This window comes from Aquarana catesbeiana, linkage group LG12 (genome assembly GCF_042186555.1).
Source record: "Aquarana catesbeiana isolate 2022-GZ linkage group LG12, ASM4218655v1, whole genome shotgun sequence".
In the NCBI taxonomy this organism is placed as follows: Eukaryota; Metazoa; Chordata; class Amphibia; order Anura; family Ranidae; genus Aquarana; species Aquarana catesbeiana.
Window position 1 is genome coordinate 235,164,378 of NC_133335.1, and position 71,659 is coordinate 235,236,036.

The window sequence follows — 71,659 nt, forward strand, 5'->3', positions numbered from 1 at the left end:
GGATGACATTACTCGAACGCCGGCGCCCCCCGCAAATGAGGACCAGGCTGTAAAGAGGACGCGCTCTCCTGCTCGGAGCGGCAACTGCAAAGTTCTTTCAGGTCACTTAAGGCTCACTCACACCACAATGCATGCGTTGACGCATGCACGTTGCAGTGCGTTTTTTTTTGTAGCGCATTGTAATGCGATGACTTGTGTTTTTTGCATTTTTTTCCTAGTTTGCCTTGTAGTGCGTTACATTTATGTGCCTTTGTTTGTGTGCATTTAAATGCGTTGTGTTGCGCTTGAAAGAAGTAGTGCATGCCGTACTTTTTCCAGCGCTGGGCAAACGCAACACAATACAACGGGCTGGTGTGACTTGCATTCATAGGGAATAGGGTTGCACCGATACTGGTATCGGTATCGGTGCCAATACCGAATATTTGCACAGGTATCGGTACTCGTGCAAATGCCCAGATACCTGAAACTGATACTCTCAGGCTGTCAGTGGGGTCTCCCCTTTAAAGAAGTCCGGTAATTGGAGCTGTCAAAAGAAAAAAAAAGCAGCCGCCAATGTTTATTAACAACATTCTGAAACACTAAAATAAAAAGAAACATTGTTTCTTTTTGTATCTTTCTGTTTCTTCAAAGGGATGAAGAAATGTTCCTCTGTTTAACTCCTTAATAACCCTTCATTTACTCTAATCAGCCTTAATTAACTCCCCTATTCTCCTCCATGTAATTATTATTTTCCTGCTTTTTTTCTTTTGTTCACATCTATTTTATAAACGATAAACAATTAAAACTTTTTTTTTTTGTTTGCTTTGTTAGTGAATATTTTTACACATCTATATTAACATTTATTTACACATTTCACATTGAAAAAGCGCAAAATTAAAAACAAAAATCTATTTATTTAATTTGTAAACAACTTTTCAATGCTTTGTACCATTGCTGACAGCTGAATCAAAACAGTCGCGGTAGGTATCAGTAATTGGTATCGGTAATCGGTATCGGTAATTGGTATCGGTAATTGGTATCGGCGAGTACTAAAAAAAAAAGTATCGGTACTTGTACTCGTTGTAAAAAAAAATAGTATCGGTTCATCCCTAATAGGAACCATTGTTTTTTTTGGTCGCCATGCGTTGGGAATGCATTCACAAACACACCCCAGCACATCTGGTGTGAATGAACCCTTACAGTTACAGGAACGGCTTTCTTTTATTTTGGAAAAAAAAAAAAGTTTAACCCATGTGAGTAAAATCAGACTGCAGTGATCACTCCTATCAGTGGAAGGTTTCATTCACACAGCTGCAAGAGAGCGCACAGCGTACACAGAGCGCACAGAGCGCAAAGAGGCGGCGTAAGGGAGCCAGGAGTGCATAGTACAGCTCACAGCTGCAATGAATGGCTGGAGCTCAATGAGGGTTTTCACCAACCATGGACACAGACTGCACACTGAGCGCCCCCTGGTGGCTGTCTGTGATATGGTTTATCCAACCCTTGTAACTGTCACTTTTTCTGCCCCGTTTGTCCTGCATGGAGATGTATGGAATTCATATACAGAATATTGTACTATAGGCGTTATAATGAGTGTGGGGGCTAATATGTCCAATATCTCTGCAATATGACGCAAAAACATGTCTGTGCACGTTCCACTTCCAGTTCCTATGCATTTAACTTCCAGTTCAGTGCGCGTTCTGCTTCTAGTCAATATGCCTTCCCCCTCCAGTCCATGTAAATTCCCCTTCCAGCCCATACACGTTCGACTTTCAGTTGTGCGTTTTCCACTTCCAGTCCTTAAGCTTTCTATTTCCAAGTCGGGCACATTCCACTTCTATTCCATATGCGTTTCACCTCCAGTCCCTACGTATTCCAATTCCAGTCCTTAAGCTTTCTACTTATAAGCCGTGCACATTCCATTTCCAGACCGTATGTGTTCCACTTCCAGTCTTTGTGCATTCCACTTCCAGTCCGTACGCATTCCACTTCCAGTCCATGCATGTTCTACTGCCAGTCCAAACATGTTCCGCTTCCAGTCCATACACGTTCCGATTCCAGTCCTTATGCATTCCACTTCCATACATGTTCCACGTCCAGTCCATACATGATCTGCTTCCAGTCCATACATGTTCCGCTTCCAGTCCATACATGTTCTGCTTCCAGTCCATACAGGTTCCGCTTCCAGTCCTTATGCATTCCACTTCCAGTCTGTACGCGTTCCACTTCCAGTTAATACATGTTCCACTTCCAGTCCATACACATTCCACTTCCAGTCCGTGCGTGTTCTACTGCCAGTCCATACACGTTCTGCATCCAGTCCATACATGTTCCACTTCTAGTCCATACATGTTCCGCGTCCAGTCCATACATGTTCCACTTCCAGTCCATACATGTTCCGCTTCCAGTCCATACACGTTCTGCTTCCAGTCCATACATGTTCCGTTTCCAGTCCTTATGTATTCTGCTTCCAGTCTGTGCGTGTTCTACTGCTAGTCCATACATGTTCTGCTTCCAGTCCATACAGGTTCCGCTTCCAGTCCTTATGTATTCCACTTCCAGTCTGTACATGTTCCACTTCCAGTCCATTCATGTTCCACTTCCAGTCCATACACATTCTGCTTCCAGTCCTTATACATTCCACTTCCAGTCTGTGCGTGTTCTACTGCCAGTCAATACATGTTCCACTTTCAGTCCTTATGCATTCCACTTCCAGTCTATCCATGTTCCACTTCCTATTCATGTGCGTTCCATTTCCAGTCCGTGCATGTTCTACTTCTTATCCATGTGTATTCCACTTCCAGTCCATACGTGTCCACTTCCAGTCCTTATGCTTTCTACTTATAAGCCGTGTACATTCCATTTCCAGTCTGTATGTGTTCCACTTCCAGGCTTTGCGCATTCCACTTCCAGTCCGTATGCATTCGACTTCCAGTCCGTACGCGTTCCACTTCCAGTCCATGTAAGTTCCACTTCCAGTCTGTGCGTGTTCTACTGCCAGTCTATACATGTTTCTCTTCCAGTCCATACACGTTCCGCTTCCAGTCCTTATGCATTCCACTTCCAGTCCATGTGTGTTCTACTGCCAGTCCATACATGTTCCGCTTCCAGTCCATACACATTCCGCTTCCAGTCCATACACATTCCACTTCCAGTCCATACATGTTCCGCTTCCAGTCCATACACGTTCCGCATCCAGTCCATACACGTTCCGCTTCCAGTCTATTCCAGTCTACCTTATGCATTCCACTTCCAGTCTATGCATGTTCCACTTCCTATTCATGTGCGTTCCATTTCCAGTCCGTGCATGTTCTACTTCCTATCCATGTGTGTTACAGTTCCAGTCCATACGTGTTCCACTTACTACTTATAGTCCATATGGGTTCTACTTCCTATCCATGTGTGTTCCACTTCCGATCCAGTCCGAGCACGCTCCATTTACAATCCGTACATGTTCCACTTCCAGTCTGTTTGTTCCTTTTCCAGCCCTTATGAGTTCCACTTCAGCTGTGCACATTCTACTTACAGTCTGTTCTCCACTCACAGCTGGAATCCCCATTGACAGGAGTCCCTGGATTTACACAGCCCTGCAAACCAAGCACAGTCCTGTTCTGCAGGGCAGGGGACCTGGTTTTCTGTGCTGCAGTTCAGTAACACTTACAGGTCTTGTCCCTCCCCCAGCTTGTGATTGGACAGTGAAAGGAGAAGCAGCACAATGATGAGCGCTGACAGTCACTCTGCTCTCTCCTCCTATCAGCGTGCTTCTTGTCAGCATATGAACTGATTGGCTCCTTGTTCTGCAGTCTGAGCTCTGCTATACAAGGACAGCAAAATCAATTCAAAATAAGACACTTACACTTTCTGCATTAAAAAAATAAATAATCAGATATTAATAAATATATTGTAGATCTGCATTGATTTGTGCTTTGAGGATGATGTCAGCCCCCCCTAGGACACAGCTGTGGGGCGTCGGGGATCAGCTTATCACAGCAGGGGGGGGACATTAATGGACATTTTCCATTCTCTCTTTCACCTTCCTATCTGTTCAAAGGGCTACAGAGTAACATTTTTGGGCGGAGGCCCCCATTAAGATCTATAGATAGTGTTTGTGTCATGTGACCATTCCGAGGAGGGTGGAGGACTTCCCCGACCTGTTTGGGGATCCCCTTCGTGGTTGGCAATCCCGGCTAACAGAGGCGGGTGTGTTGGTACAACGCGGTGAGCCAACGAGGGGATCCCCAGAGATATTTTCTGCTGATTTGTGTAGATATCAATGCGGAACTCCGCACAAACGATCCACCATACAATAAGTAAAAGCAAAACAGGGTCACTTATCCAGCGCTGAAGATAAGAAGGAAATGAAACTAAGCAGCTGCTGTAATCAAATATAACATTAAGGAGAAAGCAGAAAAGTTCCAAAGAAATAGGTTCTTTCCAGCTTAAGCAGCACTCAAAACAAACAAAAAAAAACATATTAACAAAAATAAAACATAAAAAAAAAAATGCCTATGAGCAACCAGCACTATAAAAATATAAAACTTGTGACAGTCCAGGTGTTGAGTAATTTCTCATGAGACGGTTCATATCATCGCAGAAATGTCACCACACCTTGTGATTCCACTCCCTATAGGAATTGCACCCACCGAACTCCTAATTATCAATCGCCTTAGTGAATCAATCCAGCTTTATCTCAGCAACTAAAGGACATCAGCGTGCGATTTCAGTAACGATCGAATTGACGGAGATATGGCGCCCTGATCCCGGACATTCCAGACCGAACACACCCGCAACCCTCCCATTCCACTCAAGCATATAGAAGGAAAAGGAATCCTCGGAGTGCGAGGCTATCTTCCCACTATTGCGTCCCCAAAGTTGCGCGGTTTACCCTGCGACTTTACTGTGCGATTTGTGTTGCGATGTCACGCGACCGGTGAAAGCCGCGTGAGAACAAGTCGCACCGAAGCAGGAACAAAGTAGTGCAAGGACCTTTTTTTGGAGTTGCTGCGACTTGAGTCGCACCAATTAGAACGGGGGGGGGTCATTTAAATACATGGGTTTTGACTTGTCATGCAACTTGACATGTGTCAAGTCGCACAACAACTTGCAGTAGTGGAAACAGAGCCTGAAACTGCAAAAACACCCGACCCTGAAGCTATTACATTTACACAAAATGATATATTTAAAAAAGCATTCAGGTATAATATACACGCTGGTGAGAGCAGTTCCCATAATCTCACCACCTCAGAAAGAAACAGATCGATCGTGGTGGTTCCCGGGAGAGACTCGGAAAAGAGCCTAGGCCGACTTTCTTGATCTAGTGGGCCTGAAGTGCGGCCACACATGAAATTCAAAGAATATTCAGTGTTTTTAGCCAGCAATCGGCTTTTCAGTAAAAGTGATCCAAGCAGCTTTACAGCCTCCTGATCGCCCTCCTGCGGTGCGCATCGGATGCGCTCTATGACTGCTGTTTCCTTTACACACAGCTGATCACAGATCGGGGTAAAGGGCCAATCACAGCTGATCACAGATCGGGGTAAAGGGCCAATCACAGCTGATCACAGATCGGGGTAAAGGGCCAATCAAAACTGATCGCATGTAAACAGACTTGCCGGTTATCGGTATTTCCTTTCCTCAGCACTGTGTCTATGGGAGGAAAGGAGAGCTGTTAACCATCAAACCTGTAAAAACATTGTTTTCACTGATAATCAGTGCCACCTTTCAGTGCCTCCTTATCAATACCCATCAGTGCTGCCTAACCAGTACCCATCAGTGCCACCTGTCAGCGCGTCCTTATCAGTGCCTCCTCATCAGTGCCACCTTTTAGTCCCCTTCAATGCCACATAACAGTGCCTTCTCATCAGTACCCATCAGTGCCACCTATTAGTCCCCATCAGTGCCACCTACTAGTGCCTCCTCATCAGTACCACCTATCAGTGCCTCCTCATCAGTACCCATTAGTGCCACCTATCAGTGCCTCCCCATTAGTACCCATCAGTGCCACCCATAAGTGCCTCCTCATCAGTACCCATCAGTGATACCTATCAGTGCCTCCTCATCAATACCCATCAGTGCTTCCTCATCGGTACCTATCAGTGCCACCTATCAGTGCCACCTATCAGTGCCTCCTCATCAGTAACCATCAGTGCCACCTATAAGTGCCTCCTCATTAGTACCCATCAGTGCTGCCTATCAGTTCCACCTATCAGTGCCTCCTCATCGGTACCCATCAGTGCTACCTATCAGTGCCTCCTCATCAGTACCCATCAGTGCAGCTTATCAGTGACCCCCTCATCAGTGTCGCCTATTAGTCCTCATGAGTACCACCTATCAGTGCCTCCTCATCAGTACCCATTAGTGCCACCTATCAGTGCCTCCCAATTAGTACCCATCAGTGCCACCCATAAGTGCCTCCTCATCAGTACCCATCAGTGCTACCTATCAGTGCCTCCTCATCAGTACCCATCAGTGCTTCCTCATCGGCACCCATCAGTGCCACCTATCAGTGCTGCCTATCAGTGCCTCCTCATCAGTACCCATCAGTGCCACCTATTAGTGCCTCCTTATTAGTACCCATCAGTGCTGCCTATCCGTTCCACCTATCAGTGCCTCTTCATCATTACCCATCAGTGCCACCTATCAGTGCCCCCTCATCAGTACCCATCAGTGCCGCCTATCAATGACCCCCTCATCAGTGCCACCTATTAGTCCCCATCAGCACCACCTTTCAATGCCTCCTCATCAGTACCTATCAGTGCCGCCTATAATTGACCCCCCTTATTAGTGTCGCCTATTAGTCCCCATCAGTGCCGCCTATCAGTGCTTCCTCATCAGTACCCATCAGTGCTGTCTATCCATGCCTCTTCATCAGTATCCATCAGTGCCGCCTATCAGTGACCCCCTCATCAGTGCTGCTTATTAGTCCCCATCAGTGCCGCCTATCAGCGCCACCGATCAGTGCCGCCTATCAGCGCCACCGATCAGTGCCGCCTATCAGCGCCACCGATCAGTGCCTCCTCATCAGTACCCATCAGTGCCACCTATCAGTTCTCATCAGTGCTGCCTATCAGTGCCACCTATCAGTTCTCATCAGTGCTGCCTATCAGTGGCTCCTCCTCAGTGCCCATCAGTGCAGCCTCATCAGCACACATCAGTGAAGAAGAAAAATTACTAATTTGCAACATTTTATAACAGAAACTAAAAAATCGTTTTGTTTTTTTCTCTCCAAAATTTCAGAAATCCCACCTAAAGAAAGCTCTATTTGTGTGAAAAAAAATTATAAAAATGTCATATGAGTACGGTGTAACCTGACCTGAATTGTCATTCAAAGTGCGACAGCGCTGAAAGCTGAAAATCGTCCTGGGCAGGAAGGGGGGTAAAAGTGCCCAATAAGCAAGTAAATAATTTTAGGTACCGTAGTTAGCCGCCATTTCACAGGGGAGCGCAGTTTTAAATCCTGACATGTTTGGTATCTAGTTACTCAACACAACATCATCTTTTATATTTTACCTAGAAATCGGGTATTATATTGTGTTTGAGTGCACTACAATTCATTTAAGTGTATTTTTGCCTGTTGTTTCCATCGGCTGGTCAGTTGCTGCCGCCGCCATTGCATGTAAGGGAACGCGGCAGTGTAGCCTTTCGGCTTCTTGACGGGGTCCCAAGTGCGCATGTGCGAAGCTCGCTGCGCTCTCTCACTGGTCCGGCTGAAGGGGAGGGAGGAGGAGGGGGGCCGAGCTGCTGGCGTAATTCGCCACTCCCCCCTCCCCCTGGAAGGTGCCAAATGTGGCACTGGAGGGGGGGGGGGGGGATCAGATAAGCGGAAGTTCCCCTTTTTGGGTGGAACTCCGCTTTAAGTCATTTTTTAGCAAAAAAAAAATGCTGATTTAACGTGTATATTAAAAATGTCAAAATCAGTAGGTAAGCGGTTAAAGGGAAATCTTTTTTTCTCGTTTTGAATGGAGTTGAAGTGGGAAGAAACAGAAGCTGTCGTGTTTCTATCTTCTATTAGGGGAGATTTCCCTTTACTTCCTGTCCCAGAGACACAACAGGAAGTGAGAGGAAATCTTTCCACTCTGGTTGTCACCAGAACAGATGTCAGTGACGGAGGATTTCCCGTCTTTTACGTCTGCGATGACAACTGTAAAATGTCGGGTTTCCCATTCTTGGCCGTTGTCACCGGGACAAATATGGCGCATCGCCACAAATAAACGCCTGACAGGGGCTCCGACCCTTCCACACTCCCAGACTTATAGATCAAGTCTTGGCTTTAGATAAACTAAGAAGAGAAACAAAGTACTGTATCACTTTATTGTCTGCCAGTAAAAGTAACAGCTCATCCCGTAAAAGTAGATGAGTCCCGGCAACATCTGCACTCGTTTTATTGGGACGGTTATATTTAGACTGAGGATTCGATTTAGCTGCAGCTCTGCTTCACCCTCCTCTCCCCTCCCCCTATCCCTGCTTCACCCCCTTCCCCTCCCCCTATCCCTGCTTCACCCCCCTTCCCTCCTCCAGCCCTGCTGCACCCCCCTTCCCCTCCTTCTCCTCCTGGATCTCCAGCCAGTTCAGGTCACCCCTTTGCATGCTGGGAAATGGTTAAAAGTCCTCAGCGGCCCACAATGCACTGCGGCTCGGCGTGTTCAAATTCCAGGTTTTCCTGTTTTGTTATAAATGTCAGCAGGATTGCGGAGAGTCGCATCCGAGGGGCGACATTGTGTAGGTGACACCGGGTATTTTATATGAGATTCTGTTTTAATATTTTTTTCTATTCTGTTTTATTATTTTATATATTTTTTTTCTATTCTATTATTTTATGTTATTATTATTCAGGATTTATATAGCGCCAACAGTTTATGCAGCGCTGTACAATATAAAAGGGAGGCCATACAGTTATAATACAATAAAGTACAAGAGGGTAAAGGCCTACATGATGCACATGATACGAAAATCGGAAGTAAAATTTTGTACGACGAACATTCTGCCGATTTTCGGATCATTAGTACGTCGCTTTCGACAGCCGATTCCCGAGGGGGGCGCAGTTTGGCTTGTTCACCCTGGGCTCTAGATGACCTTGTCCCAGCACTGAGCGCATCGTATCAGTGTGTTGAATCAGTACATTGTATCACATTTCCTGTTGAATCAATCTGCCCTATCACATGTTAATACATTCCAATTTAATAGTGATACATTTATACAAACAAAATAAAACACAAACAAACTTTCATTAAACTTTTCATTGTGTTGCTAGCTATAACACTATTAGTTATTTCACCTCATCCTGTCATATAAATATTTCCTCTTTTTTCTTTTCCATATAAATATTTTTTTTTCCATATAAACATTTGCTCTTTTTTTCCATATAAATATTTCTTCTTTTTTTTCCATATAAATATTTCCTCTTTTTTTTTCCATATAAATATTTCCTCTTTTTTTTTTTCCATATAAATATTTCTTCTTTTTTTTCCATATAAATATTTCCTCTTTTTTTTTTTCCATATAAATATTTCTTCTTTTTTTCCATATAAATATTTCCTCCTTTCCCGAGATCCACCCTGCGATTATAAAGGACACAAAAGCAATACATTTACTGCGGCAGGGCGGCCCTTTAGCACAAAATCACGTACGTGATTTTTTTTTTTTCTTCAGGGTCTGGGGTGCGCACATGCGTGGTGCCAGCGACCTGCTTCCGCTGTCATTGGACACAATGGGAGCCAATCAGCAGGTCCGGCAGGCCCAATGTCCCGAGGCATATAGAATGGCGGGCTGCCTATCTAATCAAGGCATATCGCCGTTGTGTGAGAGGAGACAGAGATCTTGTGTTTCTGCTAAGCAGGAACACAGATCTCTGTCTTCTTACAGTACAAGCACCCCCCTCCCCCCAACACAGTTAGAAAGCACTCAGTAGGCACACATTTAACCTTTTGATTGCCCTGATTGCAGTGGACGTGGTTTAAACTAGCTAGTGGGCATGGCTTAAAGGGGGCATGGCTCAAAGGGGGTGGTCTAAGATGAACGAGGGATGGAGGGAGAAAGAAAGAAATGGGGAGGGAAGGAGAGAGAAGGAAGGAAAGAAGGAGGGATGGAGGGACAGCAGGCCCAGATCCTACACCACAATAGCAATATCTGTATTCTAGAAAGTTTAACAATCAGCAGACAAACATCTGGTGTTGGCACTTCAATCATCCCGGCACCATGGTTGTTATGGTGTCAGAATGATTGGAGCACATTATTTCTATTATTACATTGTAATCTAAAATAATTCAACTCACCATAATGTACAATCAGTGGGAGCCCTGAGCATGTCACTTGCCACCAGATGCCATCAGGTGTCCTCAAGCGGAGTCCCTCCTTACATCACAGGTGCCCCAAGCGGAGTCCCTCCTTACATCACAGGTGCCCCCAGTGGAGTCCCTCCTTACATTAGGTGTCCCCAGCGGAGTGCCTCCTTACATCAGGTGTCCACAGCGGAGTCCCTCCTTACATCACAGGTGCCCCCAGCGGAGTCCCTCCTTACATCACAGGTGCCCCCAGCGGAGTGCCTCCTTACATTAGGTGTCCCCAACGGAGTGGCTCCTTACATCAGGTGTCCCCAGCGGAGTCCATGCTTTCATCAGGTGTCCCCAGCGGAGTCCCTCCTTACATCACAGGTGCCCCCAGTGAAGTCCCTCCTTACATCAGATGTCCCCAGCTGAGTCCATCCTTACATCACAGGTGCCCCCAGCAAAGTGCCTCCTTACATCACAGATGCCCCCAGCTGAGTCCCTCCTTACATCACAGGTGCCCCCAGCGGAGTCCCTCCTTACATAACAGGTGCCCCAGCGGAGTCCCTTTTTACATCATCGGTGCCCCCAGTGGAGTGCCTTCTTACATCACAGGTGCCTCCAGCGGAGTCCCTCCTTACATCACAGGAGCCCCCAGTGGAGTCCTTCCTTACATCACAGGTGCCCCCAGCGGAGTACCTCCTTACATTAGGTGCCCCCAGCGCAGTCCCTCCTTACATCAGGTGTCCCCAGCGGAGTGTCTCCTTACATCAGGTGTCCCCAGCACAGTGCCTCCTTACATCAGGTGCCCCCAGCAGAGTGTCTCCTTACATTAGGTGTCCCCAGCGGAGTGCCTCCTTACATTAGGTGTCCCCAGCGGAGTCCCTCCTTACATCAGGTGTCCCTAGCGGAGTACCTTCTTACATCAGGTGCCCCCAGCGGAGTGCCTCCTTACATCAGGTGTCCCCAGCGGAGTGCCTCCTTACATCAGGTGTCCCCAGTGGAGTCCCTCCTTACATCACTGGTGCCCCCAGCAGAGTCCCTCCTTACATCAGGTGTCCCCAGCGGAGTACCTCTTTAAATCAGGTGTTGCCAGTGGAATGCCTCCTTACATCAGGTGTCCCCAGCGGAGTGACCCTTACATCACAGGTGCCCCCCCCAGTGGAGTGCCTCCTTACATCACAGGTGCCCCCCAGCGGAGTGCTTCCTTACATCAGGTGTCCCCAGCGGAGTCCCTCCTTACATCTTAGGTGTCCCCAGCGGAGTCCCTCCTTACATCACAGGTGCCCCCCAGCGGAGTGCCTTCTTACATCTCAGGTGCCCCCCAGTGGAGTGCTTCCTTACATTAGGTGTCCCCAGCAGAGTCCCTCCTTACATCACACGTACCCCCTAGCGGAGTGCCTCCTTACATCTCAGGTGCCCCCAGTGCAGTAGAGTGCCTTGGCTCTGCCTCTCACAGACTGGCAGCAGGCGACGGGGTGGAGGGTTGGCGGCAGCTCCATGTGTCTTTGCAGGTCTCTTTTCCCTGTGTTCAGTGGAGAGGGGAGGGGCCTCCGATCCGTGCAGCTAACCGGCTTCAGAGAATTGTCTACTTGTACACTGAAGATGCGCAGATTGGAGGCCCCTCCCTTTTCCACTGAACTTTTATTTGATATCTTTAAGTGCTAGTTCACACCAGACGCAGTTCGGTTCAGATTCCATGCGTTTTTTTTCTGCACAAAATGCATGCACAGTGTTTTCCATGTATTCCAATGGCTCTAGTTCACGCCATGCAGTCAGTTTCAGGTTGGTTTCTGCACCGGATGTGAACTAGAGCCATTGGAATACATGGAAAACACTGTGCATGCATAGTGCAGAAAAAAGGGCACGGAACTGCATCTGGTGTGAACTGGCCCTAATATCAGAAAGTAAAAAAAAAATTTTTTTCAAAATTTTTGGTCTTTTTTTGTTTATAGCACAAAAAATAAAAACCACAGAGATGATCAAATATCACCAAAAGAAAGCTCTATTTGTGGGAAAACAAAGGATGACAATTTTATTGAAGGGGGGGTAAATCTCCCGGAGCTGAGGTGGTTAAAAAAAGGAGCCAAACCCTGAGATAAGGGATTCATATTATCGCAATCGAAAATAAAAGACAGTTTTTTTGGCATGATCAGTTCATTTTCAATACAGTGGAACCTCGGATTGTGATTAACGGAGTTTACGAGCGTTTCGCAATACGAGCTGTTTTTTTTTTAAATTCTGACTCGCTTTGCTAGCGTTGTCTAGCAAAACGAACAGGATTCAAGCCTCTGGAGTGTGCAGTACTGCATTTGGCCAGAGGTGGCACTCGGAGATGCTCGGAGATGCTCGGAAACGCTCGGAAACGCTCAGGAACACTCAGTTCCCAAGTGTCTCTGAGCGTCTCCGATTGTTTCTGAGTGTCTCCGGCGCCCCCCGCACCTCTGGCCACATGCGGTACTGCATAGACAAGCAGTGGCTGTGGAACAGATTATATGATTTTCAATTATTTCTTATGGGGAAACTCTCTTTGATATACGAGTGCTTTGGATTACAAGCATTCTTCTGGAACGAATTATGCTCGTAATTCAAGGTATTGCTGTATATGGAATATTTTAATATTGTGGCCGGAGTTCAGCTTTAAGGCTTCATAATGTTCCTTTAGGGGCCCTATTTTTATCATCGGCCCTATTAAATCGCTCTGATGGTGGCGGGATGCCGCGGGCCTGCCCCGAAGCTCTGACGTGAAGAAGGAATGACTTTTTTTCCTGTTTCCATGGCGCCGGGCGCTGTATTCAACCGCACAAGCGTATACAGGATCCCAATTAAACAATCCAAACATCCAGCTTGTTAAAAAACTGACAGGAGAGGCGGAAATTTTCTGCCCGGTCTGACTTGTGTCTTGTTTCAGTGATGAGTCATTGTCGGAGGAGAGGGGCCGAGGTCCTGCTGGGGGACGAATCGTACATGAACATCTATGAACAGGGGAGCATGGCGCAGGTGAGAGCGTGCTGCCACCATGTGGTGGTCTGTGGGATGACACACGGGTCACATTAGAAATGCAGCACTGTAAACGCAGTGCGATATTTTGTGCAAGTTCATTTAAAGCGGAACTCCGCTTTTTTCTATAAAGTGAAATGGCAAATCGTAGAAAAAAAAAAAATGTACGTTCCACCGTCCAATCGCGCTTTTATGGAAATGCCGCAAACGCTCCCTGGTTTGTCTATCGGGAGCGATGGGTTGCACGGAATCATGTGACGGGAGGCTGCACACTCCCTCTGAAGTGCCTAAACCCTGCTAAAATATGGCTGCGAAGGGTTGTTTCACGCTGCCTCTTGACGGCCCTTTAGGTGGGATAACGCTGGGAGGGGGAGTTGGCATCCCGGTCATATGACTGAAAGTTCTGGAGCTTTTTTGTAGCTGAAATGTGGAAGGTCTGCGCATTTGTGACCCGTTTTTATCCCCATACAATTGAATGGATTTCATACAAGTGGATTGTGAATTCCATTAATTTGTATGGGGATAAAAACGGGCCAAAAATGCGCAAATCTTCCAAATTTGAGCAACAAAAAAAAAGCTCCAGAACTTTTTTGGGCTTCAGGCGACTTGGAGTGGAGATGTGAACCCTCTCCATAGAGAATAATTGATTACTTTTTTTTCTCCTCCTTCGCCTCATTTTGTTAGTTTATCTAGATCGGCTAGTCCATCCTAACACGCCCCTATCCCCCAACAATGCTTCTGTCCAAAGGTGCCCCCTGTGCTTCTTCATGCAGAATGGGGTTGCACTCTAATACAGGAGGTGTGTTACTGGCCAGATCACTAGGTGACAACAGAGGGGGGAAACCCCTAAAAAAAAGAAAACGAATGCAGCCACCACATCTAATGATTGATAAGCTCCAATCAGGGCTGGGACAAGGGGTTGGCAGGAGGGGCGGCTGCCCTGGGCACTGTGGTATAATGTGAGGTGGGGGAGGGTGCCATGAGGAGACTATGGAGGAAAGGGATTTGTGTTGGTAGGGGGGATTTGGGGGGTGGTAGGGGGCAAAAATTGTTCTGGGAGGGGAAATTTGGGGGGGGGGGGGGTCAGAAACCATGAATCAGACCGAGACAGAAGTACAGTTAATCACACTTTATTAATAATAATAAAAAGGTAAACAGAGTAAGCGTAGTCAATACATAGCCAGAGTTCAGTAACCAGATCGGGTAGTCAGCCAAGCCAATGTCAGAGAGCTAGAGATCAACGTAGTAGTACAGCAAGCAGGATCAGGAGCCAGAAGGGATGTCAACCGAGCAAGTCTTCAACAGGAACGCAGGAGAAAGTCTCTGAGATGTGACCAAAGACGAAGGCAGAGATGAAGTGAGCTGGATGGCTAGGACAGTAGCCAGGACTGACGAGCAGGATATCATCAACAGCTGAGTCACTGTGGAGAGATAGGAGCTGGCAATTAGCCGACAGCTGAGCGGCCAGCTCAGAGAAGGAAGGGCTGAGCCCAGCCCTGATAGGGGGTTGCTAGCAGTGGTGATTTAGGGGGATTTGTGTTGGGAGAGGGATGGGGGAAGAGGATTTGTGCTAGGAGCGGGGATAGGGGGCGATGGGGATGCGCTAGAAGAGGTGATATGGCAGAAGGGAGAGTAATTGTGCTAGGAGAGTAGGAGAGGGGATTTTTTTTGGGGGGGGTTGTGATAGTAGGAATATACAAAGCGTCAGGACGAACTGGATCCTTCCTAAAATTCCAGGAAGAGATCATCACAGCCCTTCTGTTTCCAGACGGTGCTGTCCCCCAACTTCCCAATGCAAATGCAGTGAGCCAGCTGCATTAGAGGCACTTTCCAGAAGTCCTCCGTGGTACCCCTGCCCAAAGAGCACCCCAAAGAAACCTGGTCTCTGCATCTGTGAATGTTTCCGTCGCTACCACACACTAGTGGAGAATTAGCGTAGTGTACAGCACTGCACAGTCCTAGGGCACACTATCACAGGATCTCGAAAGTTGAGATGGCCATCACATTTTGAGAGACCCTAATCTGGAGCGTTTACATTTAAAATAAAAGTGCAAAAAATGTAAAAAAACACAAAAAAAATTTAAAAAGACAAAAATAGTTTGTTCTCTCTCTATTGTTACTGTATTTTATGCTTAACTGTAATGTTTTAATGTTACTATGGTTTACTGTATTTGCTTTGCAGGTATGGTATGTCCTACTGTTATACTGTAATTTATTTTTATCTAAGGTACTTATATAGCGCCATCAATTTGCGCAGCGCTTTACATATACATTGTACATTCACATCAGTCCCTACCCTCAAGGAGCTTACAATCTAAGGGTCCCTAACTCACATTCATACATACTAGGGATAATTTAGACAGGATTAGACACAGGGAGAACATGCAAACTCCAGGCAGGTAGTGTCATGGTTGAGATTCGAACCAGCGACCCGTCTTACTGCTAGGTGAAAGTGCTACCCACTACACCACTGTGCCACCCTCATAATGTTACTTTGTTTTATTGTTAACCATTATTTGCTTTGGAGGTACGCCATTCAGCTGGAGCACGAGTTTATTTAATCTGACAGCAACAGGGTTTGTTCTCACAATACGTAAAGCCGTGACTCCAGCGCTTTAGGAAGTGATTTCACCACCACAGTTAAAAAAAAGAGCATATATGCCGAAGCATGGGGGCAGGGGTGGAGGGGCGATTTACCCCTAACATTAGGGGTGGATTGCCCCCATGCTTCGGCATATATTTTTTACTTTTTTGGTACAGATTGCAATAAAAAAAGTTGTTTTATTGTGTTAATGTTTTATTGTTACCATTGCTTGCTTTTCAGGTACGCCATTCAGCTGCAGCGCAGATTTATTTATTTTGACAGCAATGTGGTTTGCTCTCACGATATGTAAAGCGCTGTAGGAGGTGATTTCACCACCACAGTTAAAAAAAGAGAGGTGCATGTATGCCCATCATTAGAAGTGGGTGGATGCAGGGCGGTATTCTAATGGTGGGCATACCACCATTAGAATATGATCAATATGAATGGAGGAATCTGTTAGGTTCTCTTTTTTCATCCACAGGCAGCATAAAAAAAATAACATTATAATATATGCCCAACAAGGACCAGCGGCGTACTGGTATGTTGCTGGACTTTGAGTGGTTATACCAGAAAGTGCCACCTAAAAGTGCCGCCTATCAGTGCCCCCTCATCAGGGCCTCCTCATCAGTACCTCATCAGTACCACTCAGTGCCACCTATCAGTGCCCATCAGTGCCGCCTGTCAGTCCCTATCAGTGCCGCCTATCAGTGCCTCCTCATTAGTAACCATCAGTGCCCACTATCAGTCCCTATCAGTGTCTTCTCATCAGTACCCATCAGTGAAGAAGAAAAATGACTTATTTGCAAAATTGTATAACAGAAACGAAGAAAACTTTTTTTCTTTTTTTAATTTTCAGTCTATATTTGTTTGTTTAGCAAAAATAAAACCCCAGTGGTGATTAAATACCACCAAAAGAAAGCTCTATCTGTCCCAAAACAATGATAAAAATGTCATATGGGTACAGCGCCCCATGACCGCGCAATTGTCAGTCAAAGTGTGACAGCGCTGAAAGCTGGCCTGGGCAGGAATATGAACCATTTTTGAGTATATCCTCAAATATTAAAGCCGAAAAAAGGGGGTGAAAGTGCCCGGTATTGAAGTAGTTCATTTAAGTGTATTTGCTCTTAAAAAATCTGCATTTAATAAACAGCAATGCAAACATTGTGCAACATAAAAATTTGCAACGGCCACCATTTTATTCTCCGGGGTCTCTGCTTTCAGAATATATATCATGTTTGGGGGCTTCAAGTCATTTTCTAGCAAAAAAAAAGAAATAAAAAAATCCTGATTAAACATGTGTATGAAAAAATGTCAAAATCACTAGGAAAACTTTTTTTTTTTTTTTCTTTTTTTTTACACGATTTGAGTGGAGTGTGAAGACACAGAAGCTGTCGTGTTCCTATCGTCTATTAGGGGAGATTTCACTTTACTTCCTGTCCCGGAGACACAACAGGAAGTGAGAGGAAATCTTTCCGCAGATGTCAGTGATGGAGGATTTTCCGTCTTTTCTGTCTGCGGTGACAACTGTAAAATGTTGGTTGGGTTTCCCATTCTTGGCCGCGGTCACCGGGAACAAAATATGGCGCATCGCCACAAATAAATGTCTGACAGGGGGGTCCGACCCTTCCACACTCCCAGACTAAAGATGCAAGCCTTGGGTTTAGATACACTAAGAAGAGAAACAAAGTATCATTTTATTGTCTGCCAGTAAAAGTAACAGCTCATCCCGTAAAAGTAGATGAGTCCCGGCAACATCTGCACCCGTTTTTATTGGGACGGTTATATTTAGACTGGGAATTCGATTTAACTGCAGACTCTGCTTCACCCCCCCCTTCCCCTCCCCCTATCCCTGCTTCACCCCCCCCCCCTCCCCTCCCCCTATCCCTGCTTCACCCCCCCCCCCCCTTCCCCTCCTTCTCCTCCTGGATCTCCAGCCAGTTAAGGTCACCCCTTTGCATGCTGGGAAATGGTTAAAAGTCCTCAGTGGCCCACAATGCACTGCGGCTCAGAGCGTTCAAATTCCAGGTTTTCTGGTTTTGTTATAAATGTCAGCAGCACTGCGGAGAGTCGCATCCGAGGGGCGACATTGTGTAGGTGGCGCCGGGTATTGTAGAGGAGGATTTGATTCTATTATTTTATATTCTGTTCGATTACTTTTAATCATTTTCATTCTATTCTAGCGATGTGTACGTCTTTCTGGGAGTTATTCGATCGTTGGCTTTCTCTATCTTTCAGGTTATCGCTCTTTTTGAGGTTCTGTCTGATCGCCCCGTGGCGTCTTTTTTTCTGACCCTTTATTTTCTCTTGAAGGCGTTTTCGGGAGAGGAGAAGGGGGAGGGGGGCAATCTTTTATTTCTAGGGGCACATTCACACCGGGGGGGCATGGAGCTGCGATCAGTTCAACGCCAGCGCAATGCAAAGACATAGAAAACAATCGCTGAGGGGAGACGTGGGCCGCTTATATTTAAAGACACCCGACCGTGTGTCGCATCTCATCATTGAGATTAGAGTTAGAGGAGCATTAAAGTTTAAAGAAAAAAAGCATAAAAGCAATGCTTTGTATCAGTGCGTCATAGAATGCGTTGTATCAGTGCATGGTATCAGTGCATTATATCAGTGCGTTGTATCAGTGTGTTGTGTCAGTGCGTTTAATCAGTGCATATTATCAGTGCATGGTGTCAGTGCGTTGTGTCAGTGTGTTGTATCAGTGCGTTGTATCAGTGAGTATTATCAGTGCATGGTATCAGTGCGTTGTGTCAGTGCGTTGTGTCAGTGCGTTGTGTCAGTGCGTTGTATCAGTGCGTTGTGTCAGTGCGTTGTGTCAGTGCATTGTATCAGTGCATTGTATCAGTGCGTATTATCAGTGCATGGTATCAGTGCTTTGTGTCAGTGTGTTGTGTCAGTGCGTTATATCAGTGCATGGTGTCAGTGCGTTGTGTTAGTGCGTTGTATCAGTGAGTATTATCAGTGCGTTGTGTCAGTGCGTTGTGTCAGTGCGTTGTATCAGTGCATTGTATCAGTGCGTTGTGTCAATGCGTTGTATCAGTGCATTGTATCAGTGCATGGTATCAGTGCTTTGTGTCAGTGTGTTGTGTCAGTGCGTAGTATCAGTGCGTTGTGTCAGTGCGTTATATCAGTGCATGGTATCAGTGTGTTGTGTCAGTGCGTTATATCAGTGCATGGTATCAGTGCATGATATCAGTGCGTTGTATCAGTGCGTTGTATCAGTGCTTGATATCAGTGCGTTGTATCAGTGCATGATATCAGTGCGTTGTGTCAGTGTGTTGTGTCAGTGTGCTGTATGAGTGTGTTATATCAGTGCATGGTATCAGTGCATTATATCAGTGTGTTTTATCAGTGCGTTGTGTTAGTGTGCTGTATCAGTGTGTTGTATGAGTGTGTTATATCAGTGCGTTGTGTCAGTGCGTAGTATCAGTGCATTATATCAGTGCATGGTATCAGTGTGTTGTATCAGTGCATCATATCAGTGCGTTGCGTCAGTGCGTTGTATCAGTGCATTAAAAACTTCGATGATTTTTCTTCTCCTAGCTTGACCATATTTCGGGGTTCCTTCTTCCGCAGTGGAGAAGATTAGCGGTAACCTCTACCACCGCTCTGCCCTACCCAGTGGCAGCCACATCCCTCCGCACCATGTACACCCCCAGGACGGAGAAGGGAGGCGGCGAGGCTGCAGTGGTGGACCTCCGAAGTGACACCGTGACCAAGCCGTGCGCCGAGATGAGAAGAGCGATGGCCGAGGCGGAAGTCGGGGACGATGTCTATGGAGAAGATCCCACTGTAAATGGTGAGCGAATACATTTTAATTACCGCCCGCCCCCAAGGAGTCAATATTCTAAAATGTCATCAATTCAAATGTACAGAACTTTATTATTTCATAAGAGCGGCATGGCAGCCAATCCATAAAAGCGGAGAGAAAGCCAAGCCTATGATTGGATGGTGTGTCCACATGTGTGAGTGAGCATGTGCAGTCACAATCCAAAAACCAATCTAGCTGATTGTACAGCGCTCTCCTGCTGATGTGTTCCCACATGGCAGGGCCCAGGACCTCCAAACTTTTCAGTATAAGGGCCACATTATGTCTTTTATAAATACTCGCAGGCTGAAAAAAATTATTATGCAAGTCTACCCTTGCATTCAGAAAGGTCCATTAGAGTCTCCTCTTAGATCCAGGAGGGCCCATCAGAGCCCCCCTTAAATGTAAGAAAGCCCATCAGAGTCCCCCCCCCCCCCCATGCTGTGATCCAGGAGGGCCCATCAGAGTCCCCACTTAGATCTAAGAGAGCCCATCAGGTTCCCACCTTAGATTCAATAGAGCCCATCTATAGATCCAGGAAGGTCCATCAGAGTTCCCCCTTTAGATTCAGGAGGGCCCATCAGAATCTCACCTTAAATCCAGGAGGATCAGAGAATCAGAGTCCCCCTTAAAAGAGCCTATCAGAATACCTTCTTAGATTCAGGAGGGCCCATCAGAATCCCCCTTTGGATCAAGGAGGGCTCACCAGAGTTACCCTTTTAGATTCAGGAGGGCCCAGTAGAGTTCCCCATTAGATCCAGGGGAGCCCATCAGAGTGCCCTCTTAGATCCAAGAGGGCCATCAGGGTCCCACCTTAGATGCAGGAGGGCCCACCAGAGTTCCCTTTAAGATACAGGAGGGCCCACCTGAGTTCCCTTTAAGATGCAGGAGGGCCCACCAGAGTTCCCTTTTAGATCCGGGATGGCCCATTAGGGGGAGCTGAGGGAAGGTCATGGCTGGCTGGCAGTAGATGCGCCAGTCCTTATTTTACAATACACAGACCACTGCCAGCCAGCTGAGGTATTTTTCAAGGACAGTTGCTGAGGGCCAGATTTGGCCCACAGGCCAAAGTTTTGGAGACCCCCGCTATCTGGTATGAAAGGTGTGACACCATAGAGGACATCCAGGTCTGTTATATAAATAATATACATTTTCTTTCAGAGATTCAGCGCCAAGCCGCCCAACTGTTCGGACAACAGGATGCTCTCTTCGCGTCTACCGGCACAATGGGAAATCTGATTGCAGGTAAGTGTCCCTGTCATTGGGCATCTTGTACAGATTCAGACAATATGCTCAAATATCGAGTAACTGTGTTAGAAGTCTGCGTGTTTCCTGGCAGACAACTATTAGAATGCAGCGGCTGGAAGATGTAGAGAGGCGAAAACAAATCATGGCTGGCTTCAAACAAATTACAGAATTGAGATTGATTGATCTGAGAGTTTAGTGTTTTTATATAATAGTTCTGTATTTATTTATTTATTGTCTTTATTATGCTTAGTCGGGTAAATATTGCAGATTTATAATTTTGCGTTCTTAGTTATAGCCAGGCGGGAAGAATTTCAAAACTTCCAAACCTTTGATTTTTTTATTGGCCTATTATCGTGCATCTTCAACTCCAGCCTGTGAGTGTTGAATATGAATTTAAAGAATCCAAATAATCTATTTATTAGATTTTTTAAAATAAAATGTAGGTAGTAAAACGTCCCAGAGGGGTCCATCAATCCTCACATGGAGGGCCCAAAGGATAAAAACACAGAGCAATAAAGTAACAAAAAATACCAGAGTAACAGATGAGTAGTAACTTCATGGTGCACCAGTCTCGGCAACCTGGTGACCTCGGCAAGTTAGTAGCCATGTGAAAAGTCCATCGTGGAGGTCTCTCTAGGAGTAGTAGGAGTGTGGGAAGTGCATAGTGGAGGTCTTTCCAGAAGTATTAGAAATGTGGAAAGTCCATGGTGGAGGTCTCTGCAGAAGTAGTAGAAGTGTGGATAATCAATGGTCTCTCTAGGAGTAGTCGAAGTGTGGAAAGTGGTGGAGGTTTCTCCAGAAGTAGTAGTAATGTGTTTAAGCCATGGTACAGGTCTCTCCAGAAGTAGTAGCAGTGTGGATAGTTAATGGTGGAGGTCTCTCTAGAAGTAGTAGAAGTGTGGATAATTGTAAGATTGATTGTAAGTAGATGGGGGTACCTAGATCCCACTGGTTTCCTCCAGACTCCTCCGGACCTTAGATGGGGGTACCTGGGTCCCACTGGGTTTTCTCCAGACTTCGGACAGTAGATGGGGGTATCTGGGTTCCACTGGTTTCCTCCAGACTTCATCGGACACTAGATGGGGGTACCTGGGTCCCACTGGGTTTTCTCCAGACTTCGGACAGTAGATGGGTGTACCTTGGTCCCACTGGTTTCTACCAGTTCTGTGCTGATGGCACTGCTGCACATATTCCGATGTGGAAGGGAAGTAAGCATGATGTGTCTTTCATCTGCTGCATTAAGTTTCCTTGGCTGACCACTGTGTCTACGCTCCTCTCTGTTATTCGACCACTGCTTCTGCGCTCCTCAACGTTACCTGACCACTGTGTCTGCTCTCCTCAATGTTACCTGACCACTGCGTCAACGCTCCTCAACGTTGCCCCTTTCTTTGTGCTTCTTCAAAAGATCATGAACCGCACGTCTTGAAACCCCTGTCTGCTTTGAAATCTTTGCCTGGGAAGAGACCTTGCTGATGCATTATGACTACCTTGTGTATTGTTGCTGTGCTCTGTCTTGCCAGGGTTTATGAACTGTGACATGAAACCGTCTTCCATAGCCTCAGCTTAGTAGCAGAGTTTGGCTGTTCCTCACTCAGTTTTTTGCCTCTTACACATCTGTGTCTGTTTCAGTTAATGACTGTGTTTTCAACCTACATATGAAACTGATGATCATTAGCACCCATTTGGTATAATTGATTTATCATACACCTGACCTAATCCTACAAAATGCCTGGCTGTGTGAAAGTGTACAATGTGTGCGAGTTTACAATGTGTGCGAGTTTACAATGTGTGCGAGTGCACAGTGTGTGCGAGTGTACAATGTGTACAAGTGTACAGTGTGTGCGAGTGTACAATGTGTACAATGTGTGCAAGTGTACAGTGTGTGTGTGTGTGTGTGTACAATGTGTAAAATGTGTGCGAGTGTGCAATGTGTACAATCTGTGCGAGTGTACAGTGTGCGAGTGTACAGTGTGCGAGTGCACAGTGTGTGCGAGTGTACAATGTGTACGTGTGCGAGTGTACAATGTGTGCGAGTGTACAGTGTGTGCGTGTACAATGTGTACAATGTGTGCGAGTGTACAATGTGTGCGAGTGTACAATGTGTGCGAGTGTACAATGTGTACAATGTGTGCGAGTGTACAGTGTGTGAGTGTACAGTGTGTGAGTGTACAATGTGTGTGAGTGTACAATGTGTACAATGTGTGCGAGTGTACAGTGTGTGAGTGTACAATGTGTACAATGTGTGCGAGTGTACAATGTGTACAATGTGTGCGAGTGTACAATGTGTGCGAGTGTACAATGTGTACAATGTGTGTGAGTGTACAATGTGTGCGAGTGTACAATGTGTGCGAGTGTACAATGTGTACAATGTGTGCGAGTGTACAGTGTGTGAGTGTACAGTGTGTGAGTGTACAATGTGTACAATGTGTGCGAGGGTACAATGTGTACAGTGTGTGCGAGTGTACAATGTGTGCGAGTGTACAATGTGTACAATGTGTGCGAGTGTACAGTGTGTGAGTGTACAATGTGTACCATGTGTGCGAGTGTACAATGTGTGCGAGTGTACAATGTGTACAATGTGTGTGAGTGTACAATGTGTGCGAGTGTGCAATGTGTGCGAGTGTAAGAACTGATGCTGGTTTTGAAGCCAAAGGGAAGTCACACCAAATATTGGTTTTAGATTTTTCTTCTGTTTGCTCATTTTCCATTTAGTAAATTGATACATTTCTTCACATCTGCCTAAAACTTTTGCACAGTACTGTATATTACGTTTTTTGTGGCCAGCGTTCAGCTTTAAGACCTCCATAATGTTCCTCTAGAGGCCTGTTTTTTTTTTTTCATCATTGGCCCTAAAAAATCACCCCGATGGTGGCGGGATGCCCCGGAGCTCTGACGTGAAGAAGGAATTAATGTTTTTTTCCCTGTTTCCATGGCGCCGGGGCGCTGTATTCAACCGCACAAGCGTATACAGGATCCCAATAAAAACAATCCAAACATCCAGCTTGTTAAAAAACTGACAGGAGAGGCGGAAATTTTCTGCCCGGTCTGACTTGTGTCTTGTTTCAGTGATGAGTCATTGTCGGAGGAGGGGGGCCGAGGTCCTGCTGGGGGACGAATCGCACATGAACATCTATGAACAGGGGAGCATGGCGCAGGTGAGAGCGTGCTGCCACCATGTGGTGGTCTGTGGGAAGACATGAGCTGCGGGGTCACATTTACAAATGCCGCCTGTGAACAATATTTTGCACAATTCATTAAAGCAGAACTCTTGTTTTTTTTTTTTTTTTTTTTGTAAAGTGAAAAAGCGGCCCTTTAAGTGGGTGTTTTAATGCTAGGAGGGGGAGGGAACTTCCCGATCATATGATTTCTGTGATTGGCTGTCACAGCGGGCACACGATTGGGAGCCCATTCGATAGTTGACACCTGTCCTGGTGACCAATCAGTCAAAATTCTGAGGTGACACCAGAACAGGAATAGAGAGGAAATCTTCACACCTATCTATGGGAGGATTTCCCTTTTCTTTGAAGAGATTTTCTCCCACTTCCTGCTGTGGTGTGCATTGGACAGGAAGTGAAAGGAAATCTCATCTAATAGGATGCAGACGGCAAAATAAAAATCTAACACTTCCCTACTTCATCCAAAATGGGGGGGGGGATGCTCTGGTTTCAGATATACCTTGAAATGTATTGTGCGGAGTGAGGCTGTGTCACAAGTGGCAGTTGATGGCCAGATCTGACGTATTCACTATTAGCTGTATTCACTCCCTGTTTCTGCAAGTGGCAGTTAAGGAATGGATCTGATCTATTAGCTGTATTCACTCTTTCTGCAAGTGGCAATTGAGGAATGGATCTGATCTATTAGCTGTATTTACTCCCTGTTTCTGCAAGTGGCAGTTAAGGAATGGACCTGATCTATTAGCTGTATTCACTCCCTGTTTCTGCAAGTGGCAGTTAATGAATGGATCTGATTTATTAGCTGTATTCACTCCCTGTTTCTGCAAGTGGCAGTTAAGGGTTGGATCTGATCTATTAGCTGTATTCACTCTTTCTGCAAGTGGCAGTTAATGAATGGATCTGATGTATTAGCTGCATTCACTCCCTGTTTCTGCAAGTGGCAGTTAAGGGATGGATCTGATCTATTAGCTGTATTCATTCCCTGTTTCTGCAAGTGGCAGTTAATGAATGGATCTGATCTATTAGCTGTATTTACTCCCTGTTTCTGCAAGTGGCAGTTAAGGAATGGATCTGATCTATTAGCTGTATTCACTCCCTGTTTCTGCAAGTGGCAGTTAATGAATGGATCTGATTTATTAGCTGTATTCACTCCCTGTTTCTGCAAGTGGCAGTTAATGAATGGATCTGATCTATTAGCTGTATTCACTCCCTATTTCTGCAAGTGGCAGTTAATGAATGGATCTGATCTATTAGCTGTATTCACTCCCTGTTTCTTCAAGTAAGACATTTTTTTTGGGGGACTTTGAGTGAGGCACAAGACACGTGGTAGGAGAAATTGTAAAATTGTTTAATTGGCATATAAACAAAGCGTTGAAAATGAGTATTTTTATCTTTATGCACACACCTGAAATCGCATAGTATCCCATGGAAGTAACTAGTATAAAAAGCCAATGCTTATTGAGCATAGGATACAAATGGGTTATAGGATGCAAAAAAAATCACACTTGAGGTCATGCTATGTGTTGGGAACATGATGACATTGATAGGCTCGACACATTTCGTGCCCAGGTACCACTCATGTTCAACGCTTTGTTTATATGCCAATTAAACAATTTTACAATTTCTCCTACCACGTGTCCCAAAGTCCCAAATACCCCTTTCTTATTTCAGATTTAGGGATGGAGGTGCACCTCATTTAAAGTCCCACAACCCCCTTGCTTTCTATGTTTCTGCAAATGGCCGTTAATGAATGGATCTGAGATATTCGCTGTATTCACTACCTGTTTCCGCAGGTGGCGGGAGTATTTCCTCGCCCGGTGAGGACACTAAAAGACGGCCGCCTGGACCTGCAAGACCTGGAAAGTAAAATCCAGCACGGGTACCCGGATGTCCATTTCGCTCAGACGCAACTCATCTGCCTGGAAAACACCCACAACCGCATGGGGGGGCGTGTCCTTCCGCTCTCCTATATGAAAGAGGTGTGTGCGTTCTTCAATCCCATTATATAAAGCCGAAACTTTTTATAAGAAATTGGGATGAAGTACATGAGGGTTGAAATTTCTGCGTTCCATTGGGGAGATTTCTCCCACCAATGGGATGTCAGACAGAAATAGTTCCATTATAGAACTAGGGATACTAAAAAACATTTGAGTATCATGTGTCGCTCATATTATTCCCTGTCCTGCAGGTTCGGGACATCGCTGATCGCTACGGGCTGAAGGTCCATCTGGACGGGGCCCGGCTGATAAATGCTGCCGTGTCACTGGGGGTGGAACCCGCAGAGATTGTGAAATACTGCGACTCCGTGTCCCTCTGTCTATCCAAGGTACGGGGTCCATAGAGTGCTGCCGCAGGAAGTAATCCGATCGTTGTATATCATTCTGATACATTGTTGTAGAGTTATGTGTAGCGCTATACCAGAACACAGTACAATCAATTCAGCTGAAGGCAACTAAACTGCCCCGCCTCTCACAGGTTATTGGCATACCTGGGAACCTTTGGAAAGGAGAAATTCTGAAGATTGGGGTGAAGTAGCGGGTGAAGCTAATAGTGGAGTGCATGCCATGGTGAATGGCGCCAACAGTCAGAGGGGCTTAAAACTTGAATCTATGTATGGAGTGCAGGGGTCAGAAGTATGTAGCGTCAATAGTTTAAGGGGTCTGGAGTGAGTATTGCAGGAGTCAGAATTATGTAATGCACATAGCAGGAGTCAGAATTATGTAATGCAAATAGCAGGAGTCAGAAGTATGTAATGCACATAGTGCAGGAGACAGAAGTATGTATTGCACATAGTGCAGGGGTCAGAATTATATAATGCACATAGTGCAGGAGACAGAAGTATGTATTGCACATAGTGCAGGGGTCAGAATTATGTAATAGACACAGTACATGAGCCAGAAGTATGTAATGCACATAGTGCAGGGGTCAGAATTATATAATGCACATAGTGCAGGAGACAGAAGTATGTATTGCACATAGTGCAGGGGTCAGAATTATGTAATAGACACAGTACATGAGCCAGAAGTATGTAATGCACATAGTGCAGGAGTCAGAATTATGTAATGCACATAGTGCAGGAGTCAGAATTATGTAATGCACATAGTGCAGGGGTCAGAATTATGTAATAGACACAGTGCATAAGTCAGAAGTATGGCGCTAACAGTCAGAGGGGCTTAAAACTTAAATCTATGTATGGAGTGCAGGGGTCAGAAGTATGTAGCGTACATAGTTTAAGGGATCTGCAGTGAGTATTGCACATGAGTCAGAATTATGTAATGGACACAGTGCATGAGCCAGAAGTATGTAATGCACATAGTGCATGGGTCCGATTTATGTAATGCACATAGTGCAGGGGTCAGAAGTATGTAATGCACATAGTGCAGGGGTCAGAAGTATGTAATGCACATGGTGCAGGGGTCAGAAGTATGTAATGCACATAGTGCATGGGTCCGAATTATGTAATGCACATAGTGCAGGGGTCAGAAGTATGTAATGCACATAGTGCAGGGGTCAGAAGTATGTAATGCACATAGTGCAGGGGTCAGAAGTATGTAATGCACATAGTGCAGGGGTCAGAAGTATGTAACGTACATAGTGAAGGGGTAAGGTGTGTAATGTACATAGTGTAGGGGTCAGGTGTGTAATGCAGGGGTCAGAAGTATGTAGTATAGTGGCCAAAAGTTTTCAGAATGACACAAATATTAATTTTCATAAAGTCTGCTGCCTCAGTTTTTATGATGGCAATTTGCATATCCTCCAGAATGTTATGAAGAGTGATCAGATGAATTACAATTAATTGCACAGTCCCTCTTTGTCATGAAAATGAACTTGATCCCATAAAAAAACATTTCCACTGCATTTGTGAAGAAGGCTTCAGGGCGCCCAAGAAAGTCCAGCAAGCTCCACGACCGTCTCCTACAGTTGATTCAGCTGCAGGATCGGTGGCACCACCAGTGCAGACTGGGGGAAAGAAATTTTCTCTGACCAAACCTTGTCCGGAGAAGAAAAGGTGATCGCTCCCATCAGTCCTGTGTTATGCCAACAGTAAAGCTTCCTGTGACCATTCATGTGTGGGGGTCACTTCTCATGCCAAAGTAGTGGGTTCACTCACAATTTTTCCTGAGAACACCGCCATGTATAAAGAATGGTACAAAAACATCCCCCGAGAGCAACTTCTCCCAACCATCCAAGAACAGTTTGGTGAGACTGAGGAACAATGCCTTCTCTAGCATGATGGAGCACCTTGCCATAAGGCAAAAGTGATAACTAAATGGTTTGATGAACAAAACATCGAAATTTTGGGTCCATGGCCAGGAAACTCCCCAGACCTTAATCCCATTAAGAACTTGTGGTCAATCCTCAAGAGGAGGGTGTACAAAAAAAACCACACAAATTCTGACAAACGCCAGGCAAGAATAGGGGCTGGATATTAGTCAGGATGTGGCCCAGAAATTGATTGACAGCATGCCGGGGGGAATTGTAGAGGTCCTGAAAAAGAAGGGTCAACACTGCAAATATTGACTCTTTGCGTAAACTTCATGTCATTGTCAATAAAAGCCTTTGACCAGTGGCGGCCCGTCCATTAGGCCCATCCCGGGCGCCGCCCCCTCTATCCACAGCCGCCACCCTCTATGCATGCGTCCGGCCCCTTTCAGGATGCGAGGCACATGAATTAAAGCGGCGGGGGTGTTTTTTTTTTTTATTAGAGCCAGTGACTCTAATAGGCTTCAAAATAGGGTGGGCTCGGGGCGCAGAGCATTGCGCTACGAGCCCACCCAGGTGTTACAACAGCGAATGAATATTCGCTATGGAAATACTGATCCTCAATCCGACCAAGCCAATCTGAAGCGGGTCTGACTGGCCGAAAAGAGAAGAGTCCCAATTGGCTGCTGGGAAGGAAGGAGGAAATGGAAGCCCCCGCGATGCCCGTGGAGAGGGCAGGGGTAGGGGAAGCCGCCGATGAAGCCTGGGAGAAGCGCTGCCCACCATAGATGTGGTAAGTGCTCCAAACCCAACTGGGGGGTTTTACTTTTTGCCCCCCCCCAGAAAAAAATGATCACCAGCCGCCACTGCCTCTGACACTTGACAAAAAGATCTAAAAACGCTGAAGCAGCAGAGGTGAAAATTAAAATTTGTGCAGTTCTCAAAAGTTTTGGCCACGGCTGTACATAGTGTAGGGGTCAGGTGTGTAATGAACAGAGTGCAGGGGTCAGAATTATATAGCGTACATAGTGTAGGGGTCAGGTGTGTAATGTACATAGTGTGGGGGTCAAGTTTGTAATGTACCGAGTGTGGGGATTAAGTGTGTAATGTACATAGTGTAGGGGTTCTGGGGTATGTAATGTACGGAGTGCGGGGGTCAGGTGTGTAATGTACACTTTTTATTATGTTTTTCTTATACAATGTGGAATAAACACTTAACATTATAATTTTTTTTTGTCAATGTTTTAAGGGACTTGGGGCTCCAATGGGCTCACTGCTCGGCGGGACGGCAGAATTTATAGCAGACGCACGGCGAATCAGGAAGCTGCTTGGGGGAGGGATGCGCCAGGCTGGTGTCATGGCAGCTCCTGGGTTGGTAGCGTTGAAAAATGCGCGGGAAAACCTGAAATTAGATCACCAAAACGCCAAAGCCTTTGCCAATGGTAAGATTGCAAATGGTGAGTGACCCTCTATATTTGTAGGATGCATTTTCTACTTCCAAGCCAGTCAGCAGTCCCACTGGCTTGGCTGGAGGTTTAGGTCTGAATCTACATCCAACAACAAAAATGTAATATAATGCATGTAGAAAAGTCTCTAGCCTCCCCCAGTCTAATGAGAACCTTCAGGGCCAAAGATAGCTGATATCCTTCTGTATGTGGTGGGTTGTGAGGCATAGTGGGTGCAAGGTGGATAAAGTTATTGGGCGCCAGACACTTCTTGAATGGAAAAGAGGTTTTATTTCTCTTAACAGTCCTTTTTATATTTTGAGGGGAAGGGGGTTAGGGTCAGGACACCCTTAAGCAGTTGCAATTTCAATTGGCAGACACCGAGACTTCAATAGGGGGACAGCCGTACAGGGAAAGGCCCCCAGCAAGGCGCCACATCTGCACGTGCAGGATTGCTGTCTCCTATGGCAACAGTCTTTAACAGTTCCTAACACAAATCGATACAGTCCTCTTTGCTTCACTACAACTTCTCCTTGTAGTTCTTCATCCCATTGAGCTCCGATTCACTGACTCTGAATCTCTTGAGCTCCTCAAAGCTTTGTGGTGGTATCTCCCTCAAGCGTCACCCACGATTCCCTGCTGGGTCCCTAGCTTGGCCTTCTAGATACTTCTTAAGCTTCTCCCCTGCTGACCGGCTCAGTCCGTGACTTGACTCACAAGGCTGCTCTGCAAGCATCACCTCCGCTGGTTGGGTCCCTGACTTGATCACCGCCTGAAGTTTCCCGATTCTCCACCGTGCCCATTCGGTGAGAATGCTGTTCCGGTACTTGCTTCAGTTACTCACTGTGGTCCCTGGTAAAGGTGGTTGGTTCCTTAGTGGCGTCAGCTTCCCCTCTACCGCCAACCACGACAGGTTCTCCGGTCGGCAGAACTGTCACTTCTGGTTGGACTGCAAGCCGCAGCCCCAACCCTGCTCTGCCCTCTTATTTCTGGATAGGCCCTCACACAGCCTGGTAGCCACATGCTCCCGGGATAGGCCCAATCTCAGTTTTATCCTAGGGTGACAACATTGACTCACCATGCTGTATCTATGGAGGAGCAATGTTGTCACGCTAGGCTGCTCTCCTGCTGTGCACTACAAACACTTCCCTATTCCCCTCATATACATAGTCAGCCTTTCTCAACCTTCTTACCTTAGAGCAGGGATATGCAATTAGCGGACCTCCAGCTGTTGCAGAACTACAAATCCCATGAGGCATAGCAAGACTCTGACAGCCACAAGCATGACACCCAGGGGCAGAGGCATGATAGGACTTGTAGTTTTGTAACAGCTGGAGGTCCGCTAATTGCAGATCCCTGCCTTAGAGGAACCCTTGAAATATTGTACAGCCCTTAGGGAACCCCTGCTAAAACCAATTCATTGGGGGTCAGCGGGGAGAATGCCCAATTAAAGTGGTGGTCGAAATGCCACACTTGGAGATAGTTAAAAGGATCACAGGTGTCATGCCATTTATTTTGCCAAGTGGTATTTGCTGTGGAACTATGAAGACACCATCAAATGGGAGATCAATTAACCACAGCTCAAGGAACCCCTAGCAATCTCTGGAGGAACACTGGGGTTCCATGGAACCCTGGTTGAGAATGGCTGGTCAATAGTCTATAGTCCATAGTCCTTAGTCCATAGTCCCTAGTCTATAGTCCATCTCGGGAGCGAACAAGAGAGGATGGTCACTCATGGTTCTGTTTCTTTGGCTTTTGGCTTCTGCAAAATTTACAGTTAGGTTTTGGAGCTATTATTTGGTCACTGTAAAGTAGAGAGAAATTAGTTAATGGGGGATGCTTTAGATTGGTCTGTAAAGCAATGCCTCCTCCAGCTAGTTCCCTAGTGGTGGTGAAGGCCACCATTGATAATATTTGAAGGCCACCATTGATAATATTTCAAAGCAGGGGTCTCCAAAGCTTCTAAACAAAAGGGCCAGTTTACTGTCCTTAAAACTTTCGGGGGGGCAGACTGTGGCCAGCGGGGGTGGAAATTTTGAATGGAAATTCAGATCTTTTCGCAGTCGGGATCTAGCATGTATTTAGTTTTAGGGAGTATTTTTGAGCGAGGAATAGAGAGGTAACAGGCCGGGTGTAAGGGGGTCTTTATGGTCATCTAGACTGAGTTGAAGGAAGATGAGGTATAAGGAAAGAGAGTCTAAGTTGAATATTTCTTGGGATGGAGTCACTGTGGTCTTTAGAATATTGAAAAGGTTTCATTCCCTCAAAGGATAATCTTGCTGAAACATTTTCCATTCCAACCATTTAAATTCTAGATGGGAATACTGAACACTTCAGGGTCTTTATTTTATGGCATTCCAAACATTTAAAGCGGGGGTTCACCCACACCGCAAAAAAAAAAAAATATTAAAAGCCAGCAGCTACAAATACTGCAGCTGCTGACTTTTAATACATTGCCACTTACCTGTCCCAGGGTCCAGCGATGTCGGCAGGGGACGCCGAGAACCCGCTCGGTTCTCGGCAGCTGCCGCCGCCATCCTAGGTGAGGGAATCAGGAAGTGAAGCGTTGCGGCTTCACTTCCCGGTTCCCTACTGCGCATGCGCGAATCGCGCTGCGCGTCCCTAGTGGTCCCTGCTCTCTCCTGGGAGCTGTGTGTTCCCAGCAGACAGCGCGGTCGGGACGGGAAGAGGCATAGACTCCCATGGGAGTCTATGCCGGAAGTGGGTGCAAATACCTGTCTTAGACAGGTATCTGCACCCCCCTCCCCCCTGAAAGGTGCCAAATGTGACACCGGAGGGGGGGAGGGTTCCGAAAAGCGGAAGTTCCATTTTTGTGTGGAACTCCGCTTTAAGTGTTGGAGGAGGTTGGGGTTCAGGTCTTTCGGACTAAGACAGCCTTTCTCAACCTTTTCAACAGAGGAACCCTTAAAATAACTTTCTGGTCTCAGGGAACCCCTTGCTTAAAATTACTATATCTACAACTCATGACACATTAGTGTGATGGTACACTTGTGGTCAATGGTAGGAATGCTCCTTACAGATAGATAAAAAGATCTAAGCTGTCAGTGGGAATTTATCTGAGAGGCAGAAATGGCTCAATGCTCAAGGAACCCCTAGCAACTTTTGGAGTCATAGGGTTCCATGGAAACCTGATGGAGAAACCCTGGTCTATAGTGTGTCAGGATCCAGAGTGTTGGCAGGTGGCCATAGCAAGCAGCCAAGCTGAACCCCAACATAATTGATCGTCTGGGCAATACAATATCTCTGCCCACAACTCTTCCTGATGTGTGGGTGGTTAGAGGAGACTGATGCCCCTCTCTACCTTACTGGCTGCGCGGCTTCACCCCCTCACTCACAGAGGTTCCAGTCGCTAGGCTCACCTGTCTCAGGCCCAACTGCTGTCATCAGTACATCAGTAGAACTCTCTCACTCTCCTCAGAGCAGCTTTACAACTGTATAAAGGTACCACTAGGCTGGATGTGGGTAGCGTTCTTTTACTGGAAAGCCTCAATTAATAACATGGCTTTTCTTGGGTCGCAGACCCTAACATAGTTCTATCAGCAGCAAGGAACATTTTCTCTTAGGCTCTCATGTCTTCTGTAGAAGGGTGCTCACTCCCTGTAGGCTTTCTACTCCTCCTGGGCTAAGGAGGGGAGGGACCGAGGGGTAGACCAACTCCCAAAACTCTTCCAGGCCTGCACTGACCCACGGTAACTCTCCTTCTCTCTAGGTGATAGGAGCTAGGATGGAGAACCCCAGGGCACCCCATCCTCTCCCCAAAGTGGGAAAAGCAGGAGCACAGCAGATGGATGTTGCCTCTTCCACTCCAGTCTGACCCCACCCTCCTTCTAGGTCCTACCTAAACTCCCAACCTTCTCTCAGGGGCAGGAAGCACCTTAACGGGAATCTGCTTTATCACTTACCTACAAGAGCTGTGACAACAGTACAAAGTAGAGCCCATAGAGGGAACTCCAGGTATGTAGGGACAAGGGACAAGGCGACTTTACTGGCAGCCTTGTAATAATCCATTATAGCTGGTACATCCAGTCTTCCTTGTAGCTTGTGTCCAATTAGGGTGTATCTATTCACTCTGGGAAGAGGGGCATGGGGGCATGTTCAGCAGAAATTTTCCAAGCTTCAACTGCCGTTTACTGAGCGTCAGCAGATCACAGGAATCTTGCAGAATACACACTGAAACTTGGTGAATACTTGAAAATATAGCCGGCATTAAAGTCTGGATTCAGCATTCCCAGGTTGGAGCTGATGGGAGCTCACAGAGAGCTTCTGAGCACTATAGTGCTCTTCCAACTGCCATTTAAATCCCCCCCCCCAGCCAAGATGCAGACTGCGGCACTCTCACTATATGTATAAAAATATTTTGTGCTCATCATCCATTCACTTGTTCCAGCATGTGACAATTTTGTGTCTCTTTTTGCGCCTTCAGCTGTGCAGGAACTGGGCTCTCCGCTCTGTCTCGCAGACCCGGCCGACGTGGACAGTAATATCGTGTTACTTTCACTCCCTGGCAGACTGATGGGAGAGGAGCTATGTGAGAAGCTGGGCGCAGTCACCCCAGAAGAGCAGGAAAATGGACGGGGAGTGACGTTGAAGGCTTTTATTTTTTCACCTCGACTGGTGCGCCTTGTCTGGCACCGCGATGTCTCAGCGCAGGACACCCAGTGGGCATTAGAGAAGCTGAAATCCGTGCTTGGAAAGTACAACAATGAAGATGCATAAGAAGTTAGTTGGGGCAGACCCAGACAAGAGAAGCAACGTGTGATGTCCCCAAATGTCCCTATTCCTTCACAGTCCTGCTGGATCTGAGCCACATTCATTTTCCGGTTATGTACATAAACAAAGGTCTTAAAATTAGGAAAATGAAAGAAAATTCAGGACATTTCACTGCTTTTACATATTCTTTAATACATTTTAAGTATTTCATTAACCACAAAGCTAAAAAGAAAAATATATATTCCTGCTCATCAGTTTTTAGATGTGCTGGCTGCATTCGTTTTCCTATTTTGCGTATTTTCTGTTTTATTTTCACCTGGTCATTCTTCCAGTAAGGCTGAGGGGTAAATATCAGCATTCCAACTGTACAAAGAATGCAATAAGAAATGTAAAGGTGCAATCAGGGCGGCTAGGATAGAACACGAAAGGCACATAGCGGTGGAGAGTAAAAGAAATCCAAAATAAATTCTTTAAGTACATAAATAGTAAAAGAGGGAGGACAGATCATATTGGCACCATAAAGAATGATGAAGGGAATCTGGTTACAAAGAGAGATGGCGAAGGTACTAAATTTATTCTTCTCCTCAGTCTTTACGGGGGAAACGGGGGGCTTCAGTAACCAAAACTACAAGGTTTATCCTTGTGACACGTCACAGGAACAGAGGATGGCTAACAGAGGATAGAATTAGGAATAGAGTTGACATTAATAAATCACCGGGACCAGATGGCTTGCACCCGAGGGTCCTTAAGGAACTCAGTCAGGTAATTGCCAGACCATTGTTCCTAATTTTTAAGAACGGTCTACTGACTGGTATGGTACCAGCTGATTGGAGAAAAGCCAATGTAGCACCAATATTTAAAAAAGGACCAAGATATATCCCTGGGAACTACAGACCAGTTAGCCTAACATCAATAGTATGTAAACTCTTGGAGGGGATGAACGGTATCATTAACAGTAATTAGCATGGATTCATGAAAAATTGTTCTTGCCAAACCAATCTATTAACCTTCTATGAGGAGGTGAGCTGCCATCTAGATAAAGGAAGGCCTGTAGACGTGGTGTATCTGGATTGCAAAAGTATTTGACACAGTTCCCCATAAACGTTTACTGTACAAAATAAGGTCCGTTGGCATGGACCATAGGGTGAGTACATGGATTGAAAACTGGCTACAGGGGCGAGTTCAGAGGGTGGTGATAAATGGGGAGTACTCAGAATGGACAGGTGTGGAAAGTGGGGTCCCCCAGGGTTCTGTGCTGGGACCAATCCCCATCAGTGTCAGCAATCAGTGCCCATCAGTACGGAAGTCACTTTGGGCGGGGGGGCTTGTGGAACTCAGCTTACCTTGTAGAGCACTGGAATCTTCTTGTCCAGTTCCCCCGCCCCTCTTATGTGTAAGTTACCCTGTGTCTATTTAGGGGCACAGGGTGACCGAGAACCCCAGTCTGATCCACACTAATCAGACTCACTGTACAACCACACTGGAATATTGTGTGTGTGTGTGTATATATATATATATATATATATATATATATATATATATATATATGTATGTGTGTGTTAGAAGACCAGTGTGCTGGAGGAGCCCGGAGGGTATTTAAGCTGACCACTTCCCCTTCCTCTTTGTCAGTTTCAGTGCACGATACCACACGTCACTGGGCTGACTCTTCCCAGCTCACCTCATGTTCATGAGTCCATCCGTCCGATTACACAAGTCTTGCAGCTTCTCTGTGCGTGGTCTTCGTCTGCGGTTCTCATTTGCTGTTGCAGGTAGGGTTTGAACTTTTTTGTTCATACGCAATGTTGCGATTTGCATTACCTACTACAGTCTGATTCGTACTTAGTCGTGTCAGTGGCACAACGGTTCGCATCAGAAACATCCCGCATCGATTCATACCACTCACTCTCGTACCCTACAAACGATTCATTGTTATGTCATGCTACTCACTGATTCATATCACTTTCATGCCATACGCATCACTCCAATTCGAGCCTAGTCGCCTCGGCGGCACAGCGGTTCGCCGTGTCCCAAACATTGATTCATAGCGGTTCTTACCATACCCTACAATTCGTTATTTATATTACTTCTAATGACCGATTTGGATCGCAGCGGCAGCTACATGCATCACAGTCCATTCCAAACCTAGTCGCTCCGGCGGCACAACGGTTCACATCACAAGTATCCCGCACACCAATTCATAGCGGTTCCTATATAAACCTACGATTAGTTACTTATGTCATTTCTACTAACCGATTCGTGTCACGTTTACATTTGTACACATCACAATCTGATTCAAACCTAGTCGCAACGGCGGCACAACGGTTCGCATCACCAGTATCCCACACACCAATTCGTAACAGTCCCTATCACAAATCTAAGATTCGTTAGATATGCTGCTTCGCAGTTCGTTCCTACATATACAATTTCTACTATCCTTTTTCTTTTTCGCCTATCAGTAGGTGGCCTTTTCTTGCAATCGCTGCAAGACACGCATCTCATCATAACTCCTTGCAATCGCTGCAAGACACGCATCTCATCATAACTCCTTGCAATCGCTGCAAGACACGCATCTCATCATAACTCCTTACAATCACTGCAAGACACGCATCTCATCACTCCTTGCAATCACTGCAAGACACACATCTCATCATAACTCCTTGCAATCGCTGCAAGACACGCATCTCATCATAACTCCTTGCAATCGCTGCAAGACACGCATCTCATCATAACTCCTTGCAATCGCTGCAAGACACGCATCTCATCATAACTCCTTACAATAACTCCAAGATACTCATCTCATCATAACTCCTTACAATAACTCCAAGATACTCATCTCATCATAACTCCTTACAATAACTCCAAGATACTCATCTCATCATAACCTCTTGCATTTGCTGCAAAAAACACGCATCTCAGCATATACTCATTTTGCAATCTCTGCAAAACATGCATCTCAGTATATACTCCTTGCAATCACTGCAAAACATGCATCTCAGTATTTACCCATTTTTGCAATCACTGCAAAACATGCATCTCAGTATATACTCTTTGCAATCTCTGCAAACATGCATCTCAACATATACTCCTTGCAATCACTGAAAGCACACTCAGTGGTGCTCATACAGCCCACTTCATTTTTAGTGGCACTTAATCAGTCACTCGTCTCCAGTGGCATTCATACGAGCCACTCATTGTTTTCTCTGTCTTTTCTCCCTCAGGTCAGTCGAGTTCAGGTTCCATCCTGTACCAGGTTGGACGTTATTTCCCAGGTTAAAAAAAAAAAAAAAAAAAAACGCTATGTTTACATCTTCACCAGGGCCAGTCGCATACAAGGGGGACACATAAAAAAAAAAAAAAAAAAAAGAAAGAGTAAAGAAATCTTGTTGCACTCATGTCACCCCTACTGCAGGTGTTCCCGGTCGACCGAGTTTCGATCCTAACCAGGACCTCACTACTAGAGCGTCAGTCAGGGCCTAGTTCATGGGCTTTTCTATCACATCATTCTGCAGCACCCTTTCACTATACCGTTACTTCACATACATCATTGGACGTGATCTCCAGGCGTTAGTTCTGTCACATATGTCTATACATGACACTCTGTTTTCGAAGGGCGACCCTTCACCTCGCAGACAAGGTCGCTTAACAGTAGGCTTGTTGGCAGTGCAAGTGTTAGCAGGCCGAGCACACGTCACCCCCTACAGACCGCAACATTCCTACGTAGGCCGTACCATACTTCTACTTCTCGCCCCAGTACGCCCTGGGGTTCTGGTCTTCAGGTTTGTGCTTGCCACAGACAGGCACCCGAGCTATCGGTTATCTGGCCAGTCACCTCCTGGCCCACCTCGGTCGCCACGCACTCTTCTGAGTTTTCTAAATTTCCACTCTACATAAATTCTGCACAACAGAACTCTGTCAGCTCCTGTCTATGCCTATCATTCCTTTTTCTGTACTTCTCCCTTTTTTCCTCCTCTCTGAGTTTTCTCTTTACCACTCCGCTCTCTATCGTATGGCTATGACTCCTCTAAATATGAGCACCCCGCCCCCTTTTGTCTTCTGGCCGGAGCCATGTCGCAGGCTGGCAGCGAGGGCTTCACACCCGTCCCTCTGTTACACCCCCAAGCGGCTCAGAGCGCAGCTGCCTGCATTCCCTCAGGGGACAGAACATCCCCAAACTCATAGCTGAGCTGATTCGCAGGGATATTCCCTTTCCCGCTATGGCCAGGAAGGCAGAGCTTTTCAGGCTCCTCTTGCCAGCTGCAGATGGGCCCAACAGGCATCCCTACAATCCATCCACGGGGCCCAGCTGCACTCTTTGGCCTCCCCCTTAGCCACAACAGTTCGTACGTCCAGACTAGAGTCACACCTTTGAAAGTTCGCCCACCCATGACCCTCCCTGACCTGGTCATGGTCCCAATGACAACTTCTCCTTCTGCAGGTACACCAGGCCCTGCACCTATCGTCCTCCCCGCTCATCTTGTCCCGACCAGCGGGGAGGATATACTGGAGGGCAAAGACGTCAATTGGCATCCCTGCTCATCTCAGTCCATGACTTAGCTGACAATAAATCATACGCCTGGGGAAATGTCTCAGTGGTTGTCAAGTCGAGAGACCCCAGCCTCAGTCGTAAGCTGTCAGCCACTGAGTTCGCCCTGGCCTTCGGGATGTTCAGAGACGTACTTTGTTCAGTCACCCTCAGCAGGAGGGAGGAGCTGGACTTATACCTTCATGCAGTGATAGATCTTGCTTACAAATATGGAGGTTTTGCCATCTACGACTACCATCATTCGTTTTCAGCCAAAGCAGCAGCGAGATTTGCCCAGTTCCAGATCAGCTCTGACTGGAGCCTCACAGACACGGAACTCTTTTTTTTTTTTTTCGCCACTTCGCCCACAAAGCTGACGTTTTCGCCCAGTCCCTCACTTGAACCTGTCACACCAGGCCCAATGTCACAGGGTTATCCATTATCCGGACGACTTTCTGCTCATCGAACACCTGGAGATACCCCCCAGTAGATCTAGACAAGCTAAGGGAGGTCTTCAACAATCTCAATGAACACATATTGGAAGGCCCAACACATTTCATAAGTTTCTCAGGCATCGTCCTGGATACGCACACCATGCAGCCTAGCCTGCCTTCTGACAAGTTAGCTTGTGTTAGGTTGGTCGTTCAGGAGTTTACCCGGTCAAGGAGTGTACTAAAAGACAGCTGCAGTCCTTGATAGGGATGCTCAATTTCGCTATGAGAACTATTCCTCAGGGGCGGTCGTTCATCTCACGGCTCTTATGCCGCGTACACATGGTCGGACTTTACGGCGGACTTTGCCCGGCGGATTTTTCAACGTACTTTCCGACGGACTTTGTGAATGAACGGACTTGCCTACACACAATCCACCAAAGTCCGTCGAATTCGTACGTGATGACGTACGACCGGACTAAAACAAGGAAGTTCATAGCCAGTAGCCAATAGCTGCCCTAGCGTGCCTTTTTGTCCGTCGAACTAGCATACAGACGAGCGGACTTTTCGACCGGACTCGATTTCAACGGATAAATTTTAAACAAGTTTAAAATCTAAGTCCGTCCAACTTTTGAGAAAACAAAGTCCGCTGGAGCCCACACACATCGAATTGTCCGACGAAATCCAGTCCGCCGGGCAAAGTCCGCCGTAAAGTCCGCTCGTGTGTACGCGGCATTAGTCTTTCTCACCCAAGTGCAGGACCCGACCAAGTCCTCAGACTAGACCCAGCAGCAATAGCAGACTTGGCTATATGGGACGAGTTCCTCTTCAACTGGAACAGCATATCAATGTTTTTCCCTCAGTATCAGCTCAGTTGCCCCAGGTAGTCAGATGCTGCAGCCTCCACCGGCTTTGCTGCAATTTTTGGCCATCACTGGTTCGTCAGACCTTGGCCCTGGAAATCTGCCTGATTCCTGGTTACCCTCGATCTTCGTCATTGTTCGCGCTGTACCCCATCGTGGCAGCAGCCCAAGTCTGGGGCCACACGTGGACAGGTCAGACAGAGCTCTTCACCACAGACAACCAGGCTACAGCCGACATCATTAATAAGGGTAGATCCAAGTCACTCCCCATCATGTCCTTCCTGTGCAGGCTTCTGCAATTATCAGTACATCACCAAATTTAACAGTTACTGTGAGCATATCCCTGGCAAATGCAATGCCGCAGCCGATGCACTGTCCCGCTTCAATTTTGTCTCATTCTTCAAGCAGGAACCCGGAGCCGACCCATCATCCACTCCTATCCCACCTTGGTCTCAACTAACAATGGATTAAAGCCACAACTTGCCAATGCAACCAGGCTCATCAACCACTTACTGTCTAGCAACACACTAAAGGCTTATCGCACTGCCTGGAACATCTACCGTAGGTTCCTTGCCACTTGTCCCGGAACCACAGCAGATTACGTCACTCATTTCCTAGCCTTTATATCTTATTGCCACACACAGCTGGCTCTCGCTCATATCAGCTGGCTCTCGCTCATATCACTATCAAGCTGTACCTGGCCGATATCCAAGCCACTATGTCCTTCATCTTATGGTCTCCAAAACGCAACAAACAGGACCCGGAGTGGATATCAACTTCTTTCGAACCAGCAACACCTGGTGCCCAGCAACGATCTTTTGACCGTCTGCTCTTTCACCTACCCAGCCAGCCAGTCTCCAGCCCGTTACTGCCTTTTCAAGTCAACCCCCTGAGTGGAAATCAGTTTATTAAACATGTTTGGGTCCTACTGGTCAACTTAGGCCTAGACCCCGGTATTCTGGATATTCCTTTGGATCGGCGCAGCCTCAGCCACATCTCAGCACGGAGTACCAGACCATGTGACCAAGAAGCTAGGCAGGTGAAAGTCTGCCTGCTTTACCAGATATATATTCCCTCAAGATGGCCCTTTCTCCAAGCTCACTCAATGAGGTTAGAGGAAATAAAGATACCTCCCTACCTGGTTATTTTTGGCCCCTTTTCTTGCCATACCTACCAGACGACCAAAAGCCACACCTCAGGTCTATTTATGTTGTGAGTCTTGTCGCGTGTTTATGTGATCCACATTTGTCTCGGTCTTAGGGCCACGACCATAAATATATATATATATATATATATATATATATATATATATATATATAGTCTCATATACAGTTGTAGACCCTTTACTAGATTGTTTGAGGTGTGGTCCCATTGTTCTATTGTTTGTTGACTTGTTGGTTCTGCCAACCAGTGCTAACCACCAGCTACCAGTATAGTAACAGAGTTGCCCTGCTGCTGGGAAACTACGTTGTCCGCCCAAAGCCACGTACCAAACCTTGACTGACCCCAGCACCCTAGACCCTAGGAAGGTCGGCAGTCAGCACTCTATTCTTCACCATGGTTTCTTGCACCAGGGCCCTTATAAACCTGCCATGTCCATTAGGGGTGCTGAAATTAATCGCTGCATCGCGATTCGGGTGTTCCCGATGCGGCATCGATGCATGCGACCGGAAAAATCGATTCGTTGACCCGCCCCTCCCGGGAGAGCGCTCCGTGCGTAAAGCTGTTAATTAGTGTGTGTATATGCCGCTCATGTGACTCCCGGCCCACCTCTCTCCTCTCAAGTCTCTCCTGATGTCAGCCCCGCCCACTGACTGGAGCTATCAGGTCAGAAGAGAGGCCGGGAGTCACATGGGTGGGCCGGGAGTCACATGAGCGGCATATACACACACTAATTAACAGCTTTACGCACGGAGCGCTCTCCCGGGAGAATTCCCTGCTGACCTCAGGAGAGATGTGACATACGAGAACACCAACACCGGCGGCTGGAATGGAGATCGGGGGGAGATGGTGAGCAGGCAGATCGCCCTGCTCATTACAGGCTGCCACCAGCACCGGAAGAGCAGCATGAAAGTATCTTTCTGAATGTGATGACAGCTCAGGAGGGGACACAGGACACCATTAGATTGTCAGAAATAAAAACACAAATGTCTGCTCTTATTATTCCCAGTATGGTGCTGGGGTGACACACACTGTGTTTTGCTTTCTTTTACCAGTCTGACCATCTGTCAGGTTGTGTCACAATCACCATTCAGCTGATCTACATAACCCAACACAAGTCCATATCATAGAATTGTCTTCTACGTGCCTTCATCACACCACAACTCTGCATTATTGTCTGCAGTCTCTGACCATCTCCTGTGCCATGTCCGCAGTCTCTGACCATCTCCTGTGCCATGTCCGCAGTCTCTGACCATCTCCTGTGCCATGTCTGCAGTCTCTGACCATCTCCTGTGCCATGTCTGCAGTCTCTGACAATCTCCTGTGCCATGTCCGCAGTCTCTGACCATCTCCTGTACTATGTCCGCAGTCTCTGACCATCTCCTGTACTATGTCCGCAGTCTCTGACCATCTCCTGTGCCATGTCTGCAGTCTCTGACCATCTCCTGTATTATGTCCACAGTCTCTGACCATCTCCTGTATCATGTCTGCAGTCTCTGACCATCTCCTGTATTATGTCCGCAGTCTCTGACCATCTCCTGTGCCATGTCCGCAGTCTCTGACCATCTCCTGTGCCATGTCCGCAGTCTCTGACCATCTCCTGTACTATGTCCGCAGTCTCTGACCATCTCCTGTACTATGTCCGCAGTCTCTGACCATCTCCTGTGCCATGTCCGCAGTCTCTGACCATCTCCTGTGCCATGTCCGCAGTCTCTGACCATCTCCTGTACTATGTCCGCAGTCTCTGACCATCTGCTGTACTATGTCCGCAGTCTCTGACCATCTCCTGTGCCATGTCCGCAGTCTCTGACCATCTCCTGTGCCATGTCCGCAGTCTCTGACCATTTCCTGTACTATGTCCGCAGTCTCTGACCATCTCCTGTGCTATGTCCGCAGTCTCTGACCATCTCCTGTGCCATGTCCGCAGTCTCTGACCATCTCCTGTACTATGTCCGCAGTCTCTGACCATCTCCTGTGCCATGTCCGCAGTCTCTGACAATCTCCTGTGCCATGTCCGCAGTCTCTGACCATCTCCTGTGCCATGTCCGCAGTCTCTGACAATCTCCTGTACTATGTCCGCAGTCTCTGACCATCTCCTGTATCATGTCTGCAGTCTCTGACCATCTCCTGTATTATGTCCGCAGTCTCTGACCATCTCCTGTACTATGTCCGCAGTCTCTGATCATCTCCTGTACTATGTCCGCAGTCTCTGATCATCTCCTGTACTATGTCTGCAGTCTCTGGTCATCTCCTGTATTATGTCTGCAGTCTCTGATCATCTCCTGTACTATGTCTGCAGTCTCTGATCATCTCCCATGCTATGTCTGCAGTCTCTGATCATCTCCTGTACTATGTCCGCAGTCTCTGATCATCTCCTGTACTATGTCCGCAGTCTCTGATCATCTCCTGTAGTATGTCTGGAGTCTCTGACCATCTCCTTTAGTATTTTGGAAGAGAGCCTGGAGCTCCTCTGCTGTCTCTTTTTTTCTTAAGAACAGATAGAATTAAAAAAATGGAGTTCTCCTGACTACTTGAATTTTTTTTGTTGAAAACCATGAGCACTTGCGGACTTGCGCTGTAATCGTAATGCATCGTGATGCATTGCGGAATCGAATCAAATCGAATCTTAGACATGATAATCGTAATCGAATCGAATCGTGAGGCCAGCGAAGATGCGCACCCCTAATGTCCATGCCTACTGACCCTTCAAAGAGTGCATTGTCATGGTGCAGAGGCGTAACTGGAACCTTCAGGGCCCTGGTGCAAGAAACCATGAAGGGCTCCCCTGACTATCAGGGCCCTTGTCATCATTACCAGGGGCCTTCCCCCAAGCCTGGGGCCCTTCTTACTGATATTGGAGCCCTTTATAAGCCCTGGTTCACACTGCTGCAACTCGGGACACATAACGTTGCATGACAAGTCAAAACGCATTCATTGCAATGAGTGCCATCCTAATCAATGCGGCTCAAGTTGCAGCAAAAAAAAAAAAAAGGGGGTTCCTGAAACTTCTTTTTAGTTCTTCTACTACTACTTTTCTCCAAATTCTACTTTTTGCCAAAGTATTCCCCCCCCTTGCCTTTTTACCTATTTTGTTACATTACAGCCTTTAGTTCAATGTTTTTTTTTAATCTGAATTATATGTGATGGGTCAGAACACAATAGTCTAAGTTGGTGAAGTAAAATTTGAAAAATATAAACATAAAACTATTTTTTAGAAATAAAAAACTGATAATTGGCATGTGCGTATGTATTCACCCCCTTTGTTATGAATCCCATAAAAAAGCTCTGGTGCAACCAATTACCTTCAGAAGTCACATAATTAGTGAAATGATGTCCACCTGTGTGCAATCTAAGTGTCACATGATCTGTCATTACATAGACACACTTTTGTGAAAGGCCCCAGAGGCTGCAACACCTAAGCAAGAGGCACCACTAACCAAACACTGCCATGAAGACCAAGGAACTCTCCAAACAAGTAAGGGACATCGTTGTTGAGAAGTACAAGTCAGGGTTAGGTTATAAAAAAATATCCAAATCTTTGATGATCCCTAGGAGCGCCATCAAATCTATCATAACCAAATGGAAAGAACATGGCACAACAGCAAACCTGCCAAGAGACGGCCGCACACAGGGCCCGATTTCCCACAAGGCCACTGAGGCCAGGCCTCGGGGGGCGGCAGTGGTACAGGGGCGGCGCCACTCCTGCGGCGACTTCTCAGCCGCCAGCGGCCGCCCACAGACTTTTTTTTTTTTTCTCGGAGGATGGGGCACAGCCGCAGCGAGGTGTGTTATCAGAAAGCTGCTATGCTGTGGCATTCTGGGAGCTGTAGTCCAGGCGAGCGCCCTGTGATTGGTCAAACAGGGTCATGTGCGGGTGGCTGGCATGGGCACCTTTGATTGGCCTGGCGGAGCTGGTCACTGTGGAGGCGGGGCTGGTCTGTGGGTGATCGCGACCACTTGCTGCAGGAATCCCGCCTCTCTGCCTGGCGTGCTGTGTGTGTTCTGAGGTCTCTCTCTCATCTACCCCCTCACAGGTCTCTCTCTCTATCAGCCCGTCCCTCTCTCTATGCCCCGCCCCTCTCTGTCAACCCCCCTCTCTATCGTGCCCCCTCTCTGTCAGTGCCCCCCTCTCTGTCAGTGCCCCCCCCTCTGTCAGTGCCCCCCCTCTCTGTCAGTGCCCCCCTCTCTGTCAGTGACCCCCCTCTCTGTCAGTGCCCCCCCTCTCTGTCAGCTCATCCCCTCTATGTCAGTGCCCCCCCTCTCTCTCTTAGTGCCCCCCTCTCTGTCAGTGCCCCCCCTCTCTCTCCCTCCCCCTCTATGTCAGTGCCCCCCTCTTTCTCAGTGTCCCCCCTCTCTGTCAGTGCCCCCCCCTCTGTCCCCCTCTCTGTCAGCCGCAGCAGAGTGCACCATGCCAGCCAGCCACCCACTGACCCACAGCAGGGAGCCAGGCCAGCCTACCGCAGCAGTGTGCACAGTGCACCCACTGACCCACAACAGGAAACCAGCCAGCCACAACAGGAGCCAGCCACAGTGACCCACCCACAGCAGGAAGCCAGCCAGCCACAGCAGCATGCCAGCCACCCACAGGAGCCAACCAGCCACTGTGACCATCCACAGCAGGATGCCAGCCAGCCACCCACAGGAGCCAACCAGCCACTGTGACCATCCACAGCAGGATGCCAGCCAGCCACCCACGGTGACCCACCCAAACCAGGGAGCCGGCCAGCCACAGCAGGGTGCTAACCAGCCACCCACAGGAACCAGCCACAGAGGACATGGGAGTCAGCCACCAACAGGAGCCAGCCAGCCATCCACAGGAGCCAGCCACAGAGGACATGGGAGTCAGCCACTAACAGAAGCCAGCCACCCACAGCAGCCAGCCAGCCACCAACAGCAGCCAGTCACAGAGGACACAGGAGCCAGCCAGCCACCAACAGGAGCCAGCCACAGAGGACGCAGGAGCCAGCCAGCCACCAACAGGAGCCAGCCACAGAGGACGCAGGAGCCAGCCAGTCACCAACAAGAGCCAGCCACAGAGGATGCAGGAGTCAGCCACAGCTGCAGTACCCATAGTTAAGGTAAGAGGAGCGCTACACAGTGCCAATTTTATTTTTACTTTGTGAGAGGTTGGGGCAGGGGTGAGAGTCATGGCACAAGGAGGGTGTCCCATGAGGAACAGAGTGAATGAAGGTGTTCACTGTACACTCTGTTAGATAGAGGCCCCCCCTCCAGGTCCCATTATACTCCTTTTCAGTCTCTAATGGGACCTGGAGGGGGGACTCTTTCTAACAGATTCTATAATGGACACTGAATGGGCCTCTGTTAGAGAGACCCCCCCTCCAGGTCCCATTAGACTCCTTTTGAAGTCTCCAATGGGTCCTGGAGGGGGTCTCTCTCTAACAGAGACCTTCTAATGGACACTGTTAGAGAGAGACCCCCCCTCCAGGTCCCATTAGACTCTGTTGTAGTCTCTAATGGGGCCTGTAAGGGACACTTTCTAACAGCAGGGAGCCAGGCCAGCCACCTGCAGCAGGATACACTGTGCCTGCCAGCCACCCATCCACTGACCCACAGCAGGGAGCCTACTGCCCGCTAGCCATGGCCTGTGGGTACTGCTGGCCATGGCCAGCTCCCAGCAGGATCAACAGACCATGACCAGCTCACAGCAGGACCCACAGTGTTGAGGGCTACTTTTAGACTACTAGGTGGGCACTGGCCTGGGGCAGGGTAAATAGGGTGTATGGGGGGGGTAGATGGGATGTGGGGTTTAGCTGCGGGTGTCAGGGTCTCTCACCTCAGCGATGGCAGCTGCCTGTGCCAGCTCAGCAGGTCCCTGCGCTGATGGGCACTGGTGAGGCTGCGCTGATGGGCACTGGTGAGGCTGCACTGATGGGCACTGGTGATGGTGAGCTGATTCGGTGGTTCAGTGGGCCACTTGACTGGACTTGCCCCCCAGGCCTAAGGCCGCCCCCCCTCCGCACTAACATAGCAGCATGGCAGGTGCGGCAGGTCCATGCCTTCTCTAATATCACTGCACTGCCCCTCCCCACACTACCTGTCTTATTTACACAAAACATGAAGCGCGGCCGCTCTAGACAAAGAGCGGGACTTTTTAAGTTAAGAAGTGGGTGATTGGTTGCTAGGCAGCGGAGCGGTCCCAGCAATAAATCACTCACTTTTAACGTGAAAAGTCCCGCCCGTTGTCCGGAGCGGCCAGGTTCCATGTCTTGTGAGAATAAGGTAGGGTTCTTTGGGGAGGGGGGAGTGCTGTGCTGTAAAGAAGTTTGATATTGAGAGAGGACTGTGATGGGGGCTCAGTCTGTGATTTGGGGGGTCAGTCTTTGATGGGGAGTCTGTGATGGGTCAGGACCAGTTTGTGATGGGGGGTCAGTCTGTGATGGGGGGGGGGGCAGTCTATGATGGGGGCTCTGCTATGGGTCAGGTCAGTCTGTGATGGGGGGGTCTGTGATTTTGGGGGTCAGTCTGTGATGGGGGGGTCAGTCTGTGATGGGAGGGGTCAGTCTGTGATTGGTCAGTCTGTAATGGGGGTCTGTGATGGGGGTCAGTCTGTAATGAGGTGTCTGTGATTTGGGGGGTAAGTCTGTGATGGGGGGGCAGCCTGTGATGGGTTAGTCTGTAATGGGGGTCTGTGATGGGGGCTTGTGATGAGGCAGGGGGGGAAGTGACGTAAGGGGGGGGCTAAGGACACTGATGTAAAAGGGGGTCATGATGTAAAAGGGGGGACTGAGGACACTGATGCAAAAGGGGGTCTGGGATGTGATGTGAAGGGGGGGGACTGAAGACACTGATGTAAAAGGGGATCTGTGATTTCTGCACTAGCAAAACACAGGTCTCTGCAAGGGCAATAGAAAACAATTGTTTTCTATGTGTCCTGTTCACACTGCAACAGCGCCACTGCGTGCTGAGCAGTGTGGTGCAAAATGCATACTGTTTCTATGCACTGCAACTGAGCTGTGGTGCATAGAAATGAATGAAATGTATTTGCATAAAGAACTATTTACGATCATCTTTGGGTCAAGAAAGACTGAACAGTTTAGCTTTACTTGCCATTGAGTCAGAACTTTTAAATACTTTGTCCTACGAAGATATTATCGATGAGTTTGCCAAAAGAAAAGTTAGAACTAAAAAAATTGTAGGGAGTTTCTTACTGCTATAATCTTTAAAAGGCATTTTCTGCATTACAGAGTATTTTCAGTCTGTACAATTAAAGCCAGTTATTTTCAGTGTTCTCGTGTCTGGAGATTTGTTTTTAAGTGATCTATTGTAGCAGTCATCGATAAAGGATGAGAATGGTGGCGTGTGTGTGGATGTGGTGGGGGAGGGTGGGGGGAGGCATTGAAGGACCCGGCCTTGGGGTGGCAAAGGGAGTAAATCCGGGCCTGGGCGCACACCAAAACTCACGGACCGGGCAAGGGGGGCATTAATCAGAGAGGCAGCACAGAGACCTAAGGTAACCCTGGAGGAGCTGCAGAGTTCCACAGCAGAGACTGGAGTATCTGTACATAGGACGACAATAAGCCGTACGCTCCATAGAGTTGGGCTTTATGGCAGAGTGGCCAGAAGAAAGCCATTACTTTCAGGAAAAAAACAAAATGGCAAGATTTGAGTTTGCGAAAAGGCATGTGGGAGACTCCCAAAATGTATGGAGGAAGGTGCTCTGGTCTGATGAGACTAAAATTGAACTTTTTGGCCATCAAAGAAAACACTATGTCTGGAGCAAACCCAACACATCACATCACCTAAAGAACACCATCCCCACCGTGAAACATGGTGGTGGCAGCATCATGCTGTGGGGATGTTTTTCAGCAGTCAGGACTGGGAAACTGGTCAGAGTTGAGGGAAAGATGGATGGTGCTAAATACAGGGATATTCTTGAGAAAAACCTGTAGCACTCTGTTTGTGATTTGAGGCTAGGACGGAGGTTCACCTTCCAGCAGGACAGTGACCCCAAACACACTGCTAAAGCAACACTTGAGTGGTTTAAGGGGAAACATGTCAATGTGTTGGAATGGCCTAGTCTAAGCCCAGACCTCAATCCAATAGGAAATCTGTGGTCAGACTTAAAGATTGCTGTTCACAAGCGCAAACCATCCAACTTGAAGGAGCTGGAGCAGTTTTGCAAGGAGGAATGGGCAAAAATCCCAGTGGTAAGATGTGGCAAGACTCATAGAGACTTATAGAAAGTGACTTGGAGCTGTGATAGGCGCAAAAGGTGGCTCTACAAAGTATTGACTTTAGGGGGGTGAATAGTTTTGCACATTGACTATTTTCTGTTATTTTGTCCTATTTGTTGTTTGTTTTACCATAAAAATTTTTTTGAAAAAACACCTTCAAAGTTGTGGGCATGTTGTTCTGGAAATTAAATGATGCAAATCCTCAAACAATCCATGTTAATTCCAGGTTGTGAGGCAACAAAGACAAAGGGGGGTGAATACTTTTGCAAGGCACTGTAGATGGGGTAAGTGCGGGGCCGACCGACCGAACGACTGGGGGGGTGGTTGTGTAAGTGCAGGGCCGACCGACCGGGGGGTTTGGGGGATAGCAGTGGGATGTCTTGTTTGCCACCCCCCGAAAATTTACAGCACCAGCTGCCTCTGCCACAGAAGATCCTGATGATCCAGAGGACCCCTTAGAGCCAGTCCTAAACAATAAGGATCACCAGAATGCCTGCCAACTCGATCTTGCAAAGCAGACAAGGAAGGAAGTTTCAGTGAAGGAAATGTGTATGATGGTGTACCAATCCCACGGAGTCTGTAGAGCATTTACTGCTTCCACAAGAGGATACCTTTATCTGGAGGCAAACGTATGCAGTGTGTTCTTAAACTTGGAGGACAGGAGGTTCACATCCAGAATCTGTGACACACGTCCTGGAACACCTCCGGGTATAGGGACCACTCCCTTGGGTCTAGGTCAATGTTTCTGAACTGGGGTTCCATGGTGATCTACCCATCAGTCATAGGCAGCTGACAGGTAGATCGCATCCCCTCTGACTCATGCACAGATATACAGGCAAGTGACTCTGTGCCCCGCCGGTGTTCTGTCGAGAAGTGCCCCCCATCGAATAGTGCCTGGTATGTATCGCGCATGCGCCGGACGGAAAAGCACAACAGCTGATTTGCTGAGCAGCTGGGCTGACGTAACCAGGGCGCAAGCTCACATCATAGGAGGTATCTCTCGATGAGAGATACCATTTCACAGGCACAATTTAAAGCTATACAAACAGCAGGGGGGGGCCGTAGTTCTCAGATTGTGCCTCGCTGCTGCTGGAGGGCGGCTAGTGGCCGTGTTGAAGAGCTGGTTTTGGTAGTATTGCAACCCGCCCTTTCACACAGGCAAAACCGGCCGTTCAACACAACAAACCCGCCCGGCAACACAGACAAAACCGAACCATCAGCACACTGTACAGTCGCCCCGCAACAGCGAGGCACAATGTGAGAACTACGGTCTCCCCCCCCTCTGTTTGTATAGGTTTCAATTGTGGCCATGAAATGGTACCTCCCATCGAGAGATGCCTCCTACGATGTGTGCATGCGCCCTGGTCACGTCACTCCAGCTGATCAGCAAAGTGCGACTCTGTCCTGTGCATGCACGGGCACTGTTCGATGGGGGGGCACTTCTCGACAGAACACCGGCCCCTCCTGTCCATTCCAGGGGATTGTATGTGACATCACCTGGGATAGACAGGAAGGGAGGATTGGTGGAAGGGCCAGCAGGGAACAGAGCAGGAGAAGAGGACTCTGCTTAGCTTCCCTGCTTAGCTCTGCAAATAAAGTAGACTGCTGCCCAGCCATTTGCCCTGATCCCAAGTGCCATGATCCCATAAAGTGCTCTGATCCCACATACTATGGTGCCCTGATCCCATGTAAGGTGATCTGATCCCATGTAAGGTGCCCTGATCAGGTGCCCTGATCCCACGTGCCATGATCCCACGTAAAGTGCTCTGATCCCACGTAAAGTGCTCTGATCCCACATACTATGGTGCCCTGATCCCATGTAAGGTGATCTGATCCCATGTAAGGTGCCCTGATCAGGTGCCCTGACCCCAAGTGCCATGATCCCACGTAAAGTGCTCTGATCCCACGTAAAGTGCTCTGATCCCATGTACTATGGTGCCCTGATCCCATGTAAGGTGATCTGATACCATGTAAGGTGCCATTCTCCTATATGCCATGATCCCATGTAAGATGCCATGATCCCCTGATGCTCTGATCCTGTATAAGGTGCTCTAATTCCATGTGCCATGATCCAGTGTAAGGTGCTCTGACCCCATGTGAGCTGATCCCATGTAAGGTGCTCCGATCCTATATGCAACAATCCAATGTTAGGTGCTCTGATCCCATGTGCCACAATCCCATCTAAGGTGCTCTGATCCTATGCAAGGTGCTCTGATTTCATGTACAGTACCATGATCCCATGTGCCCTTATCCAATGTAATGTGCCCTTCTGTGTGCCGCATAATGTGCCTTGCTGCCCCCCCCCCCCCCCCCCCCCACACACACACACACCATGTAGTGTGCCCTCCTGAACCCCAGTGCTTCGCCCTGCTGCCCCCTTGTACACTGCTTATCTCAGGCTTGACCCACAATTGAGACTCGGTAGATAAATCTTCTGACAATCAAGTGACCTGTACTGACAGGGTGCCCAGGACTTCGCTCCAAGTGTCATTCATGATGATCCACCAAAAGATGGGAAAAAAGAGCCAGATTCTTGAGTCACCGAGCCTGAGGCAACCTGGTCCTCGGTGATAGAGAAAAGAGCCTGCCCAAAAGCCGTATCAACTTGTCCCATGATAACAAATGTTGTAGAGGTCTAGAGTGAAACTGGGCAAATGGGACCTCAAAAGAACCTACCATCAAGACTTAAGGGTCTCCTGGAAAAGCAGGGCCAGGCAGCTCCTTGAATTTGGATTTTGAATCTGAGACTGAAAAATCTAACATTTCTCCTGTAAAAGGAATATCTTGGCCTGAGCTTTCACCTTGGTGAATACCTGATGTGCAAATGAGAGGCCAAAGGTTACATGGAAAAGGTTAGGAATCGCTGATGTGCTGAAAAGATGGAGGACACATAGGGAAGCATCTCAAAGAAAGTCCACAAAAGCTAGGAAGTCTCCCTTGTAAAGGGTGGCAATGAAAGATTTGAATTCAAAGACTCTGTAGGCAGGCAGCAGGGCAGACTGAAAACCAAAGTTCCACCTGGCTCTGTATGAGCATGATTAGCAGCTGGGAGATGCTTCATCGGTGCTGTATGGTGGGAACAAGCACAGGGAATGGGTGGAAGACACTCCACCTAGTGAATGATGTCGGGGCTCAACAATACAGTGTTAACCCCTTACACAGCAAAACTGGTGGGAACTAGGGATGACTGGCTTACTCACTAAGTGAGTCTTTAGAATGCCAATTGCTCTGGACCTGGAATATAATCCGCAATTACCTTTGGAACCACTATGGAACCTGGAAAGCGGCGTATGTGAAACCCAGTGCCCGGAGGTCACCTCCAAGCTATCCCTGCATGTCCAGTCCAGAAGCAGGTCTCCAAAAGCCAGGCTAAGAACAACTGCACCGAAATACTGAAATAGAAAAGATAGAAAGCTCCAGCATCAATGTAGAGAAGAGTCTTGGCATCCACCAAAGACACTAGCAAAAAAACTGAGGCATGCTGGTTGTGGAAGTGGCTACCCTGGGCTGGTCTACAGTTTTGCCTGTCAGTCTCCAGTAGGCTACAGTGTAACCCAAAGGATTAAGACTTCCTGTCTCCCTCAATGAATGGGAAAGAAAACTCTTTAAACCAAACCTGTCATGAAACACAGGACCTTCACATTGTGTAAATGCCTGGGTATCATGATGAGTATTTGGCTTTAGTTCTTTGAGTCGTACAGCCTTTGTTTTCTGACCTCATCCACCCAGAAGACTGGTCACCTGAACAAACCATTTGTAGCACAGACACTTGTGTTCCTTATGAGTTCCTGAGGAACACAACAGCATCGAAAACTGCTCTTTCCTGATCAATGATACCTAATTTTTGTGGTTGACTAGGGCAGGCAGGGTGCACATCAGTTGCTACAACGGTAGCACAATCGGTACATGTTGTGAAAAAAATAGTGCCAGTGGTAATAGCTATATGACCAGGCAATGACATAAACCCACCATCTTTCTACTCCGACAGCATTGGGCAGCAAACATTTTCTGAAAACAATTTATAGTATGCAATGCAGTATCTTTGTTGGTGTTTCTAAGAAAAAGACCTTCTACTGTATAATTTTGGTGGCAGCTTTACAGCCCACATCTTGGAAATGCCAAAGATAGAGTTACAGTGGGTACAAGGACCAGGGAAGCCAGGCAATAGGCATGGTATGGCTGTCCACATGTGTCCTTGGAAATTGATCACCGCACTGGCAAACTATCACATGAACACGGAGTTCCCCAATCCAGATACAAGGAACAACCAAAAACAGTCAATTCACCCTAAATGAATCTTTCTTTATCTTCAAATCTTTGTGGGAAGATTCCAAAAAGCTGTACCTTGTTCATGGTTTTCATGGTGCCCTTTAGTTGTTAGTACTTCTCAACAACAAGAGTCTCTCATGGTGAACATACAAAAAGTGTTGTTTCTAATCTCCTGGAAAAATATTGAGTCAGCAACTTGTTTTGTCATTGCCTCGGGTTGAGGTCAGACCAGTCAAGTTCCTCCACCCCAACCTCACTCATCCATGTCTTTATGAACCTTGCTTTGTGCACTGGTGCGCAGTCATGTTGGAACAGGAAGGGCTCATTCCCAAACTGTTCCCACAAAGTTGGGAGCATGAAATTGTCTAAAATGTCTTGGTATGCTGACGCCTTAAGTGTTCCCTTCACTGGAACTAAGGGGCCAAGCCCAACCCCTGAGAAACAAACCCACACCATAATTCCCCCCTCCACCAAATGATTTGGACCGGTGCACAAAGCAAGGTCCATAAAGACATAGATTTGGGGTGGAGGAACTTGACTGGTCTGCACAGAATCTTGACCTCAACCCAATAGAACACCTTTGGGATGAATTAGAGCGGAGACTCCGAGCCAGGCCTTCTTGTCCAACATCAGTGCCTGACCTCACAAATGCTCTTTTGGAAGAATGGTCTAACATTCCCATAGACACACTCCTAAACCTTCTGGACAGCCTTCCCAGAAGAGATGAAGCTTTTATAGATGCAAAGGGTGGGCCAACTCAATATTGAACCCTACGGACTAAGACTGGGATGCCATCGGGGTTTACTTCCTCTTTAAATGTAACCATATTGCTACACTTAGAGGCGACCTCTCTTCTCTTCTATACTCAGTTGTGACATGACGCTACTTGTATATCCAGACATCGCTTGTATATCAAGTCAAATTTTTTTTTTTAAATGTTGCTTCTCTTGCAAAACGCTCTCAAACCAAGTTACTCTCATACCAAGGTTTTACTATAGTGTGTATGGGGGCCTTACTGACAGGATCACTAGATGGGGAAAAAAAAAGGTTTCTCTGCATTACAAACCTGAAATCAAACTGATATGCCAAATTATGATGGAAGTAAAATTACGTGCAGTTGGACCTCTATTTGGATAAATTACAAAATAAAAAAAAAATGTAAATTCATTAGTTGTAGCCATTATATTTTCTTTCATATGTTCAGTTCCTAGCTATCTATAAGAAACAAAGACCAACCTACTGACATCCTGTGTAGTTATACAGATGCCCAATAGGACGATCTGGAAATTATGTAGATGTCCTCCTCTGTGCTCCCCGGGTCTCTGTGTCCTGCTCCGGGTCCTCCTCTGTGCTCCCCAGGTCTCTGTGTCCTGCTCCGGGTCCTCCTCTGTGCTCCCCGGGTCTCTGTGTCCTACTCCGGGTCCTCCTCTGTGCTCCCCGGGTTCTGTACCCTGCTCCGGGTCCTCCTCTGTGCTCCCCGGGTCTCTGTGTCCTACTCCGGGTCCTCCTCTGTGCTCCCCAGGTCTCTGTGTCCTGCTCCGGGTCCTCCTCTGTGCTCCCCGGGTCTCTGTGACCTACTCCGGGTCCTCCTCTGTGCTCCCCGGGTTCTGTACCCTGCTCCGGGTCCTCCTCTGTGCTCCCCGGGTCTCTGTGTCCTACTCTGGGTCCTCCTCTGTGCTCCCCAGGTCTCTGTGTCCTGCTCCGGGTACTCCTCTGTGCTCCCCGGGTCTCTGTGTCCTGCTCCGGGTCCTCCTCTGTGCTCCCCGGGTCTCTGTGACCTACTCCGGGTCCTCCTCTGTGCTCCCCGGGTTCTGTACCCTGCTCCGGGTCCTCCTCTGTGCTCCCCGGGTCTCTGTGTCCTACTCTGGGTCCTCCTCTGTGCTCCCCAGGTCTCTGTGTCCTGCTCCGGGTACTCCTCTGTGCTCCCCGGGTCTCTGTGTCCTGCTCCGGGTCCTCCTCTGTGCTCCCCGGGTCTCTGTGTCCTGCTCCGGGTCCTCCTCTGTGCTCCCCGGGTCTCTGTGTCCTGCTCCGGGTCCTCCTCTGTGCTCCCCGGGTATCTGTGTCCTACTCCGGGTCCTCCTCTGTGCTCCTTGGGTCTCTGTGTCCTGCTCCGGGTCCCCCTCTGTGCTCCCCGGGTCTCTGTGTCCTACTCCGGGTCCTCCTCTGTGCTCCCCAGGTCTCTGTGTCCTGCTCCGGGTCCTTCTCTGTGCTCCCCGGGTCTCTGTGTCCTGCTCCGGGTCCTCCTCTGTGCTCCCCGGGTCTCTGTGTCCTACTCCGGGTCCTCCTCTGTGCTCCCCAGGTATCTGTGTCCTGCTCCGGGTCCTCCTCTGTGCTCCCCGGGTCTCTGTGTCCTACTCCGGGTCCTCCTCTGTGCTCCTTGGGTCTCTGTGTCCTGCTCCAGGTCCTCCTCTGTGCTCCCCGGGTCTCTGTGTCCTGCTCCGGGTCCTCCTCTGTGCTCCCCGGGTCTCTGTGTCCTACTCCAGGTCCTCCTCTGTGCTCCCCGGGTCTCTGTGTCCTGCTCCGGGTCCCCCTCTGTGCTCCCCGGGTCTCTGTGTCCTGCTTCAGGTCCCCCTCTGTGCTTCCTGGGTCTCTGTGTCCTGCTCCGGGTCCTCCTCTGTACTCCCCGGATCTCTGTGTCCTGCTCCGGGTCCTCCTCTGTGCTCCCCGGGTCTCTGTACCCTGCTCCGGTCGTCTTCTGTGCTCCCCGGGTCTCTGTGTCCTGCTCCGGGTCCTCCTCTGCGCTCCCTGGGTCCCTGTGTCCTGCTCCGGGTCCTCCTCTGTGCTCCCCGGGTCTCTGTGTCCTGCTCCGGGCCTCCTCTGTGCTCCCCGGGTCTCTGTACCCTGCTCCGGTCGTCCTCCGTGCTCCCCAGGTCTCTGTGTCCTGCTCCGGGTCCTCCTCTGTGCTCCCCGGGTCTCTGTGTCCTGCTCCGGTCCTCCTCTGTGCTCCCTGGGTCTCTGTGACCTGCTCCAGTCATCCTTTGTGCTCCCCGGGTCTCTGCGTCCTGCTCCGGGTCCTCCTCTGTGCTCCTTGGGTCTCTGTGTCCTGCTCCGGGTCCTCCTCTGTGCTCCCTGGGTCTCTGCGTCCTGCATCGGGTCCTGCTCTTTGCTCCCCGGGTCTCTGTGACCTGCTCCGAGTCCTCCTCTGTGCTCCCCGGGTCTCTGTGACCTGTTCCGAGTCCTCCTCTGTGCTCCCCGGGTCTCTGTGTCCTGCTCCGGGTCCTCCTCTGTGCTCCCCGGGTCTCTGTGTCCTGCTCTGGATCCTCCTCTGTGCTCCCCGGGTCTCTGTGTCCTGCTCCGGGTCCTCCTCTGTGCTCCCTGGGTCTCTGTGTCCTGCTCCGGTCCTCCTCTGTACTCCCCGGGTCTCTGTGTCCTGCTCCGGGTCCTCCTCTGTGCTCCCCGGGTCTCTGTGTCCTGCTCCGGTCCTCCTCTGTGCTCCCTGGGTCTCTGTGCCCTGCTCCAGTCATCCTTTGTGCTCCCCGGGTCTCGGTGTCCTGCTCCGGGTCCTCCTCTGTACTCCCCGGGTCTCTGTGTCCTGCTCCGGGTCCTCCTCTGTGCTCAAAAAAACATCACGTGACAAGCACAAAGAAACTCTTCTGTAAGGACAAACCGGTACTAAAGGTATAAATCTTTATTCAATTAACTATCCAAAGTATAAACATATACATCTAATTCGAATATCAAACAACAACCCTTATTCCCAAAGCACATTAAAAAGACCTAGTGTCTGAAGGAAATATTGGTGGCCACCAATTTGCAAATAAACCTCATCGATCTCTCATCCTCACATCCACATACACCATTCAATCAGGGTCGCTCGTCAATTCTGTCTAAATGCTGAGTGTTCTCATCAGATGATTGTGGGATTGGTCAGTAGAAATGATGCACATGCTAGATCATCATAGGCAGTCCCATTCACTGATGATATATTCACAATTAAAGCAGTCTTATGAAAGATTTAAAGTGCAGGTGTGGTGAGACAATTCCAAATGGATTCCGTGAAATTAGCTTAAAACAATTGCGGCTTTGAATACAATCCAATGTCAGTGATCTGATTAATTCAATAGTAGCCAGCAGTGGGGTAACACAGCATATAAGGAGTAGCAAAAATGGAGATAAATCTGATATTACCGTAGGCTGGAACAGACCAGGGAGCGTCACCTCAAGTCAGGTGTCAGCGGGATCAGCATACAGATGCCGGCTTTTTACGAGGAGATCTTGACAAGCTGTAGACCGCTGTCACTGAGGTTGGACAGGGAGATCCCTTGTGTTGGTCTCGATATACTCATCCACAGTTTGCGATGTCAGTCTCCATCAGCTGTTTGTACAAACATCATCTCCTTAATGCTATAACAGGTGCTAGACCCGCTAAGTGAGCCGCAAGTGTCAGGCTCTGATGCTATTCCACGTTCAGTATGGAGAGAGGTTTTGAGGAAAAATTGAATTATAGGTGTGTGGCCATCCATAGATCCTTCTTGTGGATATCACCTTCATGATGCTTACATGTTTCGCTAAATAATAGCTTCCTCAGAGCAGTGCTCTCCGGGTCTCTGTGTCCTGCTCCGGGTCCTCCTCTGTACTCCCCGGGTCTCTGTGTCCTGCTCCGGGTCCTCCTCTGTACTCCCCGGGTCTCTGTGTCCTGCTCCGGGTTCTCCTCTGTGCTCCCCGGGTCTCTGTGTCCTGGATCTTTCAGGATGGAGTGCGGAGGAAGGAACCGGTAACTCCGTCATTTACCGGCTCCTTCCTTTTCTGAATGCACAGAGTCAGTGATCACTGACTGTCCATTCATAACTGAGCATCATAAACTGTGTTTACTATGTTTCAGTTTCTGAATGGGGAGCCTCTGTCTCCTGTCCATTCATCTTCAGTGCAGCTGAGGCTGCTGAGGAAGGGACTGGGGAATCTGTGTCCTCAGTCCCGGTGCCTCTTGATGAATAAATGGTTGTGGAACGAATCATTTGAGTTTCCATTATTTCTTATGGGGAAATTTCGCTTTGATATACAAGTGCTTTGGATCACAAGCATGCTTCCGGAACGAATTATGCCTCGCAATCCAAGGTTTTACTGTACTTGAATAGCGCCCTCTGGAGGAATGGAAGAGACGTACTAAAAGTAAAGTGCGTTTTTTTTTTGTTTTTTGTTTTGCATTGGCTGCCCAGTTGAATGGGAGATGTGACAATTATGCGTGAGGAAGTTAAACAAGAATATTGTGCTTACGTAAGAGATGTCCATTATGATGGATTTCCGAGGGGAGATTCCATCGATCGTCGTAACTCCGATCTCTCAGAACAAAGAGGTACTGTAACTTATTTTATAATCAAATACAGTTGGGAATGTTCTAGAAAGGTTTACTTACAATGTTAAGCTGATCTTGTGTTGCTTTATGAAGATATAGAAAAAATGTGATAAGAAATTCTCAGATACTCTTTTTGTTTTTCTAAGATAAAAGTTAAAGGGGGCCTCAAGAGAGAACGAATGCAAAGGGTGGGCTGCATTAATATGGGTCCAGTACAGGAAGTCTTTTGACACGTTCCCTTTCTTTGGTATTGAACCGATTTAGAAACCTTTGAGAGGAGGAGATACGCATTGTATCAATGTGAGGTGCGGTGGATACACGCCCTTAACACAAGATTGCCTCGAGGCTTAAACAATAGAATAGACATCGATCTTTTTTTTTTTTTTTTTTTTTTATGAATTTCTGCAACATACACCCACCGGCCACTTTATTAGGTACACCTGTTCAATTGCTTGGTAATACTAATTGCTAATCAGCCAATCACACGGCAGCAACTCGATGCATTTAGGCACCTAGACGTGGTGAAGACGACTTGCTGAAGTTCAAACCGAGCATCAGAATGGGGAAGAAAGGGGATTGAAGTGACTTTGAATGTGGCGTGGTTGTTGGTGGCAGACGGGCTGGTCTGAGTATTTCTGGGATTTTCACACACAAGCATCTCTCGGGGTTTACAGAGAATGGTGGGAAAAAGAGAAAATATCCAGTGAGCGGCAGTTGTGTGGAGAAAAATTCCTTGTTGAGGTCAGAGGAGAATGGGCAGACTGCTTCCAGATGATAGAAAGGTGACAGTAACTCAAATAACCACACGTTACACCCAAGGTATGCAGAATACTATCTCTGAATGCACAACACATCCAACCTTGAAGCAGATGGGCTACAGCAGCAGAAGACCACACCGGGTGCCACTCCTCTCTGCTAAGAACAGGAAACTGAGGCTACAATTGGCACAGGATCACCAAAATTGGACAATAGAAGATTGGAGAAATGTTGCCTGGTCTGATAAGTCTGGATTTCAGCTGCAACATTCAGATGGTGGGGTCAGAATTTGGCGCCTGGATCCATCCTGCCTTGTATCACCGGTTCAGGCTGGTGGTGGGGGTGTAATGGTGTGGGGGGATGGGATATCACCGGTTCAGGCTGGTGGTGGGGGTGTAATGGTGTGGGGGGGATATTTTCTTGGCACACTTTGGACCCCTTAGTACCAATTGAGCATGGTTTAATCCCCACAACCTACCTGAGTATTGTTGGTGACCATGTCCATCCCTTTATGACTACAGTGTCCCCATCTTCTGATGGCTCCTTCCAGCAGGATAATGCACCATGTCACAAAGCTCCAATCATCTCACCACTGGACAATGAGGTCCCTGTCCTCCAATGGCCTCCACACTCACCACATCTCATCCAATAGAGCAGTGGTCCCCAACCTCACCATAATTCAGAATCAGTGGGAGCCCTGAGTTTGTCACTTGCCACGTCACCTGTCACCAGATACAGATTGTCATTTGCCAGGTCGCCACCACCAGATGCAGTTTGTCACTTGCCAGGTCGTCTGCCACCAGATGCAGATTGTCACTTGCCTTGTCACCTGCCACCAGATACAGCTTGTCACTTGCCACGTCGTCTGCCACCAGATGCAGCTTGTCACTTGCCACGTCATCTGCCACCAGCTTGTCACTTGCCACGTCGTCTGCCACCAGATGCAGATTGTCACTTGCCACCAGATGCAGATTGTCACTTGCCACCAGATGCAGCTTGTCACTTGCCACCAAATGCAGCTTTTCACTTGCCACGTCGTCTGCCACCAGATGCAGATTATCACTTGCTACGTCACCTGCCACCAGATACAGCTTGTCACTTGGCATGTTGTCTGCCACCAGATGCAGCTTGTCACTTGCCACGTTGTCTGCCACCAGATACAGCTTGTCACTTGCCACGTCGTCTGCCACCAGATGCAGCTTGTCACTTGCCACTAAAATGCAGCTTTTCACTTGCCACGTCATCTGCCACCAGATGCAGCTTGTCACCTGGCATGTCACTTGCCACCAGATGCAGCTTTTCAGGGTTGCTTTGCAGTGGGGTCTGGACTTCTCCTATGTCCCTCCCAAAACCATGGACATTGTTGAGCACTGCCGGGGTGAGTGGGAGGATGACCTGGTTTGGGAGTACATACACATCCCTAAGGCGCTGCGGGTGCCAGAGAGTGAGGAGAATTGGGTCTGTTTTGTGGACGTTTGGAAGGAATGGCAGCTGGGGATCTGGAGTCCATCTACAGGGACAGAGTGATGGTTGCCAGGATGGGACGCCCTACAAAGAGTCACTCTGTGTCCATCAGGGAGGAAGGGGGTGGCAGGAAGAGGTTGCCTGACCTGCACTTTTATGCGTGAGGAGGACTGTTGGAGTACAGCTGCCATAAAGTGCCCACATGGACTGTTGAGAAGTTGCAGTGAAGATGTGTCCTTCTTCCTTTCCCTGACTTTGCAGGAGCAGACCGGCCTGCCACCCTGGGTGCCCAATGGATGAATCTTTTTCCTGTTGTAAGGACACTAAGGGGGAGATTTACTAACACTGGAGTACACAGAATCTGGTGCAGCTGTACATGGTAACCAATCAGCTTCTAACTTCAGATCGTTCAACTAAGCTTTGACAATAAAATTTGGAATTTGATTGGTCATTATGCACAGCTGCACCAGATTCTGTGAGCACTAGTTTTAGTAAATCTACCCTTAGGGTGAGGTCTGTTCTTTGAACTAACTTCTTTTTTTTGGGGGGAGCCTGTTTGTTTGGGGAGGGGCCCCTCCCATCAGAAACTCTAAAAAAAAAAAAAAAAGAGGTAGAGGACTTTTGTTGTTGCACAATATGTTTCTTCCTTAATGTTCTGTCAGGAGGTTTATAACCCCCTTCTGGCAGAACCACGGGAGAAACATTTGTTTTGGAGTAAACCATGTGTTCGGTTGTGATGTTATTTCTGTCGGCAGGATCATAACCCCCCTCTGACAGAAATGTTGTAAACTGTACAGGTAGTTAATAGGAAAGGATGTTGTGTCTGTTTTGCAGGACTCTTCAGGATGGGATGGCTATCTATCTATCTCTGGCTGGAGCAACGGATTCTGCGGACAGAGGATTTCCCCTGAGGGGGAGATGCTCTGCAGCTCTGGTCCAATGAGTGTGCATAATTGTTGTAGCTATCGGGAATTGTAGTTAGGAATACAATGTATATACTTTAAATGCAGAAGAGAAGACCATGTATATTTTTGATAAATATTTATTTGTATATATATGTCCTTCATCCAAGTTTGTTCCCTTTTTCCCCTTCCAATTTATTGTATGGGATGCCCTTGCTCCTGGGCCCAGGAGTTATTTTTCTAAATTCCCCCAGCCAAGGGACTGGCTGGATTTTGGTGGGGGGTGAGTGTAGCACTCTCTAGTTAGGTAGGTGCTAGAGTGAGGATTTTTCTAGCAGAGTAGGAAAATCTAGGCAGGCCTAGCTGGTGGTTAGGCCTCTTTGTTTTCATTCTGGGCTGGAAGTGGCTCAGGGCAGGGCTGGGCGACTCACAGGTAACATCACTGTCACCTCCCTCTTCTTTCTAGAAGGTGCTAGAAAGAAAGGAGGAGAGGTAGAGGTGCCTGGGGTATTTTGAGGAGCCTTGACCAATCCCCAACTTGGATTGGCAGGGAGCAGGCCTCCTTAAATACCCGGGGTCAGCCCAGCTAGGAAGGAGTTGCCGGGTGGAAGAGCTGGAGTGAGAGAGTGTGGAGGCTGTCGGGGCCCACAGGGAGCTCCCTGGTCTGGGGTGGGGGGGTGACCCTGGGTCAGGGCTCGGATGCATCCAGGAGGAGTGAAGAGATCCTGGAAGGAGAGGCACATGAGGGCAAGGAGAGGACAGCAGGAGAGAACACTGCTAAGAGTCTCCAGGGAGGACAACTGGTTGCAGCCTGGAGGGCTGGTGAGTGAAGCACAGTCAAGAGGACTGGGGAGGCACACCTGAGAAAACTGGGAGTTTGCAGTTTGAGATGGGTGCAGAACCAGAGGAGAGGACTGTGGGAAGGGCAGTGGAGAGAGCTCTTTGCAGCCAGGCTGGCTGGCAGGGCCTGAAGAAAGCTATCTGGGATCCGTAGCTGGGAAGAGGACAGCTAGCACCAAGAACGTTCTATTTGCTACACTTTAGGGGCCCGCAGTCTCTGCCTGCAAAAGGCAATTCACTGAGGCCTGACTGAGTTAGTGTCAGGCCTAGGGATGAGCTGCGTGTTCGAGTCGAACCCATGTTCGACTCGAACATCGTCTGTTCGCCCGTTCGCCGAATTGCGAACGATATGGGCCGTTCGTGCCAAATTCGTGTGGCGCGTCACGGCCCATAATTCACTGCGGCATCGCAGTGCATTGCTGGCTGATGATTGGCCAGGCATGCACTATGACCCGCATGCTTGGCCAATCACAGCGCCGTCAGTAGAGAGAGCTGTAATTGGCCAAAGCCAGGGTGGCTTTGGCCAATTATGGCTCAGGGGGTTTAGAACACGCCCTACACTATATAAGGCCGCCTGCACGGTGGCCCTGTGTAGTGTGTGTTACGGCGTTGAAATACATAGATAGACAGAGAGACAGTGTAATTTCATTTGAGTTAGCTAGATTAGGCAGGACAATCAGTGAGTTAGCTGCATTTACAGTGTATTGTGTATATATATATGCATCCCAGGTGTTGCATATATATATATATACACTGTATTCAGTTTAGCTAGATCCGTTCCTGTTATCTTCCTACTGACAGGCAAGCTTGTCTTGTTACAGTATTTACAGCTACCTGAAGAAAATTGCTGGTGTTCATTTGATTCTATTAGTACCACAGTCAGACAGCTAGACTATTTACAGTTAGTGCAGTGCGTCCTGCTCACAGTGTTCAGCTAAAACTACAAGATAATGTGGTGCGTCCTGCTCACAGTGTTCATCTAAAGCTACAAGTTAGCGGGGTGCGTCCTGCTCACAGTGTTCAGCTAAAACTACAAGTTAGTGCGGTGCGTCCTGCTCACAGTGTTCAGCTAAAACTACAAGTTAGTGTAGTGAGACCTCTGCACAGTGTTCAGCTAAAACTACAAGTTAGTGTGGTGGGTCCTGCTCACAGTGTTCAGCTAAAACTACAAGTTATTTTTTTGCGAGCTCTGCACAGTGTTCAGCTAAAGCTACCTGTAGAAGGTTGGTGGTGTTCTCATACTACAGGCAGGCAGTTGATTTTGCTAGCTGCAGTATCAGTACATATATATATATATATATATATATATATATATATATATATATATATATATATATATGTATCCCAGCTTAGTGCAGCTACAGGCCATTAGTATGTCTGGAAGGCCAAGAAGGAGAGGCAGACAGTCACAAGCCAATAAGAGAGGGCAAGCAGGCTCTGTGTCTAGTGCTGGTCGTGGAGACGGTGCATCCTCATCAGCACGTGGCCATTGGACACGCTTGGCCTTTTTTTCGGCAGCTGGCCATGTTGAGCCGCAACATGCGGAAGACTTGGTCAAGTGGATGACCAAGCCGTCCTCATCCTCCTCATCCTCTCTCACCCATGCCCAGGGTACTTTGTCTGGCAAAGCAGCGGCCTCTTCCCTCGGCTCAATGTCATCAGTGACTCCTTCCCTAGCCCCACCTTGTCCTCCTGAGGAGTCCCTCGAACTGTTTGAGCACAGTGTTGGGTACATGCTCCAGGAGGATGCCCAGCGTTTGGAAGGCTCTGATGATGATACTGAGCTCGATGAAGGCAGTAATATGAGCACGGACAGAGGGGGTGCCCAAGAAGGACAGCAATCTGGCAGTCATGCTCCCCCTGCTGCAGCATACTGCCAGGTTTGCTCCAGTGATGAGGAGGGAGGGGATGATGAGGTCACTGACTCAACGTGGGTGCCTGATAGGAGAGAGGAGGAGGAGGAGGAGGCGGCACATCACCAACGAGGCAGGATGCCCTCCAGGGGCCAGCCTAAGGGCAGCACATTGACTGCATCACACCCCAAAGCTCCGCATGTGCAGGGCGCTGCAGTCTCTGCGCGTTATTCAAAAAGTTCTTTGGTGTGGGCCTTTTTTGAGACGAGTGCATCAGATCGCACCGCTGCTATTTGCAACATATGTCTCAAGCGTATCCAAAACATCTCCCGCTTGGGTACCACATGCTTGACCAGACATATGTTGACCTGCCATGCAGTTCGTTGGCAAGCGTATCTAAAAGACCCACACCAAAGAACAAAGAGGACCTCTCCTTGCTCCTCATCAGCTGAGATCTCCAACCCCACTATACCTTCAGTCCTCTCTGAGACCTGCACTGAGAGGAATAAGGGTGTAGAATTAGGTGTGTCACAGCCAAGTACTTGTGGGCAATCTGCTTTTGGTACACCGACGTCAGATTGTACCAGGCAAATTTCCCTGCCCCAGCTGCTGCACCGCCGAAAGAAGTTTGCTCCCAGCCATCCACATGCCCAGCGGTTGAATGCTAGCTTGGCAAAATTGCTAGCACTTCAACTGCTGCCTTTTCAGTTGGTAGACTCTGCCCCCTTCCGTGAGTTTGTGGAATGTGCGATTCCTCAGTGGCAGGTACCCAAACGCCACTTTTTCTTACGGAAGGCGATTCCGGCTCTCTATCGGCATGTGGAAGGCAATGTCCATGCCTCGCTGGACATGGTGGTCAGCGGTAAGGTGCATATTACCGCTGACTCATGGTCCAGCAGGCATGGAAAGGGACGTTACCTAAGTTTCACGGCGCATTGGGTGACTCTGCTGGCAGCTGGGAAGGATGCAGGACGAGGTGCAGTAGTGTTGGAGGTTGTTCCGCCACCATGCCTCCAAAATGCTAATGATTGTGACACACCTCTCTCCTCCACCCCCTCCTCTTCTTCTTCCTCCATGGCCTCTTCCTGTGCTTTGTCCTCGGAGCCAGCGGTGCTCCGTAGCCGTTCAAGGGGCTACGCAAGTACGCAGGCCAAAAGATGCCATGCGGTGCTTGAGCTGGTGTGCTTGGGGGACAGGAGCCACACTGGGGCAGAGGTTCTGTCAGCTCTGCAGGGGCAGGTTCAGAGGTGGTTGACGCCACGCCAACTTAAGGCAGGAATGGTGGTTTGCGACAATGGCACCAAACTCCTCTCTGCCCTCCGACAGGGACAAATGACCCATGTGCCCTGTTTAGCTCACGTCCTTAACTTGGTGGTGCAGCGGTTCTTGGGCAGGTACCCGGGCTTACAGGATGTCCTGATGCAGGCCAGGAAAGTCTGTGTTCATTTCCGCCTGTCATATAATGCCAGTGCTTGGCTGACGGACCTCCAAAAGGAGTTTAACCTGCCCAAGAACTGCCTAATCTGTGACATGCCCACCAGGTGGAACTCAACGTTGGTCATGCTGCAGGGGCTGCACACGCAGCAGAGGGCCATCAATGAGTACCTGTGCGACTATGGCACCAGGACAGGGTCAGGGGAGCTTGTTTTTTTTTCCCCACGCCAGTGGGCCATGATCAGGGACGCATGCACTGTCCTGTCACCATTTGAGGAGGCCACGAGGATAGTGAGCAGTGACAGTGCATGCATCAGTGACACTGTCCCCCTTGTCCACCTGTTGGAGCACACGCTGCGTGGAATAATGGACAGGGCAGGAAGAGGAGGACTTCCTTAGCTCTCAAGGCCCCCTTTATCCAGACAGTGTTCCTGCGTGCCCGCCGATCACACAGGAAGAGGAGGAGGAGGAGGGGGAGGAAGATTGTGTCAGTATGGAGGTGGAGCCTGGCACTCAGCATCAGCAGCAGTCTTTAAGGGATCAGTCCCAAGAAACACATGGACTTGTACGTGGCTGGGAGGAGGTGGCTGCGGACCATGTCGTCCTTAGTGACCCAGAGGACTCCGGACCGAATGCCTCAGCAAACCTACGCTGCATGGCCTCCCTGATCCTGCAAAGCCTGCGTAAGGATCCTCGTATTTGTGGTATCAAGGAGAAGGACCAATACTGGCTGGCAACCCTCCTTGATCCACGTTACAAGGGTAAGGTTGCGGACCTTATCTTGCCATCGCAGAGGGAGCAGAGGATGAAACATCTTTGGGAGGCCTTGCAGAAAGGTCTGTGCAACGCGTTCCCAGAGACTGGGAGGTTACAAACTCCTGTTTTTGGACATTGTGTTGCTGAGGCTTCGGTCAGTCAAAGAAGGAGCGGTGGAGAAGGTGGCCGTCTGACCGATGCATTCAGACAATTTTTTGGTCCGCAGCCCCAAGGTATGATCGGTCCAGCATCCATCGCCAGCGTCTGTTTTACATGGTGCAGGAATACCTAGGGGCAAGATCTGACTTGGACACCTTTCCCACCGAAAATGCTCTGGGTTACTGGGTCTTGAGGATGGATCACTGGCCAGAGCTTGCACAGTATGCAATTTTTTATCAGTATGCAATTGAGCTACTGGCCTGTCCTGCATCCAGCGTTCTTTCGGAACGCACATTCAGTGCTGCTGGAGGCTTTGTAACCGATCACAGGGTGCGTCTGTCCACCGACTCGGTCGAACGACTGACCTTCTTAAAAATGAATCAGTCTTGGATCACCACCAGCTACCAAGCACCTGATGCTGATGTAACCGAATAATTTTTTTTGAAATCTCAGATCCCTTCAAAGACTGCCTATGCTGATGCTGAGTGACTATCCCTGAGTAATTATCCTCTTCCTCCTCAATCATCACGCTGATAGCTTGTAAGAACATTTTTGGTTCTGGGCACCACCACCAGTGCCTAAGGCCCAATTTTTCAGCCCCTGTTTAACAGGAGTGTGTTATTACAATTTTTGATGCAATACTTTGCAGCAGGGCTCATTTCTGCGTTCCAACTAGGGTATCTGTGAGGGGTTGCAGTGTTGTGGCACCAGCACCAGTGCCTAAGGCCTAATTTTTCAGTCCCTGTTCAACAGGGGCATGTAATTACAATTCTTGATCTAATATTTCACAGCAGGGCCCATTTCTGCACCCACCAAGAACAAGTGAGGACTTACAGTGTTGTGGCACCAGCACCACCACCACCACCACCAAAGGCCCAATTTCAACAGGGGCATGTAATTACAATTTTGATCTAATATTTCACAGCAGGGCCCATTTCTGCACCCACCAAGAGCGAGTGAGGACTTGCAGTGTTGTGGCACCAGCACCACCACCACCACCACCAATGGCCCAATTTTTCTGCCCTTGTTCAACAGGGGCATGTAATTACAATTCTTGATCTAATATTTCACAGCAGGGCCCATTTCTGCACCCACCAAGAGCGAGTGAGGACTTACAGTGTTGTGGCACCAGCACCACCACCAAAGGCCCAATTTTTTTGCCCTTGTTCAACAGGGGCATGTAATTACAATTCTTGATCTAATATTTCACAGCAGGGCCCATTTCTGCGCCCACCAAGAGCGAGTGAGGACTTACAGTGTTGTGGCACCAGCACCACCACCAAAGGCCCAATTTTTCTGCCCCTGTTCAACAGGGGCATGTAATAACAATTCTTGATCTAATATTTTGCAGCAGGGCCCTGTGAGGGCTTACAGTGTTGTGGCCACAACAGCACCTAAGGCCCAAATTTCTGCTGAGTATATAGGGCAGGACCCTACTTTCAAACCTAACTTACAAACGACTCCTACTTGCAAACGGAAGGAGACAACAGGAAGTGAGATGAAATCTACCCCTAGGAAGGGAAATTCTCTCCTGTAAGAGTTAATATGGGAAAAACATTTCTCCTTTCCACTGATGCTTTCCAATCCTTGTTCCACAAAAAAACCCAAATTTTCAAAAAACATTTGTCATTGGGACAAAAAGTGAGGTGAAATCTTCTGAAGAGGAGGACAGACAGCAAAACAAATGTCACAGGGGTGATAACCCTTCCCTATGTTTTCCAAAAAGCTTAAAAAAGATTTTTTGGCTGGAGCTAAACACGTTAAAAATGTACCCGTTCAAAATTACAAACAGATTCTACTTAACAACAAACCTACAGTCCCTGTCTTGTTTGCACCGCCTGTATACTGCTATTCAGAGTATATAGGGCCTGGTGGCCCCACACCTTTCCTTATTTTAATTTGGGTGCGGGGTTCCCCTTAATATCCATACAAGACCCAAAGGGCCTGGTAATGGACTGGGGGGTACCCATGCCGTTTGTCTCACTAATTTTCATCCATATTGCCAGGACCCGACATTACATTAAACCCGCAAGCAGTTTTAAATGAGATTTTTTCCTTTAAAAATGACATTTGGTGCAGGGACTGTTCTAAACACGGGAAACACGCGCCACTTTACAGGCATACTATAGACATCCCCCAGGTACGATATTTAAAGGAATATTTCACTTTTTTTTTTTTTTTTATTTTAAGCATCATTAAAATCACTGCTCCAGAAAAAACGGACGTTTTTAAAAGTTCTTTTTGCATTGATACATGTCCCCTGGGGCAGGACCCGGGTCCCCAAACCCTTTTTAGGACAATGCCATGCAAATCAGCCTTTAAAATGAGCACTTTTGATTTCGAACGTTCGAGTCCCATAGGCGTCAATGGTGTTCTAACGTTCATTCGAATTTTCGGTCCGTTCGCAGGTTCTGGTGCGAACCGAACCGGGGGGTGTTCGGCTCATCCCTAGTCAGGCCTAACCATGTGGTGCTAGCTAGTCTGGAGGAGTAACGGTCTGCAGCAAGTGAAGTGCTGGAGGAGTAAGGGAAAGAGGTCTTAAGCAAGAGTTGTGCTGGAGAGAAGACTGGAGTGTAAATAGAGGGGTGTATATAGAAGCCCCGTGCAAGTTGCTTTGAATCTTTCTGGACATGCCATAATTTCCTATTCCCATCCAAGTGCAATCCCCTCAATAAAGCTCTATTTGTGGGGAAAATGAAATCAATTTTATTTGGGTACAGCATTGCATGACCGCTCAATTGTCAGTTAAAGTTAATGCAGCGCCGCACCGCAAAAAATGGCCTGGTCATGAAGGGGGGGTGTAAATCTTCCAGAGGTCGTGTGGTTATTGGAATACTGTTTCTTTGGAGGGTGTATGTCAGACTACATATACAAGTTCTTTTAAAATAATTTTGTACTCGACTGCATAGCCGAAACGCGTTAGCCTCTACTGTATACATGTAGCCAATGAAGGATTTTCTCTGCAAGAGCACTCCGAGTTGCCAAGTTTCACGTGATCAGCTGGATTGGAGTGGAGTCTCCTTCTAGCGGTGACCAGTGGTAGTGCGGGCTGTGAAAGTTTATAAGCTCCCCGTCATTCCCTCAACCCCAAGTCGAGGACCACGCCCCGGTTAGCTATCCACCATGGGCGGACGTTTTTTGACAGAAGCTTACGGGAAATTGTTAGCAGTCATCAGCAGTCCACGATGCACTGCGCCCCAGAACATTCCAGATTTTCTGGTTTTGTTATAAATGTCAGCAGGACGAAGGAGAGCAGCGTCAGATGGGCGACATTGTGTACGTGCGTTGGGTATTGTAGATGAGATTCTCTTCTATTCTATTCTATTCTATTATACTGATTTATTTTATTTTATATTATGATGTATTCTAGCTGTGTAAGGATTTCTAGGAATTATATTTCTAGGAATTACATTTCTAGGAATTGACGCATTTTCCGCAGAAATTGACGCTCTTTTTTCTTTTTTGAGGATCTGTCCGATCGCACTGGGACATCTCTTTTATCCTCTTTATAGTAAAAATTTAACTTTTTAAGGGTGCTTTCTCTAGTGGGGGTGGTCCTTCCTGTCTAGGGGCTCATTCTCCCTGGGGGGGGCGGGGCACGGAAATGCGATCAGTTCATCAATGCCGGCGCAACTCAAAGACACAGAAAATGATCGCTGTAGAAGGAAAACTTGGGAACACCACACTTTTATTTAAAGATACCTGTCTGTGTGTCGCATCTCATCATTGTGATTAGAGTTAGATCTGCATTAAAGTTAAAAGAAAAAAAAAAAAACAAGCGATATGTCGTATCGGTGCATCCTATCAATGCGTTGTATTGGCGCGTTGTGTTAATGAGTTGTATCACAGCATTGTATTATTGTGTTGTGTGCATTGTGTCAATGCATGGTATCAATGTATCATTTCAGCACATAGCATCAGTGTGTTGTATCAGTCTGTAGTATTAGTGTGTTGTGTCAGTGCATTGTGTCAGTGCATTGTATCAGTCTGTAGTATTAGTGTGTTGTGTCAGTGCATTGTGTCAGTGCATTGTATCAGTCTGTAGTATTAGTGCATTGTGTCAGTGAATTGTGTCAGTGTGTTGTATCAGTCTGTAGTATTAGTGCATTGTGTCAGTGCATTGTGTTTGTGCGTTGTATCAGTCTGTAGTATTAGTGCATTGTATCAGTGTGTTGCGTTTGTGTGTTGTATCAGTCTGTAGTATTAGTGCATTGTATCAGTGTGTTGCGTTTGTGTGTTGTGTCAGTCTGTAGTATTAGTGCGTTGTGTCAGTGTGTTGCGTTTGTGTGTTGTGTCAGTCTGTAGTATTAGTGCGTTGTGTCAGT

The 71,659-nt window shown here is 47.9% G+C and overlaps 1 protein-coding gene across 6 annotated transcripts; it reads left to right on the forward strand.

Moving 5' to 3' along the window:
- The first annotated feature begins 8,677 nt into the window (after window positions 1–8,677).
- On the forward strand, window positions 8,678–35,899 carry LOC141113673 (uncharacterized). 6 transcript variants are annotated; one of them, XM_073606914.1, is made up of 9 exons: window positions 8,678–8,694; window positions 13,150–13,238; window positions 19,372–19,627; window positions 20,798–20,881; window positions 23,951–24,039; window positions 25,851–26,036; window positions 26,246–26,383; window positions 29,510–29,702; window positions 34,150–35,899. In XM_073606914.1, exons 2-9 carry the CDS (start codon window positions 13,152–13,154, stop codon window positions 34,440–34,442), a joined length of 1,326 nt encoding a protein of 441 aa, XP_073463015.1. In that variant the 5' UTR covers window positions 8,678–8,694; window positions 13,150–13,151; the 3' UTR covers window positions 34,443–35,899. The 6 variants fall into 6 exon arrangements, with proteins under 6 accessions (XP_073463015.1, XP_073463017.1, XP_073463019.1 ...); XM_073606916.1 differs by lacking the exon at window positions 8,678–8,694 and having other exon boundaries at window positions 19,405–19,627; XM_073606918.1 differs by lacking the exons at window positions 8,678–8,694; window positions 13,150–13,238 and adding an exon at window positions 17,767–17,912 and having other exon boundaries at window positions 19,405–19,627; window positions 34,150–35,898.
- The last annotated feature ends 35,760 nt before the right edge of the window (window positions 35,900–71,659 follow it).

Excerpts from the sequence above, each read along its gene's own strand:
- LOC141113673 (XM_073606914.1), top strand. The coding sequence starts at position 13,152 with ATGAGTCATTGTCGGAGGAGAGGGGCCGAGGTCCTGCTGGGGGACGAA. Across the intron at positions 13,239-19,371 it reads AACAGGGGAGCATGGCGCAG|CTTGACCATATTTCGGGGTT; the intron begins GTGAGAGCGTGC and ends TTCTTCTCCTAG. Across the intron at positions 19,628-20,797 it reads AGAAGATCCCACTGTAAATG|AGATTCAGCGCCAAGCCGCC; the intron begins GTGAGCGAATAC and ends ATTTTCTTTCAG.